At 43.5% G+C, this 68,779-nt stretch overlaps 3 protein-coding genes and 1 pseudogene across 4 annotated transcripts; 2 read left to right on the top strand and 2 right to left on the bottom strand.

Annotated features, from left to right (window-relative positions):
• Positions 1-21,623: 21,623 nt before the first annotated feature.
• On the bottom strand, positions 21,624-23,539 carry MUC21 (mucin 21, cell surface associated). Its single transcript, XM_035697815.2, is given in 3 exon segments — positions 21,624-22,032; positions 22,611-22,661; positions 22,663-23,539. Coding segments are annotated over 3 exon segments (699 nt in total). The 5' UTR covers positions 23,122-23,539; the 3' UTR covers positions 21,624-21,843.
• A 16,632-nt stretch (positions 23,540-40,171) lies between these two features.
• On the top strand, positions 40,172-43,497 carry LOC112641838 (gamma-soluble NSF attachment protein-like; annotated as a pseudogene).
• Positions 43,498-48,722: 5,225 nt separating this feature from the next.
• Positions 48,723-63,282, bottom strand: MUCL3 (mucin like 3). Of its 2 annotated transcripts, XM_049092527.1 has the most exons (4): positions 63,134-63,282; positions 62,169-62,258; positions 51,312-53,305; positions 48,723-50,824 (listed from the first exon to the last, which is right to left on the bottom strand). In XM_049092527.1, the coding sequence occupies exons 3-4, from the start codon at positions 52,308-52,310 to the stop codon at positions 50,678-50,680; spliced, it is 1,146 nt and encodes a 381-aa protein (XP_048948484.1). In that variant the 5' UTR covers positions 52,311-53,305; positions 62,169-62,258; positions 63,134-63,282; the 3' UTR covers positions 48,723-50,677. The 2 variants fall into 2 exon arrangements, with proteins under 2 accessions (XP_048948484.1, XP_048948483.1); XM_049092526.1 differs by lacking the exons at positions 62,169-62,258; positions 63,134-63,282 and adding an exon at positions 60,219-60,431.
• Positions 63,283-66,928: 3,646 nt separating this feature from the next.
• Positions 66,929-67,967, top strand: SFTA2 (surfactant associated 2). The gene is made up of 3 exons (XM_025418130.3): positions 66,929-67,294; positions 67,544-67,632; positions 67,779-67,967. The coding sequence occupies exons 1-3, from the start codon at positions 67,234-67,236 to the stop codon at positions 67,863-67,865; spliced, it is 237 nt and encodes a 78-aa protein (XP_025273915.1). The 5' UTR covers positions 66,929-67,233; the 3' UTR covers positions 67,866-67,967.
• The last annotated feature ends 812 nt before the right edge of the window (positions 67,968-68,779 follow it).

The raw sequence follows: 68,779 nt of genomic DNA, 5'->3' as shown, positions 1-68,779 counted from the left end.
TTGTTGTGCCAGGATGGGTGGTTGTGACTGTCATCCCATTGGATGGTGGTATTGTACCAGGGCAGATGGTTCTGATGATCATACCAGTGGATGGTGGGGTTGTTCCAGGGTGGGTGGTTGTTACAGCTGTCCTGCTGGATGGTGGAATTGTTAGGATGGGTGGTTGTACTTGTCCTCCCACTGAATAGCGAGGTTGTTCCAGGGAGAGTGGTTGTGATGGTCCCACTGGGTGGCATGGTTGATACAGTGTGGATGACTATAATGTTAGCATTGGAAGTTACAGCACATTAAGGAAGGATGACTTGTTAGTTACTCTGGAAACGTTTATTCTGTACCTACAACTAATAATAATGGTAGTTATAATAGCTATCACTTATTGAGTGGTCACTAATGCATTTTATCCAGGCATTGTGTTAGGTGCCATGTATGAATTAGCATTTCAAATTCTTACCGTATTTCCATGAGATAGGGACTGTTATTACTCACATTTATACATAGGGAATTTGAGGTTTAGAGAAGTTAAACAAGTAGTCCCAAGGTTAAAATAGCTAGCAGGGGATGCCTGGGTGGCTCAGTGATTGAGTGTCTGCCTTCAGCTTAGGTTGTGATCCCAGGGTCCTGGGATTGAGTCCTGCATCTGGCTCCCTGCAAGGAGTCTGCTTCTCCCTTTGCCTGTGTCTCTGCCTCTCTCTTTCTCTGTGTCTTTCATGAATAAATAAATAAAATCTTTAAAAAAAAAAAAAAAAACAAAACCAAGGTAGTTTGACGCAGAGTCAGTCCTTAGCCCATATATTATTACACATCCAAGATATTGGGGAGTCATGTGACCTGGGTCCCAGGAGGTTGGTATTATTCCTCCTCTGACTATTCATGATACTCACCAGATAAAGAATGTAAAAGAGAAAGTAGGACTGTGTGTACATATTGAGGTGCTCTCCAAAAAGAATTGTACCCTTTTTCTAGGAGAAAGATAGTCAAAGGTAATTAGTTTGGGGAGGGACAGTAATGGGCATTTTTACTACTATCAGGTAATTTTTATGCATATGACAGTTTGGGACCCACCCATTAAGGGTTCCCAAATGTACTTAGTACTTAGTCTAGCAAAGAACTAGCCACGTGTAGCTCAAATAGATAAGATATCCTAGGATGCGAAAGGGACTAAACCTCCTTGGTTAGTGAGTTAAAGTCAGTATGAGGCCATGCATTCCCCCCCTATCTCATGCCTACCTCTATCTCTTATTTTCCATCCCAATAACAACTTGGTCTCCCATATGCCTATATGTCCAGTTAAGAGAGAAACTAAGTGAGACATTGAGATGCAAATCTGGCTTGTGGAGAGAGAATAGATTTATTTTGTGTTATTCAAAGGCATAAAACAAATGAGCCAAAGCTATGGTGGAGCAAATTCTAGAAAAAATTAGAGCTATGCAAGTGTGGAACAGCATTATTCCTGACATATTCATTTAGAGGCTTGGCAACTGCTGTCATAGATATTGGAGATGGATCCCTGCCTACTGTGAGTGGTCAGATATTAACTTTAAGATCTCTGCCAACTCTAATGTATCTCCATTTGAGATTAACTTGTGACAGAGGAAATAGGCCAGGCTTCTGTGCAGAAGAGCTGCTACTGGGAAAAGAATAGAGGAATAAATGTTGAGTTGAATTGGAGAGAATAGAGCAAAATAATGGCCTTTACCCCTTTTTGGAAAATGGGAACTAACAAGACAAAGTGTGCATCTCAAGAGTTGTCAAAATTCTCCCCAAATTCTATTCAAACTCCAAGAATATCCTTTTTTAAACAAAATCACTCACCATTTCCTAAAAGTAGAAGAAGGTGAAACAACAGCCAGCATGCAAGGAAAATACTTTTCCTTCATCTTGAGATAATCTGCCTGTGAAGCCTAGAGAGGAGGGCTCTCAAGTCCCAGATATAACTAAGACCTAGAAGGAAAAGGGGAAAAAAACAAAACAATGGAGGATCTTGAGAGAAAGGTGAAGATCTGAGGCTGGAGTGCTGGGACTTTGAGTCTCCAAAGAATGGGTCCTTAATCTGAAGAAAACCACAGGAAGGAGGACCTGGGTTGCAGAGTGGAGTTGCTGGTGGTTTCCTCCATAGAATGTTGCCTCTTAAAAAAAAAAAAAAAAAAAAAAAAAAAAAAAGAATGTTGCCTCTTGGGGATCCCTGGGTGGCTCAGCAGTTTAGTGCCGGCCTTCAGCCCAGGGCATGATCTTGGAGTTCCGGGATCCTGTCCTGCATCCGGCTCCCGGCGTGGAGCCTGCTTCTCCCTCTGCCTGCGTCTCTGCCTCTCTTTCTGTGTGTCTCTCATGGATAAATACATAAAATCTTAAAAAAAAAAAAAAAAAAAAAAAAAAGGATGTCGCCTCTTTATCTTTAAGAGAAAGTCTTTATAGTATCATCTGGGCTGGGCAAGGGCAGGGTATGTGGCTTGTTGTTTTTCCAGCTGTAGGCAGAATACTTGAACTCAGAAAGGAGGGTACAAAGCAGAGGTCAGGAGGTACAAAAAAGTGGAGAATGACATGATCCCATTAGGCAGGGCCTGGGGAAGAGCAGGAAGTAGGACAGTTCAAGAGGATCAAGTAGTCAAAGTGGAGGGGACCCACCCTCTGAGGCAGAGATGGGGCTGAAAACCTATCCTAATTCAAGACCTTATTGCCTGGATGAGAAGTCCTGAGTGGCTGGGTAAAAGTGAGGCCGGCTGTTAGAAGGAAGCCTTCATGAACAGCACTTAGCAGGAAGGGGACACATAAAGTGAGATTTAGTGTGAATGGAAACTAGGGACTGGACCTCTGAGAGCTGCTGAGCCTATAGTAGGCATGTAAAATTCATTGAATCCCTGGGGATGAGAGACTCAAGGATAGACTTGGAAAGTCTGGGGCAAGGGAGGTAGTGGGTGGAAGGGCTGTGGGCTGCTGGGGAGATGAGACCAGTAGTATACTGGCATCAGTGCATACCTGTCTTCAAGGGCCCTAAATTGTTAAATTTTCAGCAGTTTTTGCAACACAGCCATCATTAAACATTATATTAGCTTACAATGAACTAAATTACATTTAAAGCAATGGTAAAAATACTCAAAAGTCATTATTTCCCAATTATTATACTACATTACTATGCTCATGAAGTCATGTACCTTTATTGTATCTGTCTGGTAGAAATAGCATATTTGTATATATAATAGTATGGTGTGTGCACATCTCTTCTCAACCTCATGCTCAGTGATGCCACATTGATTAGCTTGAAATCAGCCATGGTGAGAGCATTTGTACCACAGAAAACTGGTTGTTAAATTTCACTGGATAGGACTTACAGGGGGTAATGACAACTGGAGAAGAATGTTCTTGTTTCCAACCCCCTTCATAGGGATTTCCTCCCCTATTTTTGAAGAGCTCATAGGAACTTTTACACCCTAGTGAACTTCAGGTGCTTCTTCCCATCAATGCTATATGCTGGATAACCTGAATGATCAAGGAAAACACTGCCAAAAAAAAAAAAAAGGAAAACACTGCCAATATGCTGGAGAACTGAGACCTTGTGGTACAATTTCGTTTAGACACTTGGATGAGGCCAACAGAAATGACACAAAGACAGCTGAACAAGGAGAACAAAACAAAGACAGTAGTGAGCTAAGGGGATTGATACTTACTTCATCCACAGTTCATGGCAAACAAATTGGGAGTAGACCCTATGGAAATTTTAACTTTATATTCTATGTAAGCAAAACAAGCTGTCTCCACTCCCTCCAAAAATCTGGCAAGGCTTCCTGGCAGAGGAACCATTTCAGATCATTAGACATTTGAGTGAAAGAATATTATGGCATATGAAGCCTGATGGAAATGAGCTGAGAAGCAAGAGATGGTTGGGGATTCATCCCACAAATATTTAGTGATTGCCCACTATGTACTGGACATTGTACTCCAGTAAACAAAACAAATAAATTTGTGTCGAGAGTTTATACCCTAAGGTATGAAAGAACTGTGAATGACTATGTCCTAGAAGCTGGAAGAGAATGAGCTGTGGTAGAAAATGAGGTGTTGAGTAGGGAGGGGTCAGGAATCTAGATTCTAGGATGTCTTGGAAGTTCATCTGCCTATTGTCTGCAATGGAGCGTTGCATGTAGAGGATGGATGAGTGGTGTGGTCAGTAACAAGTTGCTTCTGGAATCTCAGCACTCTGCTCTAAGAGTAAGAATCCTTACAAAACTTCTAAATAGAAAATTTTTTCCCCTCTGGAACCAATTGGAGTTAGAGAATTTGTCTTACAGTGAAATCTTGCTCACTTATTAGCTCTTTTTCTGAGTTTCAATTATCTCATCTTCTTAATGGGGATTATAATCTGGACTTCATAGGTTGTTGTGAGGACTACATGTAGGTGTATGTAAAACCACTTAGCACACAGCATGGCACAGGCAATCACTCAGAAACAAAGGACAAGAGCAAAACAGACAAAAACTAAAAGCTAAGCATTTCATCTGGATACCACATGCATTAATGAGTTTTTATTCCTTAGAGTGTCTAGTCATTTTTCTCTCAGTCATATAACATCTGAGGAAGACACAAAAGAAGAAAAGGAGACTTCTCAAAGACAAAGTTAAGCTCTGAAGGGTACTGAAATGACCTGAGTGGAGGGAGAATGGGAAAGCAGCTGTGGTTTGTGCAGTCACTGTGCCCATTCTCACCCCTGTCAAGAGCCAGCAACCTCTTTGATCTTGAGATTCTGAGTTATGGGGAGAGTGCAGAGAATGCATTTACTTAAGGTTGTTTCGAAGCCTTGTAAACCATGTCATCATTCAAAAGCACACTCTACTTGAGCTGTAGCCTCATCAGTCAGATATTGACTTTACTTGGTTCTGTTCTTGAGTTATGCCATGACCTAAGGCCGTTCCCTGGGAACATTCTGGTCCCACATCTTGACTTACTCCCCCATTATAACTCTTTTTCTTCTCCTCCATGACCCTCTCCTTTCATAAGGTGACCCCTTAGAATGTCTCTCATTTTCAGTGGCTATGGCAATGCCCTCTTAACAGACTTCCTCTAAGGTCTGTATGTGATTGTCATTAACATGACTTCTATCACGGTCCCATATCTGTGGCTTCCACCCTGACTTCCTCTGTGAGTACTTCACGATTTATTCTGTGTTCACATTCATGATTGTGGCTCCATTCATGGCCTGCGTTATAGCTTCCTCATGGTCAAAACCAAGGCCCTCCATAGCTCATTTTATTGTTGAAGCTGCAGGACAATTAACCCAGGCCTCGGTCATGGATGTAATATGTGCTAATGTTTCTCAGGGACAGAAGAGTGTCCCTCTAAAAGGAAAAAATGTAAATACTTTAAGAAATTAATCTTTCTTTCCCATTTCATAGCCTCCTGGTTGACTAAAGTCACACACTTTAACTTTTTAGGAAAACCATTAAAAAAAATCTCTTTTTACTTTCTGTGTCTCTTCATATCACTGCTGTTTTATTCTTTAGCAAAATTGGATAGCAAAAATAACATAAAATAACGACTTTACTGTGCCTACGAATTCTCACTTATTGTGCCATATTGATATAGTAGAATTCTGAAAACAAAAACAATCAATCTCCCAAATTCAGGGGATGGACCCATCAAAGTGCAGAAATCAGTCATCATATTAACTAAAGAAATGTATGTTTGGGAGACTAACTGATCTGGAAAACCTACAGTCTTGAAATTCATCATATGACCTTGCAGTTAAGAGCATGGGTTCCTGAATTTTAAAAATCCTGGGTTGAGATCTAAGTCTGCTGTGTGCCCTTCAGTAAGTAACTTACCATCTATGCCTCCTTGTATATGAGATTTGAATAGTGTCTTTGTATATGAAATGTAGATAATAATAGCACATTTTTTCCCTACAGAGTTGTTGAAAGAAGAAAATGAAATGGCACATGTAAAATACTCACACAGTCCCTGGAACAGAGTAAGTGCTTGGTAAACATTACCTGCCATTATTATTGATATTATGTCTTGGTCTTAAATAAGAGCGTGCCAGCACATTTAGGAGAAGACTAGTAGATGTGAGTCTGTATATAATGCTGTCCAGATGGAAGAGTCTAAAAGTAAAGAAACCATTTATGGTCTGAGTTGTCTTCATCATTTACACCCTGCTATTTTCCACATGTTGTAGAAAATAATCTCTCTATAACAAGAGATATGGCATAAAAATTCAAAACGAGAAGTAAATACACTGGAACAAGACAGAAAGTCCTGATGAATATGTGCATGCAGAATGCAATCTGGGACTGAATGCAGCTCTCTCAGCCCTAAGGAGGAATGCTGGAGAGCCCGGGAGCCCTGGCTGAGCTCTGCAAACTCAGCACTTCATCAGGGAGACTGTTAGCGTTTTGTCTCCTGTCCTCTCTGGATTACTCCTGTTAGTCTGCCTTGATAAAGGCCATAGGTTTTTGTGTGCCAACCTAGTTCAACTCTGTTAAGAAGATACACCCTCAGTGGGATAGAAACATTAAAGGGCAAGGACTGTGCTCTTGGAGAGCACAACTGGATTAAAGGGTAGAACCCAAAGGGAAGCCAGTGTAGAACACTTAATTCTCCTCTCCTTTGCATCGAAAAAGGCTCCTTTTGGTGCTAAATTTTGGGAATTTTAGAGTTTTGTTCCCCCTATTCCTTGTCTCTATATTCCTTGTCTCTATATTCTCCTAGACTCCTTCAACCTCCTCTCTCCTATTTTTTAAAAAGATTTTATTTATTTATTCATGAGAACACACACAGAGAGAGGCAGAGACACAGGCAGAGAGAGAAGCAGGCTCCGTGGGGAGCTCAATGTGGGACTCGATCCCAGGATCCCAGGATCATGACCTGAGCCAAAGGCATGCGCTCAACCACTGAGCCACTCAGGTGACCCTCCCCTCCCCTATTTTTATCTCCTTTCTCCATCTCTCTTTTTGTTTTCTGCTTTACTCTTCCCACCCTGTCTCTACAAAAACAATGCTTTCTGTCTCTGAATGTCCTTCTTTTTTTTGTTCTAACAATCTTTACCATTTATTATTTCTAACTATGAGACCTTATTTTTTTTAAAGATTTTATTCATTTATTCATGAGAGACACACACACAGAGAGAGAGAGAGAGAGAGAGGGAGAGAGAGAGGCAGAGACACAGGCAGAGGGAGAAGCAGGCTCCATGCAGGGAGCCCGATGCGGGACCTGATCCTGGGACTCCAGGATCATGCTCTGGGCCAAAGGCAGGCACCAAACCGCTGAGCCACCCAGGCGCCCCTAACTATAAGACTTTAAATGTCCATGCATTCCACACATATCTTCTAACCCATGATCTGTTGTTACCAAGAGCCTCCTCATTAACCACTGACAAATACTCACTAGGTAAAATCCAAGTTCTACCAGAATGACAGCAGCTGCAGCTGAAGTCAGAGAAATGAGGATGTGCCCAAGACTATAAATATCTTGGTTTTACCACAGCCACTGGAGTGTGGTTCGTACTGTGTGTATACTGGAAAGGACTTGGTCTGCTTCATGAGTGCTCTCAGTGAATCCAACAGTGGTGATTATTTTGAGGATAGATCCTATTCTACAATTGTCATGACAGATAGAGGCAGGTCCCTGGGCTGTGGTGCCTGAAGCAGGAACGGTTGTGCCAATCTCAGTGGGAGTTGTGCTCAGGGCAGAGTATGATATTCCAGCCATAGGAATACAGTTGGTGCCTAGACATAGGTGGCAGTCTCTGTTCTAGTACAGATTGTCCTTAAGAAGCAGTGTTCACACTATTCCCATGGGTGCTGTTGCCTGAGCTAGGGAAGGTTTTCATCTTCCAAAGCTGGTATTACCTGGGACAGAGCTTGTGGTGACTGAGTTGGAGGAGGCTGTCCTTTCTCATGATGGTTGGATCTGGGTTTAGGGATGTGCTTGCTCCAATGGTTGTCTGTTCAATCAGAGGCTGATGTTCCTTGTTCAGTACCAGATGATCACAGGCTAAAAAGGCAAAGGTCGTGGTTCCTGTTCTGATCATAGTGCTGTATACAGTAAGGAGAGAGGTGCCCAGTCCAGGGTGGTTGTGTCCTGGACCAAAGTGGTTATGCTTTCTCCCACAATGGTTACGTTCAGGATCGGGGTAGTTATGCCTACTTTGGTAATGGTTAAACATTGGACTGGAGAGACTGATCCTATTTCAGCAGTAGCTGATTCTTGGGAAGAAGTGACCTGTTTCGAAAATAATGTGAATGGAATGGTGGTATATGGGATGAGGATGATGTGCCTGATACACGAGTGGGTGTGCCTTGGATGAAAGTTGTGCCAGCTTCCATAGTGGTTGTGCTTAGGACTGTGAAGATTGTTGTGCCTATTCCAAGGGTGACTTGCACCTGAAGCAGAAGTTGCTACACCTGTCTCCATGGTTGCTGATCCTTGAGCAGAGGTGGGTGTTCCTTTTCCAATGATGATGGTGCCTGTGATGAGGGTGGGTGCATTTGGGACTTGAATGCTTATGCTTTGGGCAAAAGTTATACTTTTTTTCATGGTAGTTGTGCCTCGGTCAGAGGTGATCATTTTTGTCCTAGTGCTGGCCTTATCTGAAATAGGAGTGTCTGATTCTGTTCTAGAGCTGATGGTGATTGAGATGGACAAGATTAATGGTATTTCAGTGGGGGCTGAATTTGAACAGTAGTGGTTGTGCCTTTTTCCTTAGTGGGTGAGACTTCAAAGGAAGAAGTGATGCCTATCCCAGTGATAGTGGTACCTGGGATGAGAGTAGATGTATCTGTTTCAGAAGTGTTTGTACCTTGCACAGAAGTACTAATGCCCACTTCAGTGGCAGTGGCATGTAGGCCAATCAAGATGGTTTCTGTTTCAGTGTTGATTTTCTCTGACACAGGAATACTAGATTTTGTTCTAGGGTTAGTGGTAACTAAAACAGAGGTAGTGGTGACTATGCCTTGGGAAGAAGTGGTTGTTTCCATTTCAGTGGTAGCTCCTACTCTAACCATAGAATGTGTGAGAGGGGGAAGGAAGGGCCTGCCATGGTGGCAGTGTTGGGGGTCAGTCTCAGTGCCAGTGTGGGAGGAGGAAGAGTCTGGAGTTAGAGAGACCAGGAATAGTACAAGATCTCGAGAGGCATCCTCAGGGATTATTAAGGCTAACAATTTGAAATTAGACAGCATTTGTGGAGGAAATATCATCACTTGCATTACCTTTAGACGTGGGCCTTGTACTGATTTGGACTTGAGGATGAATTAAAACTAGGATCGGGATCCCTGGGTGGCGCAGCGGTTTGGCGCCTGCCTTTGGCCCAGGGCGCGATCTTGGAGACACGGGATAGAATCCCACGTCGGGCTCCCGGTGCATGGAGCCTGCTTCTCCCTCTGCCTATGTCTCTGCCTCTCTCTCTCTCTCTGTGTGACTATCATAAATAAATAAAAATTAAAAAAAAACAAACTAGGATCTTCTGGTTCATTATAAAACATGCATTAATCAGTTTCTTCAGGGATCCCTGGGTGGCGCAGCGGTTTAGCGCCTGCCTTTGGCCCACGGCGCGATCCTGGAGACCGAGGATCGAATCCCACATCGGGCTCCCGGTGCATGGAGCCTGCTTCTCCCTCTGCCTGCGTCTCTGCCTCTCTCTCTCTCTCTCACTGTGTGCCTATCATAAATAAAATTAAAAAAAAAAATCAGTTTCTTCAATCCAGGATACTCAGGGAGATGAGACTCAGTCTCTGCCCCCTGATCTAGCACTTGTCTGGGGGAGATGAAATGGATTTGCTTCAAGAGAAACGTGGTATCAGTATTGTGGTCTGAAGAGTGGAACCAGTAATGAATTTCATAGAAATGGGCAAAAAATGTAATCATCATTGCTTCTAGAAAAGGAATAAGAATTTGGGGACATGATGCCTAATACACAGGACCCCAACTCCTTTAGACTTTCTGTGGTCTGCATATTGTTCTTTTTGATAAACCAGTAATTCAGCTACTAGATGCCAGGAAGTCAAAGGAACCAGAAGATGGAAGAGCGCTTTCTTCTCCTTATCTTGAAATAATCACCTGGGAGATTTTCTGGGGCCCAAAGCAAAAAATGAGCTGCAGATGGGGACAGTTAAGGATCAGATGCTTCAGGTCTCAATGGGAAATGAAGTTTCTCGGTTAGAGGTGAAAGCTGGCCAGGAGCCAGTCTTGGGAGGAGAGCAGTGGATGGTGGAAAGCCAGGAGCTGGGAGAGCTGGACTCCTAGGAACCACATTCTGTCTTCTTTTTCTCCACCTGAGTATAGCTGTGGCGTTTATAGCTGCTACTAGGTAAAGGAGGCCAGTGTTTCTGGGCTTCTTCTCCCTTTGAAGGAGCAATGTTTGGGGGATCAATGTGGTTATTTAGGACTGAGAGAGGTGGGAGAGTGCAGTTTTGCTTGGAGGAAGGCATGTGGTGGTGTTAGGGGAAGAAAGAGGATAGTTGGCCCACTTCCTTTCGGGAGGAGATAAGAAGGAAAGCAAAACAGGGACAGCAAAAATTTCAGATATGAGGAGACCTGTCCTCTGAGCCTGAGAGGAGCAGAATCATGGTTTTCTTGGGTAAGTTTCATTTTTAGAGCAGTAGGAAGGAGGAAGAAACTTACCTGGTCTAAGCTCAGTGAGTCCCTGTTGCATGACAGCTGGGGGTTTGGAAAGCATAAAGGTGCCTTTACCTTCAAGATGAGATTTTCTCCATAATACTGATTTCTAGGGACGCCTGGGGGGCTCTGTGGTTGAGCGTCTGCCTTCGGCTCAGGGCGTGATCCTGGGGTCCAGGGATTGAGTCCCACGTTGGGCTTCCTGCGTGGAGCCTGCTTCTCCCTCTGCCTGTGTCTCTGCCTCTCTCTGTGTCTCTCATGAATAAATACATAAAATCCTTTAAAAAAATCATAATGAGATATCACCTCACACCAGTCAGAATGGTTGGTATCAAAAAGTTAAGAACTAACAAGTGTTGGCAAGGATGTGGAGAAAAGGGAACCCTCATGCACTGTTGGTAGGAATGTAAATTAGTGCAGCCATTGTGGAAAATAGTTTGAAGTTTCTTCAAAAACTTAAAAATAGAACTACCAGTAATTCCAATACAGGATATTTATCCAAAGAAAAGGAAAACAGTAATTTGAAAAGATACGTGCAACCCCTATGTTTATTGCAGCATTACTTAAAATAGCCAAGATATGGAAACAACCCAAGTGTCTATTCATAGATGAATGGATAAGGAAGATATATATATATATATGTATATATGTGTATGAATATTACTTACCTGTAATAAACGATGAGATCTTGCCATTTATAACAACATGGATGGACTTAGAGGGCATTATGCTAAGCAAAATAAGTCACACAGAGAAAGACAAATACCATACAATTTCAAGTGGAATATAAAAAACAAACAAACAAACCAATGAACAAACAAAAACATTCTTTTTCTTTTAAGATTTTATTTATTTATTGAGAGAGAGAGAGAGAGAACATAAGTGGGGGAGGGTCAGAGGGAGAGGGAGAGAGAGAATCTTACCAGACTGCATTGAGCACAGAGTCTGATGCAGGGCTTGATATTTCAAACCTGAGATCATGACCTAAGCCGAAATCAAGAGTCAGATGCTCAACTGACTGAGCCAGCCAGGCACCCCAAAAACATTCTTGAATACGGAGAATAAACTGATGGTTGTCAGAGAGGAAATTAGATAAGGAAGATTCAGAGATACAAATTTCTAGTAATAAAACAAGTGACAGAGATGAAAAGTACAGCAGAGAGAATATGATCAATAATATAAGAACATTGTATGCTGACAGATGGTGACTACATTTAGGGATAATGGGAATACTTCACAGCTGGGTCTGGATGGTGGATATATAAGTACATGTATTGGTTAAAATTCAACAATTTGTGGGTCTTTTTTAAAGATTTTACTTATTTATTTATGAGAGACACAGAGAGAGAGAGACAGAGACAGAGACACAGGCAGAGCAGGCTCCATGCAGGCAGCCCGATGTGGGACTCAGTCTGGGACCCCAGGATCACTCCCTAGGCCAAAGGCAGACTGTCAACCACTGAGCCACCCAGAGATCCCGAAATTCAACAATTTGAATACTTGTGCCACTTTGCACATTTTACTGCATATATGTTAGCCTTAATTTAAAAGTTAAAAAAAAAAAAAAAAGAAAAACTCTCAGAAGACTCTTTTAGGTTAATATTCAGCCCATATGATGTGCAGTGGCTCCCCATCCCCAGTGCTATTTTTCTCATTTCAAGGAGTCTCCCCTCCACTTCTTTCCCATTTGTTCTCTGAGGGGAATTCATATCTCCTAATGGTCATGTGGAGAAAGGACTCAGGTCCTTCAAGCAGGTCTCTCTTGAGCTCCCTCTGTGGAGGCAGAGAAAAATCAAAGCCATCCCACCTAAAGTTTAGCATTAGCACAAGTACAGCCATCTTAGGCCCCTGTGAATAAGAGCTGAACTTTATAGGAAAAACTGTGAATGTCCTCAATGTCCTCGCAGGGAATCCCATATCAGAAAGACAACAGAGCCCACCCCCGTGGTAGAAAGTCCCACCCCCCTGGTAGAAAGTCCCATATTAGAATGAGAACAGAGCTCAATGCCCTTGTGATATCAAAATGTAAACAGAACTTGAGAAATTCCTCCACCCCTTCTGAAAATCCTCTAGACCAGCCTATAAAAAACCCAGCTGTAAGCCACCTCGGGGTCCAAGTCCCTGCTCCGCTGTGTCGGGTGTACAAGCTCGAGCTTGTAAATCAACCCTCATGTGTTTGCATCGGTGTCAGCTCCTTGGTGGTTTCTTGGATTCGCAATCTTGGGCACAACACCTCTTATCCCATCTGGTCAGTTGGAGCCTGTGCTGGTGTCCAACAACCCTAATACACAGTGCTACTGTTGTCTCCATTTTATAAATGAGGCAGCCTGATGTGGGACTCGATCCTGGACCTTGGGATCATGACCTGAGCCAAAGGCAAGCGCTCAACCACTGAGCCACCCAGGCGTCCCCAGAGGTCATTTTTGAGTGGCCTTTTGGAGAGTCAGTTCTGAGGACTATGAAGGAAAGAACATACAGAGGCTGAAGGCTTAGAACTTTTGTCTGTTTTGCAGAGTAAGACATCATCACAATGTAAGGAATTTCATAACCAAGCACTTATGTAAAATAGGCAATTTGTAAACACCTAGTACAGATGTGAAATCCTTCCTTCTCTTGTGCTGTAAGTTTTATTTAGGAAATTCCTGAGTTCACTCCCTGTCTCCCAACCTCACTGTGCCCTTCTCCAAACTGGCTGGACAAGAGTCTGCATTCTCTTTCTGAATCCTCGATTCCAGGAGAGTTCTCGTCTGTATAAGGAGTCACAAAACTGCCTTTTCCTATGACATGTTGCTTATCAGAAAATAACATAAAGAGAAGCACAATCTTTTGTGAAATACAGACCTAGATGGTCCATGTCTCTGACCCATCTTCCCACAAGCTGGCCCCCTGATGGCAGCAGTTATCCTCGGATTTGCAAGTGAAGCTCTTTCATAGGGTTGTTTAGACTTCATCGAGTACCTTGAATCACTGTTTGTGTAGAAAGTTTTTATGTGCTTGAGCAATGGTCTTCAAGTTTTTCACTCAGATACTTTGAAAAAGAATTTTGAAAAACTGTATATTCCCTCATCTGCTTATGTGTAATTTAATGTTTAAATCACAATTTAATAATTACAAAGAATATAATTTCTACCATATTGTAAATATAAACATTGAAACAGTTTCACTACTTTTTAAAATGTTTCAGCTCTGAGTAGCATCTCAACTCTGCAGCCTCTCAATACTCACCAATATTCTTTAATAGCAGATAAGCAGGTTCTTCCTCAACAGTCAAAATTTCACATAGTTCCTTCTGCACTGTGAACATTTTCCTTGCCCCACGTTATTGTATTGTAATATTGTATTGTAATATTTTTTGCTTGAAGGGATTTTATTGGCCATGCTATCATGCTTCTATGCACCAAAGGATATGTTTATGTGTTTTTTTTTTCCTCATATTGTCCTGTTTGTTTTCTATCTATTCTCAGTTTATGATCTCTGCCATTCTGAGTAAGAGACAGGCAGGGCTAGGTAGGGAGAGATGGGGAGGGGGCTCTGGGAGCAGGTTCACAGAAATCCCAAAAATGCTGAAGTCTAAGGAAACCAGAGATAAGGGAACAACGACCACCCTGCCCTAGGTGTGGGTGGGGTGGGTGTCTTTTTTATGACAGTCACCTGTGACAAACAAAGAATAACCAGACCCTAAAAAGAAGTAAGCCATTAAAGATGTTATCACCAGTCCTTACTCAAACCAAGACAGCACAAGAATGATAAGGCCACAAGCTCCCTGGCCAGTAAAAGACTGTCAGTGGAGGCCCCCATTGGCAACCGTGTTGCCACTCCTGAGAACTTTTTCTGCATCCTTGCTTGATAAACTTCTATTGCTTTACTCACTCTCCTTAACTCAACCAACTTAGCCACCCAGGAGCCCTAGCATAGCATTTTTTATTTTAAGCTTTTATTTTAATTCCAATATAGTTAACATATAGTGTTATATTAGTCTCAGGTACATAATATAGTTATTAAACACTTTCATGGGGATCCCTGGGTGGCTCAGCGGTTTAGAGCCTGCCTTCGGCCCGGGGCGTGATCCTAGAGTCCCGGGATCAAGTCCCACATTGGGCTCCCTGCATGGAGCCTGCCTCTCCCTCTGCCTTTGTCTCTGCTGCACTCTCTCTCTCTCTATGTGTGTCTCTCATGAATAAATAAATAAAATGTTTTTTAAAAAAACCACTTTCATGCAACACCCTGTGCTCCTCACAAGTGTACTCTTAATCTCTATCACCTGTTTCATGCATCCCCCTACCCATCTCCCCTCTAGTAACCATTAGCTGTTCTCTATAGTTAAGAGTCTCTCAGTTTGTTACTTTTCCCCTTTACTTGTTTTGTTTTTTAAATTCCACATACAAGTGAAATTACATGGTATTTCTCTCTCTGACTGGCTTATTTCCCTTAGCATATTTCTCTCTAGCTCCACTCATGTTGTTGCAAATGGCAAGGTTTCATTCTTTTTTATGGCTGAATAATATTCCATCGCATATGTATATTGTCTCTTCTCTATCCATTCATCTATTGGTGGACATCTGGGTTGTTTCCGTAATTTGGCTATTGTAAATAATGCTGCAATATACATAGGGGTGCATTTATCCCTTCGAATTAGAGTTTTTGTATTTTGGGGGTAAATACCGAGTACTATGATTACTGGATCATAGGATAGTTCTATTTTTAACTTTTTGAGGACCCAACATACTGTTGTCCAGAGTGGCTGCATCATCTGCAATCCCACCAACAGTGCTAAGTGTTCCTTCTTGACATCCTCACCAGCACCTGTTGTTTTTTTGTGTTTTGGATTTTAGCCATCCTGACAGATGTGAGGCAATATCCCATTGTAGTTTGGATTTGCATTTATCTTATGATGAGTGATGTTGAACATTTCTTCATGTGTCTGTTGGCCATCTGTATGTCTTCTTTGGAGAGATGTCTGCTCATGTCTTCTCATTTTTAAGTTGAATTATTTGTTTTTTGGGAGGTATATGAGTTCTTTATATATTGTGGGGATTTTTAAAAGATTTTATTTATTTATTCATGAGAGACACAGAGAGAGACAGAGAGAGAGAGAGAGAGAGAGAGAGAGAGGCAGAGACAAAGGAAGAGGGAGAAGCAGGTTCCATGCAGGGAGCCTAATGTGAGACTCGATCCTGGATCCCAGGATCACGATCTGAGCCAAAGGCAGACACTCCACTGCTGAACCACCCAGGCATCCCTTCTTTATATATTTTGGATACTGACCCTTTATCAGATATGTCATTTGCAAATATTTTCTCCCATTCAGTAGGCTGCCTTTTACTTTTGTTGATTGTTTCCTTCGTTGTGCAGAAGCTTTTTATTTTTATGCAGTCCCAAAAGTTTATTTTTGCTTTTGTTCCCTTGCCTCAGGAGACTATATCTAGAAAAATGTTGCTATGGCCCATGTCAAAGAAATTACTGTCTCCTTTGTTCTAGGATTTTTGTGGTTTTAGGCCTCACATTGAAGTCTTTAATCCATTTTGAATTTATTTTTGTATATGGTATAAAAAAGCGGTCTAGTTTCATTCTTCTGCATGTAGCTGACCAGTTTTCCTGGCACAATTTGTGGAAAAGACTGTCCTTTTCCCATTGGATATTCTTTCCTACTTTGTTGAAAATTAATTGACCATGTAATTGTGGGTTTATTTCTGGATTTTCTACTCTGTTCTATTGATCTATGTGTCTATTTTTGTGCCAGTGCCATACCATTTTGATTATTGCAGCTTTGCAATATAACTTGAAGTCTGGAATTTTGATATCTTTTTCAAGGTTGCTTTGGCTATTCAGGGTCTTCTGTGGTTTCATACAAGATTTTGGAATTCTTTATTCTATTTCTGTGAAAAATGTTACTGGTATTTTGATAGGGATTGCATTAAATGTGTAGATTGCTTTGGGTAGTATAGACATCTTAACAATATTTGTTCTTCCAATCATAAGCATGAGATGTCTTTCCATTTCTTTGTGTCATCTTCAGTTTGTCTCATCAATGTTTTATGGTTTTCAGAGTACAGGTCTTTTACCTCTTTGGTTAAGTTTATATTCTTAGGTATCTTATTATTTTTGGTGTAATTGTAAATGGGATTCTTTTCTTAATTTCTCTTCCTGCTGTTTCATTCTTAGTGTATAGAAATGCAACAGATTTCTGCACACTGATTTTGTATCCTGTGACTTTATTGAATTCATTTGTCAGTTCCAGTAGCTTTCTGGTGGAGTCTTTAGAGTTTTCTACATATAGTATCATGTCATCCACAAATAGCAAAAGTTTTATTTCTTCCTTACTGATTTTGATACCTTTTATTTCTTTTTGTTTTCTGATCATTGTGGCTAGGACTTCCAGTACTATGTTGAATAAAAGTAGTGAGAGTGGGCATCCCTGTTTTGTTCCTGATCTTGGGGGGAAAGCTCTCAGTTTTTACCCATTGCGTATGATGTTTACTGTGGATTTTTCATATAAGGCCGTTATTATATTGAGGTATGTTCCCTCCAAGCCTACTTTGTTGAGGGTTTTTTTTTTTTTTAACATGAATGGATGTTGTACTTTGTCAAATGCTTTTTTTTTTGGCATTTATTGAAATGCTCATATAGTTTTTATCCTCTCTTATTAATGTGATGTATCATGTTGATTGATTTGCAAAAATTGAACCACCCTTACATCCTGGGAGAAAAATCCCACTTGACTGTGGTGAATGATTTTTTTTAATGTATTGTTGGATTTGGTTTGCTAGTATTTTGTTAAGGACTTTTGCATCTATGGCGATATTGACCTATAGTTCTCTCTCTCTCTCTCTCTCTCTCTTCTCCCTCTTTTTTTGTGATGTCTTTATCTGGTTTTGTAATCAGGGTAATGGTGGCCCCATAGAATGAATTTGGAAGTTTTCCCTCTTCTATTTTTTGAAATAGTTTGAGAAGAATGAGTATTAACTTTTTAAATGTTTGGTAGAATTTGCCTGTGAAGTGTCTGGTCCTAGACTTTTGTTTGTTGGGAGATTTTTGATTACTGATCCAATTTATTGCTGGTAAACAGCATGTTCAAGTTTTCTATTTCTTCCTGCTTTAGTTTTGGTAGATTATATTTTTCTGGGAATTTATCCATTTTTTTCTAGGCTGTCCAATCTGAGGCATATAATCTTTAATAATATTCTCTATTAATTGTTTGTATTTCTGTGGTTGCTGATTATACCAGAAGATATGTTGATAAACACTTTAAATATTTTCCTGTGGTGTGTAAGACTCCAAAGTTTAAATTTCACAGTCCCCAATAATCCTTTGGTGGAATGTAAATGAAAAAGGTTTTCTGATGCAATTATTTTCCATATTTTCAAGAAAATATGAAACATTAACCTACCCAATATAAAAAAATAACAAAATTTGTAGTGCTACTAATACACTCTTGAAATGCATGCATCCTCATGAAATGGGGACTATACCACCATCATTTTTTACAGATGAACAAACTGAGACCCAGAAGAGTTAAGGAATTTGTGCAAGGTAACACTGAGCTCAAACCAAAAATCAGAAATTCTAGTTCCACAATATGTATTCTTAGATGACATACTATAAAGCCTCTCTCTGTTTCTTTCATCTTCAGGAATAACATGAATCATTTGGAAGTAAACACGGAACTTGTGACATCCTCTTCCTTGAAATCATACAAAATATACAGCTATGATTTAAGCAAGAAATTGGTGAACAGGGTGCTTTTTCCCCTGACAGAGAATGATGTACAAGCCTGGGAGATGTTCTTCACATAATTTGCTGTTTCCTAGCAAATTTTTTGTAAATCTTGAATGTTTTAAAATAGGCAGAAGCACAGATAAGGTGGGTTGACTTGCCATAGGGTTTTGCCTAGGTTAAATAAGGGACTGCCACCTTTATTATTTCATACTGATACTGTCTTTGCTCTGCTTCCATGAGATACTTTCTCAAGAGGGATGCATTCTTTGACAGGAGATTCAAGAAAAGAGACTGTTAAAACAGAAATTCTTATTACTTCTCTCTCACTCTATAATATATCTAAATGAATAACATCCTAACACGTATCGAAATTCCCAGGTTTGTTATATTCCATTTAGTCCCTAACAGGATTTTACATGTGGTAGGGGAAAGCATGAAGCCCTACTTTGTGTACATGATGCCTAAATTAGAAATTTTGAGTTATTTGCACCTTCATTTGCACCCTAGAATTTTCTGCACCCCAGAGAAATGCACCATAATAATATGGGAGCTAGAAAGAAAAAAGGTGGATGATTGTAAAATGGGAGTTAGAAAAATCTAACTGGCCTGATACCCTGAGGTATTCTCAGACAGATCAGGTTTAGGGAAAAGATGAGGATCTTAAAAAATGATTTCTGTAAAATATTCAATATGTGCATAATATTCTTTAGAAGTCTTCATGTACCTCCAAATGTATGGGAGAGATTCCATTCAAAGATCATTGTGTTAGATCAATAGGGCAAAAACATGAGATCTGGAAGGGGCAGCACTAATTTTTTCCACTTCTTAGACTCTACTCGGATCAAACATGCTTGGTGAGCTGTGGCTTTGTCAAGTTAAAACATGTGTAGTCCATGTAAGTGTATTCCATGATGAAAGTTAAGTAATGATGCTTCCAAACTACATGCACTGCTCCAGTTGCTGGGAGAAGTGAGATACAGCTTAACCATGTGAATTAATCATAAGCTAAATTGCTTACTGTACTTTGTTGCCTTTCCATTTTCCTCTGTGCTGAAATGCCTACTGCTTTATTTGTTGTTTATCTTTGGAAATAAAAAATTTTATTTAAATTATATGCCTAGTAATAATATTTTAATAACTTTATTGAAATAGAATATACATACCATATGATTCACTTGTTTAAAATAGATGTCAGTGGGAGTGTCTCAGTCAGGTAAGCACCTGCCTTCAGCTCAGGTCATGATCCCAGGGTCCTTGATCCGCCCCCAACCATGCCCCAACAGGCTCCCTGCTCATTAGGGAGTCTGCTTCTCCCTCTCCCTCTGCCCCTCCTCCTACCCACGCTCTTTCTCTCACTCTGTTCTCTCTCAAATAAATAAATAAAATCTTAAAAAAATGTCAATGATTTTTGTATTTACAGAGCTGTAGTTGGTGAACACTTTCACCATGCAGATTCAAACCTTCCCTATTGTTCTTTTACTTCCTCTCATCCACCTCTGTTTTTTTTGGGGGGGGGTTGTTTTTTGTTTTTTGTTTTTTTTAGATTTTATTTATTCATGAGAGACACAGAGAGAGAGAGGCAGAGACAGACAAGGAGAAGCAGACTCCTCGCACAGAGCCCCATGTGGGACTCGATCTCGGCGCTGGGATCATGCCCTGAGCGAAAGGCAGACGCTCAACCACTGAGCTACCCAGGCGTCCCTCCACCTCTGTTTTTTTCTGTTTTGAACCTTATTACTTGTATATTAGTCTTCCTAAATCTATTCTGCAAGTGTCTTCTATTTTCTGGGTGATTTTCATCTCTGTATTGTTGCGTATAATTAAGCTGTTTTTTCCACTTGCTCTTCCAGGTTTCTTTTTTTTTTTTTTTAAGATTTTATTTATTTATTCATAGACACAGAGAGAGAGGCAGAGACACAGGCAGAGGGAGAGGGAGAAGCAGGATCCATGCAGGGAGCCCGATGTGGGACTCGATCCGGGGTCTCCAGGATCACACCCCAGGCTGCAGGCGGCGCCAAGCCGCTGCGCCACCAGGGCTGCCCCTCTTCCAGGTTTCTAATTTTGTTCACAACAGTGGCCAGCCTCTTCCCATTTTTCTATTACAATTTTAAACTTGAAAATTCATGTTTACATTTTTTAATGATCTAAACGGCTTCCTTTGCCTGACCTTCATAGTATGCTTTCCACTGTTCACACTGGTGGGAGGTACATTTTCAGGGCGCTTAACACAGCTTCTCCTTCTGCTGCTGGATCCTTTTAAGTGAAATTGTGATGATGATGATGATGATGATGATGATGATGGTGATGGGCCTGCATAGGGCTTAGCATGGCTTCATTGATTAGGATCAACTGGTATGCTCACACTGGAGAAACCCAGTAAATATTGGCTGAAGGCAGGCGCTTAACTGCTAAACCACCCAGGTGTTCCGTAAACCTAGTAAATATTGGAAGGCAGAGCAGTTTCCACAGCTACAAGTCAGGGTGAATCCCCCAACAAACTACTAATTCTATCTGAGGGTTCTGTCCCAGATGGGATTTCTCTTGTTGCCTTGTGGATTTAGAGCAACTCAGCCTTCCAAAATAGCTCCTCTCTGTCCTCCAAGACCTATAGGAACAGGGAGGCTTCTCCCCTGCACCCATGAAAGAGATATGTTCAGCCCTTCTGGAAGGGGACTCATGAGAATCATAGGCTTTATCACAGGTGCCTCTGCTATGAGCCTCTTGAAAGATTAGACCTTGTCCAGAAGGGTTAAAGCCAGAAAGTTTTTCCCTTGGTTCCCTTGGTTTTTCCCTGCTTCACTGTGAGAGAGAAAAGTGTCAACTTGCACCTTTATTTTGACAAGTAGACCAGGTATAGAGCAAATGTAAATGCCCAAGAAACTATGATTTTGAGTGAACATGCCCTGCTCCACAGCACATGTAATTGCACTTGTCCACCTCATCATGCTCTGGGTTCTCTCTCTCTCTCTCTCTTTTTTTTTTTTTTTTTTTTGCTCTGGGTTCTCTATGTGCCATGACGTAACCTCTGTGTACCATAGGCCTAATCAGTGAGCTCAGAGAATCCTGGCACCTGCCTTCCTTCTCATCTCTCCCAATTCAATTCTCCTGTCAATTTGGAGAGTCTCAGAAACACACTGGTCCTGCTTGGGACAAGAAGGATTAGAGAAAGGGGACAGGCAAAAATGACATTTTACTGTGAAGGTTTTGAATGCCAAGCGGGTTCTGGCATGGAGATTCTCTCATACAACTGGGAAAATCAACTCGGCGCTATAGACATCCACTCATGTGCACACACAGATTCTGTTACATATTTTGGATGTGTTTATTTTTTAGCTAAATGACCAATAGAGTCTCCTCTTTCCACAGTCTGGTAAAAGCAAGAGCTAGGGAGTGTCTTCGCCAAGGCTGTCAGAGACCCAAACAAAGCTGAGAGGGGACTTCTGGGGATAAATGAAAGGACTCTGGTCTCTGGTCTCCCAGGTCATCTTCCACCTTGGAGAAAGGGGCACTCTAACTTCAGGGGGCCATTCAGGGCCTATTGTATCCCCTACTCATCTCCATGGCTATTGAGGATACTGGTCTCCTCCAGAACCAGTTAGGGCTCCAACTAGGCCTGTGGTGGACTCCGTGATTCCCTCCAGGACTTGAGCCAAGGTTGGGGCCATGAGGGCAGTAGACAGCTGTGTCAAAGACGTTTCTCAGGGATAGGGAATTTCTCTAGAAAAAGAAGGGTGAATCATTTCAGAACTGTATCCCCTTATCCAAGCCTTAACCATGGACTCCTTCTGGAATCTTCCCCCCCTTCATATCATTTCCTTCACCTAGTACTCCTTCCTCTAGACTTTATTCTTTCTTTTGGCCTTCTCTTCCCACAACTCAATAGTTCCCTCTGCACATTGATTGGCTCTTCCAGTTCTTTTTTTTTTAAAGATTTATTTATTTATTTATTTGTTTGTTTGTTTGTTGTTTGTTATTTATGATAGACATAGAGAGAGAGAGAGGCAGAGACACAGGAGGAGGGAGAAGCAGGCTCCACACTGGGAGCCCCACGCGGGACTCCATCCCGGGACTCCAGGATCGTGTCCCGGGCCAAAGGCAGGCGCTAAACCTCTGAGCCACCCAGGGATCCCTGGCTCTTCCAGTTCTAACTTGCTACCTCTTTTTAGTAACACTCTCCTGATCTTTCTTTCCTTCCAACCCACCCCCCAACTTGGTGGCCCTACAATTCACATCCCATTTCCTTATGTTTCTACTACTCCTTCCCCCAGACACTTTCCTACATATTAGGCACTCACCACACAGAAGAAGAGCCCAGCAAAGAATCCCACAGCCACTACAACTGAGACCTAAAGTAATGAGGAATATTTCCCATGGTTTCAGGGACCCACTGGGTGTCTCTTCATTCACTGGAGTAGTAGCACTTGTACCAATCTTATCGGAAGTTGTGTGTGTTCCAGTTGGAGAAAATGTGCCAGAGGCTCCTGTGGTTGCACCTGATGCAATGTTGGCAGCTGTGCTGGTCCCACTGGAAGTCACATTAGATCCAATGTCAGAGGGTACACTGGTCCCTCTGGAGGTCACACTGGATCCAGTGTTGGCAACTGTCCAGGCCCCACTGGAGGTCATGTTGAATCCAGTGTTGGAGGCTGTACTGGTCTCACTGGAGGTCACACTAGATCCAGTGTTGGAAGCTACGCTGGTCCTGCTAGAGGTCACACTGGATCCAGGGTTGGCAGCTGTGCTGGTCCCATTGGAGGTTGTACTAGACCCACTATTGGCAGGCATGCTGGTCCCACCAGAAGTCATACTGGGTCTAGTGCTGGAAGCTATACTGGTCTCACCTGAGGCTTCATTGGATCTAGTGATCACAGGTGTGCTACTCCCTCTGGAAGTTATGCTGGATCGAGTACTGGTGGTTGGGCTGGACTCACTGGAGGTCACGCTGGCTCCAGTTTTGGCAGCTGTACCAGTCTTGTCAGAGGTTGTGCTAGATCCAGTGTTAACAGGTGTGTCACTGTAGATTGTACTAGATTCAGTATTGGAGGTTGTGCTGAACACACTGGAGATCACACTGGATTCAATGTTGGAGGCTGTACTGGCACCACCAGATGTTGTGCTGGAACTAGGATTGGCAGCTATGCCAATCCCTCCAGAGGTTGTGCTGGATCCAGTGCTGAAGGCTGTACTAGTTCCATTAGAGGTCACACTAGACTGCAGTGTTGGAGGCTATACTTGTTCTACCAGAGGTTGTGCTGAATCCAATGTTGACACCTGTGCTGGTTCCTCCAGAGATTGTGCTGGATTTAGTGTTGGAGATTGTACTGGTCCCATTAGAGGTTATTCTGGTTTCAGTATTGCCTGGTGTGCTAAACTCAGTGGATGTTGCACCTGCTGATAATCGTAAATGACGATAAACACATATTGAGTGTAAATACTTTCTGTTAAATGCCTGGTTAAATTCATTATATTGATAATTCACTATAGCCCTATGAACTAGACACCATTATTATCAACAGCTAAGATGAAGAAATTGAAGCTTAGAAATGTTAACATTTGCCCATGTTTATACAGATAGTAAGTAGTAGAGCAGGAATTTGTACTTAGGGCATTGGATCTGCACTTTCAGCTACCATGCTAAATTGCCCTCCCCACCCAGCCTCAACCAGGGTTACATAACTTAGTTCCACTGGTGGTAAACTTATTCCATATTCCACTGTACAAGATCCAATACAAATTAGTATTATAAAGGAATTGTAGAAGCCCTGTGAAACTAGCACATATTGATTAATTCATTCTTAAAGTAGTATTGCTCCCTTCTGAGAAAATATTTTTCAGTGTTCTTAAGAAAACATCTATATCATAATTGTCTGAATAGCCTGTTAATAATAAAGATTCATAGGCAAACCACTCTAGATTAAATGAGATGTAGCCTTTCAACAAGGGACTGGGTGAGGATATATATATATATATATATATATATATATATATATATATATATATATATATATCAATTCCCAGGGGCTCCTGATCTCTATGGCGAAGGCTGGAGAAGCACAAGACATATACAGCTTAAAAATTTATGATCTCCCAGGATTAAGGGCTGCAAAGTATAGAAAATCTTTTCAACTTTCTTGGAGACTCAGAGTTAAAGTTGTTTCTTTTTCTTTTTTTTTTTTTTGTCCCTCACAACACTGGAGGTTGTCCCTCAACCTCCCCCAGATAACCAAAATTAATTAGTGGCTCATTTTACCACTAACTGGAACATGGGTGCCTATCACTTCATTCCACACATGTGAATTTTCTCCTCAGTCTTAATTGAACTAACATTGGATTAGAGTTTGGGCTCTATTTTGGGAAGGCCCCCTGTATCAGCAACATGCTATAAATTGGGGTTAAGATCCGAATCTTGAGTAAAACTAGAAAAAAACTGAGATGACCAAGAGTAAGAATGATACCACAGTCAACTCTTCATGTTCTTAGTAGTTGAAACCCCAGTGAACCACACAGGTTATTACCATTTTATAGATGCAGAAACTTAGGACAAAGAAATTAAATAATTCATCCAAAGTATACAGGTAACAACAATGAAGCCATCATCCATGCACAGGCAATCTGAGACTAGAGTCTATAGTTTTAACCACTTGTTCGGTCTCCTGAGTGATACCTAATTAGATTGAAGTGATTGGGGTAAAATGATGATCCCCATTCTATGGAAGAGAACCAGAGCTAGTCCTAGAAGTGGTCAGCATCTCCCAAAGCACCTCAAAGTTTCTCAGATTACCCATTTTTAAAGGAAATCACTCACCAGTTTCTAAAAGTAGGAGATGCAGTAGTAACCAACACTTAAGGAGAATGTTTCCTTTCTGCATCTTGATCTGTCTCGTTGTTGGAAAATAGGATGCCTGAGTCCCAGCTGTGGCCAAGATCTAGAAGGCAAAGAACAGGATTCTTAAGAAAGGAGAGTTCAAGGTGAAGAGATGAAGGCTGGAGCTTCCAAGAGCTTGGGTCTCCTAAGTACTTGTTCTTGGGAAGAACTTTGAACTTGAGTAGAAGACTGGATGCCTGGGTTCCTTAAGCTTCCTCCATGCAATGTTCTTGCCTCTTTCTTTATTATAGAAGAGCTGCAAGGACCTTTATAGCTTCATATGGGTTGGGGAGGAGTTGGGAAGTTGATTTGTTCTTCTGCCAGCTGTGAGCAGTTAAAAAAACAATACCGAGATTGAGAAGGAATAGACTAGGGGTCAAGAGGAAGGTGAGAAAGGAGAATGACATGATCACACTAGGCAGGGCACTGGGCTGGCTGGGTCAGAGCAGGAAGTAGAATGGTATGAGGAGATCAAATTCGCCAGAGTAGAAGGGATCCACCTTCTAAGGTAGGGATGGGGCCAGAAACCTGTTCTACTGAAAGACCTTGTTTCCTGGTCAAGAAGTTCTGTGTGCCCTAATGAAGTGAGCTAAGGGGTGGTACCCTACATCTCTGAAAGAAATGGAAATATGAGACTCAGAATAATAACCAGGGGTCTGGGTTATAGGCAGAAGACAGAGCATTGCAGGGTATGCAGTAGACACTCAACAACACATATTGAATAAACAGGAGGAAAGAGATCCAGGGGTTGATGAAGGCATCTTTGGGGTCTCTGGGGCATGAGGGCTGAGGGCATGGGGAGTGCTGAATGTACGGAACAAGCCATCTGTCAGGCTCATAGCAGATGAAGGGGTGGTATAGGGTCCGCTTCTCATCCTCTGTCAAAGAAGTTCCCCTCTTGTTTGTTTTCAGAGGTAACTGCAGGATCTTTTCTGCCCTGGAATCCTTCAGATATTCTTTCTCATCAACCTAATGAAGCATCTCTCAGTAGGGTATACCACAGATAACATATTAGGAGATTTCAAGTCTTTCGGGGGAGGGAGATACATAGTCTGAGTCCTCCAGAAATTTCATGTTGATCTGGACACAGATGTAGCAGCAAAGGACACACAGTCAGCTAAATGAGTATAATTGAACAGACTTAAATGAGCAGAGGGTTTTGGGAGTTCATGTGGAAAGCATCTTGTGGCCTGGACCAGGGGGGTGGATAGATGGGAGTTTCAGTGCACAGTCTGTGTGACCAAAGTCAGCTGACTTCATTACTGTTAATGAGAAGCTCTGTGGAAGAAGCAACATTTCAGATAGCTTATTTGTAGGTGAACAAGTATTTTCAACATGCAAGACCTGTTTGAAAGGAGCAGGAGGTGGTCAGAGACATGAAGAACTTTGAATGAGTGAGTCTGAGAGTCAGGAGGGGACAGAGTGTACTAGAAAAGACTGATGCAGATCTGCCTCATAGCTGTGAGGCTGAAGCACTTCTTGAGGCTGAAGTGTGAGGAACCATTTAATGACTGGCTGGGGTTGAGACTCCTAGCAATCCCATTTTATGGTTGAGAGTCTATAGCTGTCTAAGAAATCCTTTTTTTTCTCTCTCCCTCTCTCTTCTAGAATTATTTGGAAGCAGAGGTTCTGAATTCAAGTCCAGATTCCACCTTTTAGACATAACCCTAAAATTTTTTGCATGCATACTTATCAGATTCTATATGTAATTAGTATCTTTATCTCCTTCAAAACAATATAAGAATCCTGGAACTTTAATTATTACTACCCAGTTCCCAACTCATATTCTAATGTCATCAAGTGTTTTAATTCTGTCTTGGTTTTTAACTTCATGAGAGATTATTGTTATCTGCTTACACACCGTAAGCCAGAACATAGCCATACGGCTACAGTAAGCTGAGAGACTGGAGAATACGGTGAGTAGCAGAGTGGGTATGTGCTTGACTAAAACTTGAGATTATGAGCTTTCCTTCCCAATCCCAGTAGAATGGCTCCCCCAAAGAAGAGTGGCAAGAAGAAGGGCCATTCTGCCATCAACGAGGTAGTGACCAGAGAATACACCAACGCTCACAAGCGCATCTGTGGAGTGGGTTTCAAGTAGCATGCCCCTCGGGCATTCAAAGAGATCTGGAAATTTGCCATGAAGGGGATGTGAACTCTAGATGTGCACATTGACACCAGGCTCAACAAAGTTGTCTGAGCCAAAGGAATAAGGAATGTTCCATACTGTATCCATAGTCCAGAAAATGTAACGAGGATGAAGATTCACCAAACAAGCTCTACACACTGGTTACCTATGTACATATCACCACTTTAAAAAATCTACAGACAGTTAATGTAGATGAGAAAATCACTGTCAGAAAAAAAGGTATAAAACCACAAAACATAAATAAAAATACAACAAGAATATGATTGTTCAAGATGGAGCATAGATATTAGTGGACAGTCATAATGCTATGACACACATTTAAACCTACTTGCTTTCTATTCTGTATTTAATTATTCCAATACCTGATCCTGCTATTCTGTGTTTTGTTTCTTGCTGGCTTTCACTGATGCTTTATGACTGAGATGGTTTTACTAGAGAGTTATGACTGAGTTTATTTTTCTTGGAAAAATCTGTAGAAGTACTTTGAAGCCTAAGATGGAGGCATGATCTTCCACAGAGAATTTGCATGTTTTGGCCAAGCATATGGATGCATTACCATTTGACAATTCTCACAAATTAAGCGATAGGCTTGAGGTCTTTTGAATAACCCATGATTTGGAACTGCAAACCATGCAAAGTTATTTCTCAAATTATTACAAGCTATTTCTCAAGAGATCTCTCCTCCCTTCCCGTACACCAAGTTTAGAGACAGGTAATTTTGCTTATATTTCCTTAGAGGAAGAGTGGATTTATTTTAGCTTACACTCTCCCTGAAGGTTTCAGATTTATGCAAGAGTGCCCACCCAGGCTGGTCTGACTGAGGCTGTGGTAATACTAACTACTTCACTGGGTTTGGGAGATGTTGGCTTCAGTTACTCCCCTTACCTCCTTGGGTTCCTACTTTAACTTAGTCTTTAATTCTAGCATTTCTTACTTTTCCTGCCAATTCACGGATTTGTTTAAGGAGATATTTTAGCCCACCATTTAAAGTTTTTCGGGGTATTTTAAGTCAATGCACCTAGAGCATTTCAGAGCTAGAAATTTAAGTTCTCACTGGACGGTTTTGAAAGAAAAAAATGATAATGTATTTAAAAGCACTAGCATGGTGTTTGGCACATAATAAACATGTAATTATAAAGGGCAAAGGAAAAACAAAAAGAAAAACATATATATGTAGTAGCCAGTGTATTTTAAGATTTCAATTTGTAGCACATTCCTGTGGTTTTCTCATTGTCACATGGCACTTGGAAAGAGACAAAGAAGTAGGGAAGAAGAATCTTCCCAAAGATGAAGGAGATCTAGAAAACAATGAATGGTTCTAAAATAGCTTCCTGTCCACCTAGTTTGTATGATTTGATGCTACAAACCTAGACAGATATTAACTACACTTACTGTGGTGATTGTTTCCCAGTGTATACAGATATTGAATCCTTATGTTGTACACTTGAAATTACTATCATATTATATGTCAATTTTACTTCAAGGAAGGCAGGGAGGCAGGAAGGCAGGAAGGCAGGAAGGCAGGAAGGCAGGAAGGCAGGAAGGCAGGAAGGAAGGAAGGAAGGAAGGAAGGAAGGAAGGCAGGAAGGAAGGAAGGAAGGAAGGAAGGAAGGAAGGAAGGAAGGAAGGAACAAACATCAGATCAGTGAAGATCAGGCTACCAGCCTGCGCTTGCAGAATGCCTGCTGTGTATCTCTCACCAAACAACTCCATAGTGGGGATCCAAGCCATATTAGGCTAATTATATCAAATTAGAGGGTGACTTCCCACTGCTTTTGGAATCTGTCTTTTCAAACAGCCACAAAAATTTCCATAGCTGGAGTCAGTAACACAAGAACAACACATGAGTTTTGCCAAGATAATCCTTGATGTGAACCCATCTTTCTTTTTTTTTTTTTTTAGAATTTTTTTTTTTTTATGATAGTCACACACAGAGAGAGAGAGAGAGAGAGAGAGAGAGGCAGAGACACAGGCAGAGGGAGAAGCAGGCTCCATGCACCAGGGGCCCGACGTGGGATTCGATCCCGGGTCTCCAGGATCACGCCCTGGGCCAAAGGCAGGCGCTAAGTCACTGCGCCACCCCGGGATCCCTGAACCCATCTTTCAGTGAAGAAGAAGTCCGTGGTGTGAAAATCTTGTTTTCAGCATCTAATATGATAGTTATTATGTCTTTTTTTTTTCCTCTCTTGAAAGCCTTAGAAATTAACTCATTCATATTTTTAAACTTCTGTGTTGTTTCTGTCCTCTTAGGCTGCTGATTTATTAAGCAGACTATGAAAGGATTGCCATTTTCCTCTATTTAAGAAGTATTGCTTTCTATTAATGTTTTTTAAATCTTTGCTTCATTACAAAATGATTCAATAAATTTGCCTTCCTCTGACTTAAAAGGAAAATAAAACCAAATGAAGAATGTCATGCAATTACAAATTCTCAGAGGAGATTTTTTTTCACCCCCCTCTGTTCAGTGTTAAGTTTCAAGATAGACATTTTCTCAGTCTCCATGCGCATGACGGGCAATATAGTTTTATTCTAGTTTAACCATACACTGAGGCTTTAACCCTTAATGCCTCAGCTTTATTTAGGGTTGCCTATTAGACTCCACTCCCTGTTCAAGTCCTGGACTTTGTCTCCTGTAACCTAACTGCTAAGAAGCTATGAGAAAATAAGCTTATGTTAACCAGATTTGGCAGGTGCCCTCAATACAAATCCTGGTTCAGAGCTTCTTTGAGTCTTTGTCAGTCTCTTCCTTCTCTCAGTTGCTGATCTAAATACTACCTACTATCTACCTAGCTAATTGATACAGTTACAAAGATTTGTTTTTTGGCAATTTTTGTTGCTTTTGTTAAGAGGAGTGGTTAACGTAACCACTCACTTACTCACTATATTGCCAGAAAAGTGAAAGTTTTCAAAAGATTATTTTAAGATTACCAATTTTACAATCATACATGATAGTGCATTGAAAGTCCCTTAGTACAATGCTTAGCACATACTAATCACTCAATAACAAAGGAAAAAAGAGAAAGGAATGTCCACATGGATAAACAAATAAGCAAGTGATCTGGCTACCACAAATATTACGAGGTATTTTTTTCAGCTGTAATAATTCTTTTATTTTTCTTATTGGTCACGGGACATCCTGAGGAAACGAAAGAGTAGAAATCCAAAACCAAAGGCACATACACTATCACTTGCACATCAGAAGAAACCATTCTGAGATTGTGGCTTCCTAAGAGGTTCTCAACTATGGTTAAGCTCAGGGAATATTTTTACTTGAGCTCACATCTAAACCTGATAAATCTGCAAGTCTCCTGTAGAATCTCCCCCCTCCCCCCCCCCCCCCCCCGGCTGGCCTGTTAGTCAAACTCTTAGTGATCTTTTCTCTATTTTCTTGGCTTGAGCATGACTATCTTTAAGGCCAATCCCCTGAAATCCTTTTGGAAGTTCATCCTGATCCATTTTATGGTCACTGCCTTCTCCTCCATGATTCCCTTCTTCCCCAATATTTTCTTTTCTAGAATATCTTCCATTGTTCAGTCTTTGTCTATACTCTCCTTATCCTCCATGACTTCCTTGACAACCTCCTCTTTGATCCATTTCATGGCTCTTGTTATGGCTTCTTCCATGTCCATGACTCCCCTCATGATTCATGACATAACCACTCTTATGGCTGTGGCTCAATTCACAGTCCATACCATGGCCCACTTCATGTCCAAAGATGTGCTCCTCCATGAACCAGTTTATTTTCCAGACCGTTGAACATCCCAGAGCCCAGTGCTGAGTCCGGGTCTGGACCAAGGTCAATTCTGTGGTCATGGAGGTTACAAATGCCTCTATTTATCAGAGGAAAAGAAAAGTCCTTCTAAAAGATAAAAAACATATATTACTAGAGTTAACTTCTTTCCATTCCAGATCATTAAACCCTCTTAAATTGTGAAAAATCACAAATTTTCACTTTTCAATATTGTCTATTTTCCGTTTTTTTTTTTTTTTTTTTTTTTTTTTTATTTTCCGTTTTTATCCTTTTTTTTGGTAGGTGTGATATTACTGGTTTTCTTATTATTTATTTATTTACTTCTCTGTGAAAACAGCCTTCTAGTTATTGTGCTTATATATTCTGTATATGAAAATTGTGATCTTTCTCTGTACCGTGGTATGATTATATGCCACTAAACTTTCGAGACAAGGGTAAATCCATATCCTGTACCTAAGAAGTAGAGTCTCCCAGAAATAGGGAGTCTTTTGTTGTGCTATTCAACTAAAAATTCGTATATCTGTGAAGACAGGTACAAAATAAATGAAAGTTCATAAAATAGAAGTTAGAATAGTATTTACTTTTGGTTGGGCAGGTATTGGGATGACTGGGAGGGGACACACCAGAAACTACTCATATGATAGAAATGTTTCATATTTTAAACTGAGTGGTGATTATAGGGGTGTGTGCACATTTTAAAATTAATCAAATTGTACAGTTGAGATTTGTGCACCTCTTGTAAATTTTACTTCAATTTTTAAAAAGACAAGAGAAAGCCCATAAAGAGCTAAAAGTTGAAGAACAGGCTTTAAACTGCAGCTAAGAACATGGCTCTTCAATCAAGCCAACTTGGATTAGCGCCCTGCCCTGTGATCTTCAGGAAGTTACTTTAGTCTCTGACTCTCATGCCGTAGTTTGTGAAATGGGATCATAAGAGTATGTACCCCCAACGTGGTTATCCAGAGTAAAAAAAAGACAAGGTTCTCTTACACTCTTGGCTCTGGACCTCACACCTAGTAAACAATGAATAAAGAGCTAGTTTTTATTATTACATCTTTATCTTAAACATTTAGAGAATTTCTCATGGCCAGAAAGTTGCATTTTGTTTCTGCCATGGGAAAGGTTCAAGATTCTGAAGTAAAAAACTAAAGTAAGTTGATTGGAAATTATGCCAACTATTTGTGGCTAGTGTGTAAATTTCTCATGTATTTTTTGTGGGTCACCCTATAAATGTTGAAGACCACTTACAGGAACACATACAGCCCAAACAGGAAATAATAAATATATTTTTAAAAGATAGAACAAGAAAAATGCATTAGAATAGAAGATGAAGACCAGGATAAAGAATGGAAAGCAGAGATGCATTTTGCTGCCTGGCACATGGCTATCATCCACCACAGAGAGCTTCAGGGGCTTCTGGGCCTCTACACATGTCAGTTCTCAGAGCGTCAGAAGCTTCCCCTATAGGAGGGTGAGTGTTTCTGTGGCTTCTGTCCTTGTGAAGATCATTTCCTTGTTATCTGCCTTTTTAGTATTTAGTGAAGTATTCTGAAACTTCCAACCTGTTTAAACTGTGCTAAGAGGTACCTAGAAAAGTGAATTTCTTTTCACTTGGGTAAAATTATAGAAGGAGGTTTTCCCACCTTCACTCTTTTGCCCTTGGAAGCAATGTCTATAATGAAGGTGAAAAACCTGTTGGGAGTTCAAATGTTCATCTTTCTAGGACTTTTTAGAGATCCTTTTTCTAGTGCTTATTTTCAGCTACTTTATAAAAAATAAGCTTGTCCCTATTTTCTCAACAGTCTTCAATTCACATCACATTGACTCCTATACTTATAGGTGAATCCCATTTCACCTTTCTTCTCCTTTTTCCTACCTCTCATTACATCTGTTATTTACCTTTTCTGTCTTTCTCTCTCTCATGGTCTTTATATCATACTCTCTGAGAAAGTAAAAACCAGACTGAGAAAGTAACAGTCCATACTTCCATTCCTCAGGGTGGGATGACAATATGGGTAAGGCCAGCTGCAAGGTTCACAGGAAAATGTTTTCCCCAAGGACACACTGCAGTTGTAAACCTTCATAACAGTGACTTAGTCACTTTCAGTGATTTTGTCAATGAAAAATGTGGTTCTCTAAATGCATAGACTATCACAAGTTTCCTGTTTGAAATTATATTTGTAAGAAGCAAACATCCTACCCTTGTCTGGAGAATCTAAGTTACTTTAACAAAGAATACCAGCTTCAATCTCCATCCCAGAGGCAGAGAAGAGTTTCTGAATACAGTTGACCCTTGAACAATATGGCTTCAAACTCCACTGGTTCACTTTTACACTGAATTTTTTGAGAAATACAATATAATACTGTAGATGTATTTTCTCTTCCTTAGAATTTTCTTTTTTTAAGACTTTTTATTTTTGATTTTTTAAAGATTTTATTTATTTATTCATGAGAGAGGCAGAGACAGGCAGAGACAGGCAGAAGGAGAAGCAGGCTCCCTGTGGGGAGCCCAATGTAGGACTCGATCGCAGGACCCTGGGACCATGACCTGAGCAAAAGGCAGATGCTCAATCACTGAGCCACCAGGTGCCCCTTTTAAAGAGTTTTAAAAAATTTTTTATTTATTTGAGAGAGAAATACAACAAGCAAAAGAGCACAAGCAAGAGGTATAGACAGGGAGAAGGAGAAGCAGCTGGCTTCTGAGCAGGGATCCCGATGCGGGGCTCCATCCCAAGACCATGGGATCATGATTTGAGCAGAAGGCAGACTCTTAACCAACTGAGCCACCCAGTTTTTCCCTAGAACTTTCTTTTAAAAAATTATTTTTTTATTTATTCATGAGAGACACAGAGAGAGGCAGAGACACAGGCAGAGGGAGGAGAAGTAGGCTTCCATGCAGGAGCCCAATGCGGGACCCATCCCAGAACTCTGGAGGCAAAGGCAGACACTCAGCAGCTGAGCCACCCAGGTGTCCCTCCCTAGAACTTTCTTAATGACATTTTCTTTTCTCTAGCTTATATTACCGTAAGAGTTCAGTATGATATGTATAACATTCAAAATATATGTTAACCAACTGTTTATGTTGTTGGTGAGACTTTCAGGGCAGCCCGGGTGGCTCAGCAGTTTAGCGCTGCTTTCAGCCCAGGGCCTGATCCTGGAGACCCAGGGTTGAGTCCCACATCCAGCTCCCTGTAGGGATCCTGCTTCTCCCTCTGCCTGTGTCTCTGCCTCTCTCTCTCTCTCTCTCTGTCTCTCATGAATAAATAAATAAATTTTTTTTTTAAAAGACTTCCAGTCAACAGTAGGCTATTAGTAGTTAAGTTCTGGGGGACACAAAAGTTACACAGATTTTTGACTATAAAGGATGTCAGTGCCCCTAACCCCCATGTTGTTCAAGGGTCAACTACACAGCATTCCCCATTTGTTGTAACTTTGTTGTCTCCAAGGAAACTGAGTCCGCTTCACATTCTGGAGCTACTGTTGACCCTAGTATTCATTCTACTTTGTTGTGAGCTTACTAACACTTTGCTGCATTTAACTTTCACCAAAACTCTGCACTCCCTCAACACTATAATGACTCTTTCCCTTGGTTTAGTATAAAGCTCCTTAGTCCCTCCAGTGTGCCGTCTCTCTTGTTGCAGTGAGCTGATAAAGCTGATTTGTGAGACCAATAGGTATGCTTCTGATGCTCTTATGTTGACTGCGCTAGGATGTATGTGACTCTCCACACACAGCTCTATTGTCCTGAACATCCTAGTGGTCCTATTCTCATTATTCTCTTCCCACCCATGATCCATCATGTAGGTAGTTCCTCCATCCCCACCCATGGTAACTCACCAGCCAAAAGCTCAGTCCTGATAATGGTCCAACACCTACCACAACATCAAATAGAGAGATGAGGACGCTGTCCCAGGGCTGCAAATATCCGTTTGGCTTAGTCCCATGTGTTGGCATTTGGCTCATAGTAACTGGGTCCGTGCCCGTGGTGAGTGGGCCTATTTTATGCGAAGTGGTGTTGCTTCCAGGAGTGGTGGTTGGCTCCTGGGTAGATCTCATCCTGGTGTTCCTGGTACCTGGAACAGAGCTGATAGATGGTGCTCAACAGTGGATGTACCCAGTCAGAGGTATCTGGGCTTCCTCAAGTACAATATTCCTGGTAGCAGGGGACATGGAGTCCATTGCAGGGGCCATGGTGACAGAGATGGGGCAGTTGGTCTCGTTCCAGTGGTCCTGGTGCCTAGGAAGCAAGTCACATGATATGATGCATTTATACTGACAATAATTAAAAGGAGGCAGGTGTACTGAGAGCAGAAGGGTTGATCTAACACACTAATCATGTTGGTTGTTTGAGAAGAGCTGCATGGTGGGAGAAGAGATGGTAGAAAGTGGTTCACCTGAAGCCATGAGGTCCCCAGAGTAGAGGTGAGTGTCTTACAGAAGAGGAGGTATACTATGTCCACTGGTGGTGCTGGTGATGGTAATGGTGCTGGTGATGGTGGAGGCTAAAACTGAGGAAATGTGACTGGGATTGATGCAGCAATCATCCAAATAGAGAGTGTGGGCTGGGATAAAAGGGAGAGGGTCTGATATTCTTGTGATGTACTCTCTGGGCATAAGGATGTTGCTAGAGGAAGGAATGATGGACTCAGATTTACTCAGGATGAGACAGGGGCCATCACTGGGAGCACAGCTGACACCACAATCGTGGTTGTCAACAAAGGTGAGGTGAGTGTGCTCAGAACATACAGTGGCATTTCTATACACTAACAATGAGACTGAAGAAAGAGAAATTAAGAGTCAATCCCATTTACAATTGCACCCAAAAGCATAAGATACCTAGGAATAAACCTAACCAAAGAGGGAAAGGATCTATACCCTAAAAACTACAGAACACTTCTGAAAAAAATTGAGGAAAACACAAAGAGATGGAAAAATATTCCATACTCATGCATTGGAAGAATTAATATTATGAAAATGTCAATGCTCCCCAGGGCAATGTACACATTCAATGCAATCCCTATCAAAATACCATGGACTTGGGCAGCCCGGGTGGCTCAGCGGTTTAGTGCCTGCCTTCGGCCCAGGGCCTGATCCTGGAGTCCCTGGATCGAGTCCCACATCGGGCTCCCTGCATGGAGCCTGCTTCTCCCTCTGCCTGTGTCTCTGCCTCTCTCTCTCTCTGTGTGTCTCTCATGAAAAATAAATAAAATCTTAAAAAAAATACCATGGACTTTCTTCAGAGCTGGAACAAATCATCTTAAGATTTGTGTGGAATCAGAAAAGACCCCAAACAGCCAGGGGAATATTGAAAAAAAAAAAAAAAAAAAAACAGAGCCGGGGGGCATCACAATGCCGGATTTCAGGTTGTACTACAAATCTGTGATCATCAAGACGCTGTGGTACTGGCACAAAAACAGATATATAGGTCAATGGACCAGAATAGAGAACCCAGAAATAGACCCTCAACTCTATGGTCGACTACTATTCGACAAAGCAGGAAAAACTATCCACTGGAAAAAGGATAAATAAATAAATGGTGCTGGGAAAATTGGACAGCCACGTGCAGAAGAATGAAACTAGACCACTCTCTTTCACCATACACAAAGATAAACTCAAAATGGATGAAAGATCTAAATGTGAGACAAGAATCCATCAAAATCCTAGAGGAGAACACAGGCAACACCCTTTTTGAACTTGGCCACAGCAACTTCTTGCAAGATACATCCATGAAGGCAAGAGAAACAAAAGCAAAAATGAAATATTGAGACTTCATCAAGATAAGAAGCTTCTGCACAGCCAAAGAAACAGTCAACAAAACTCAAAGACAACCTACAGAATGGGAGAAGATATTTGCAAATGACCTATCAGATAAAGGGCTAGTATCCAAGATCTATAAAGAACTTATTAAACTCAATAGCAAAGAAATAAACAATCCAATCATGAAATGGGCAAAAGACATGAACAGCAATTTCACCAAAGAAGACATACACATGGCCTACAAGCACATGAGAAAATGTTCCGCATCACTTGCCATCAGGGAAATACAAATCAAAACCACAATGAGATACCACCTCACACCAGTGAGAAAGGTGAAAATTAACTAGACATGAAACAACAAATGTTGGGGAGGATGTGGAGAAAGGGGAACCCTCTTACACTGTTGGTTGGGAATGTGAACTGGTGCAGCCACTCTGGAAAACTGTGTGGAGGTTCCTCAAAGGGTTCAAAATAGATCTGCCCTAGACCCAGCAATTGCACTGCTGGGGATTTACCCCAAAGATACAGATGCAGTGAAACGCCGGGACACCTGCACCCCGATGTTTATAGCAGCGATGTCCACAATAGCCAAACTGTGGAAGGAGCCTCGGTGTCCATCGAAAGATGAATGGATAAAGAAGCTGTGGTCTATGTATACAATGGAATATTACTCAGCCATTAGAAACAACAAATACCCACCATTGCTTCAACGTGGATGGAACTGGAGGGTATGATGCTGAGTGAAGTAAGTCAATCAGAAAAGGACAAACTTTATATGGTCTCATTCATTTGGGGAATATAAAAAATAGTGAAATTGAATAAAGGAGAAAGGAGGGAAAATGAGTGGAAAATATCAGTGAGGGTGATGAAAGACTCCTAACTCTGGGAAATGAACAAGGGGTGGTGGAAGGGGAGGTGGGTGGGGGTTGGGGTGACTGGGTGATGGGCACTGAGGGGGGCACTGGACGGGATGAGCACTGGGGGTTATACTATATGTTGGCAAATCGAACCTCAATAAAAAAAAATACAGGAGGACCTAATACATACAGCAGGTGGCATCAGCAGCAAGGGCTGTGCTTAGACTGGAAGTGGTTGTGTTGATGCAAGAACATGTCAGTCACCGGAACAGCAGTGGGTATCTCAGAACAAAGTGGTAGAGTCACATCCAACATGAGTACGGATGGCAAGCACAGAGGTGCTTTTATTCAGAGCAAGTGCCAGAGTATGAAAAAATAATTTTGGTCTTAATCAACCTTGGAGCAAAGGTTGGCAAACACCTTCTGTAAAGGGTCATCATATGGCAAATTTTTAAGTTGTTTGGGTCACAAAGTCTCTGTCACAAGTATGCAAAGTAGCTGGAAAGCAGCTATAGACGTAAAGGAGTACAAGTGGCTGTGTTCCAATAACATCTCATTTGGGAAAACAGATAACAGCCAGATTTGGCCCATGAAGTGTAGTTTGCAGTCCCTGGATCAGGGCTCAATATATTGAAGATGAGATGGCAGTGTCACAGGTGGTGGATGGAACAGAGCTGATTGTGCTTGGCACAGAAGTGACAGCATCTGACAAATTGGGATGTTTGTCACAGAGTTGAGGTGAGTTCCCTCTAGGTTCTGCCTAGAACCTAGGCATTCATCACTTCTGTGATGGAATATAATGAGCTTGTCTGTGTGTGTGTGTGTGTGTGTGTGTGTGTGTGTGAGTGTAGGGGGGATACTTGCAAAGAAGTGTTTCTGGTTGGGTTAGAAATGGACGATGAACAAAAGAAGGTGAGACAGAGTAGAAATGAATAGGATTCAAGAAGAGGGAGCAGAAGTATAGGAGTGGTAGCTTGACTAGAGTCTAGAGCAGAAATGACAGAAACGGGCAAAAAGATGATGGTTAACACTGGAGGTAAATGTGTGTGCTTAGAGAAGAGATGGTGGTCAGTACCTGATATAGCTGTGTTGGTGATGGACTGAATAGAAAAGTCAATGGCTTTGGTGAGCACTGAGGTGATGGAAGAGTCTGTGAAAGGTTCAGAGACACTGGTGGGGACTGTGGAGACTGTGGGGACCCCAGAGGCAGAAGTAGAGACTAGGGTGGGTGATGAGGCCAAAGCGAAAGATGTTGTGGTGGGTCCAGAAGGTGATATGGAAGTTTTGGTCCCCAGAATCTGTGGAAGAAAATATGATGGGCCCAGATGCTGAGACAGAAAGTGTGGTGCTCTGTGGTTGAGACAGTCAGGGTCTCTGCAGACGGAATTGTTGTGGAGAGCACAAACTCTCCAAGCATCACAAAAATTTTAGTGGATACTGTCAGGGCCTCAGAGGCTATGGTAGAGGCCACGGTGTTGTCAGAGAGATCAGTTGATGCTTTAGTGGTCTCAGTGGTGGTGGTGGAGGCCATGGTAATCTCAAAAACTGTGTTCTTAGAGCCTGTAATGGGCCCACATATAATTGTGGAGGCCATGGTGGTCTCAGAGACCTTGGTAGAGGCCCCAGAGGCCTCAAAGTCTGGGATAGAGGCTGTCATTGGCATGGATGCTGTAATGCTGCACCTGAGGGCCTCTGAAGTTGTTTGAGAGACTAGGATAGTTGAAGAACTTATGTTGATTTCAGAGGCTATGCTGAAGGCTGTGGTTAGAATGGACCTTGTGGTGGAGGAGTAATTATCTTGAAAGCTGTGCTGGGAGCACTGGTGGTCTCAGAGTCTGTGGTGATAAGTATGATGGGCATAGATGTTATGGAAGAACCCAGAGTGGTCTCAGAAGTAATGATGGAGACCATGGTGGTCTCAGAGACTGTTGTGTTCTTAGCACCTGTAGTAGAAGCTATGGGGAGCAGAGATATTATTGTGGAAGATGTGGTGGTCTCAGAGACTATGCTGAAGGCCACAGTGGACTCAAAAGCTAGTAGGGCTACTAGCATGTAGTAGAGACTATCATGGCTGGAGATGCTATGGTGGAGGATCTGGTGGTATTAAAGGTGGTGGGAGGGACCATGGTGAAGTCAGAATCTTTGGTGGTCTCAGAGGCTGTGGTAGTTTCAGAGGCTATGGCAGAGAATGTGGTGGGCATGGATGCTGTAGTGGTTTCAGCAGGTCTTGCCACACTTGTGGGAGGCACAGACTCTGAAGCTGTGACAGAGGCTTTAGTGAAGACCCTAGTCATCTCTGAGGCTGTGGTAGAGGCCAGAGTGCTCTCAGAAGCTTCCATGGAAACCAACGTGTTCTCAGCATTGGTAGTGGAGGCCATGGTGGTATTAGAGGCTGTTGTGGTCTTAGAGCTTATTTTAAGGGTATCCATGGGCCCAGGCATTATTATGGAAGACATGGTATGGTAGTCTCAGAGACCATGATGAAGAGCACAGTGCATTCAGAGGCTGAGGTGATCTCAAAGGCAGTGTTGGAGAAAGTGGTTGACACAGACATGGTAGTGGAAGGTGGGATGATCTCAGGGGCTGTAGTAGAAGCTATGGTGGCATCCAAGTTTATGGAGATTTCAGAGGTGAAGGAGGATGCCATTGTGGGCACACATATTGATGTGGAGGGCATGGTGATCTCAGAGCCTATGCTGGAAAGACTCTGCAGTGGCATTTGAAGCTGCAGTGGAATCTATGGTGGCCCTAGGGCTTGTGGTGATTTCCGAGGTCATAGTGAAGACTGTGGTGGGCACATATGTCATCATGGAGGAAGAGGTGCTCTCAGAGCCTGTGATGGGCTTGGCAGTTATTGGGGTGACTAAGGAGGGCACGGACTTAGTGTTTGTCACAAGGGTTTTAATGGAAACGGTAGTGGTATCGGGGGCTGCGTTAGAGGTCATAGTGGGTACAGAGGCTGTGGTGGAGACAGTGATGGCCTGACAGGCTGAGTTGCTCTGAGGCCTACGGAGGAGTCCGTCATGGAGACCCACTGTGTGGTGGCCCCTGGGGCTGCAGTGGTCTTGGTTGTGTGCCTAGAAGCTGTGATAAGGGACATGGAGGGCTCAGAGGCTGTGCTGGGCCCAGGAGCTATAGTCCTCCTTAAAGTATATTAATTTTTATTCAGGAATCATTCTCACTTTTGCATTTATTTTAAAGATTTTTTTAAAAAAGTAATATCTATGCCTGATGTAGGGCTTGAACTCACAACACCGAGATCAAGAGTCGTATGCTTGGGGCACCTGGGTGGCTCAGTGGGTTAAGCATCTGACTTCAGCTCAGGTCATGACCTCAGAGTCCTGGGATGGAGCCCCGTGTGGGCTCTGTGCTCAACAGGGAGTCTGCTTCTCCCTCTCCCTCTGCCCCTCCTCTTGCTTGTGCCTTCTCTCTGTGTCTCTCATATAAATAAATAAAATCTTAAAAAAAAAAAAAAGTTGCACTCTCCACTGACTGCTGGACCGACCAAGCCACCCAGGCACCCCAATTTGTGCATTTTTTAAATTTAATTGGGAGCATTGCCCATCTTTGTCATTCCTGTGTCTGTTGAGTCAGCAGAACTATGTTACCCATGCATGTGGAAGCATGCACCTTATAGGGTGAAGCTATGATAGTTCTTTCCTCTTCTTTTTTTTAATTTTATTTTTATGCAGATGTCATGGGCATGACTACTGACTCAACTATGCTGTTGAATGAATGAATCATTTGATCTCTGTGCTTTCCTCTTTCCTCAAGAATTTTACTAATCAGAATCCTCAGGTTTTGGTTTTTGTGGGTTTTTTTCTCACTCTATGTGCCTAGGTGAATCATCTCATTTAACACATGCTAAGGAGGCAACACAAACAGAAACTGCATATCATCTCTCTAACACTAAGGATTGTTGGAGCTCAGATAAAGGAGAAAATGTGTTGTTCAAAAACATAGAGGTCATGTGGACAGATCTCAGAAGCACTCCCTAAGCTAGGTGGAAGTAAGGAGACGTCACACCAAAAAGGGAGGGCACTTGAGCAGAGACCCCCTTCACTCTCTGGGACTCTCATACTGTCCCTGCCTGAGGAGAGCTTATGGGTTGTTATGCATGAAAGGAAGGCAGTCAGGCTGTAAATTGGATAAGGCCAGATGTTGCTGGGTCTCTTGAGGCAGTCAAGGTCAGAACTGATGTGTTAGGCAGTAGTAAAAAGTTCTCTCAGTAAAGAGACACGAGAAAATGGTAGGGGGAGATACTTGGGATGATTTCTTTCTTTCCTTTATTTACTTTTTAAAAAGTATAAAGTGCTAGAACAAGTAGTAGCAGTGGGAATGGATTAGAGATTCTTGATTGCTCTAAGTTCCTCTCTGATAGGCATTCTCTGTGTCTAGAACTTCTCATTCATTCATTCGAAAATATTCCTTAAGAAGCTTCCATAAGGCATGTGGTATTTCAGGCATGGGACATAGTGGTAAAAAATTAGGTAGGAAGCTCTCCCAAGTAAGGGAGAAAGGCAATGAATAAGTAAATAGGTAACATCAGAAACAAAGAAACAAAAATCTGTAAAACTCTAACTAGGGCTCTTTCAGGGCCCAAAAGGAAGAGGCCCTCTTGATCTTAACGTGAGGGAGAGACTGTGGAATGGTGGGTCAAAAGAGAAATGAAGAGCTAGAACATCTTACCAAAGGAGAGAAATACCTGAAAACTGCTTTTAAAAAAAAATGCAAGCCAGATTATGACAGTGCCACTTCTGAATATGGAAAAGAAAATCTTCTGAGCAACAGGCATAATGTTGAAGGAGATGCAGAAACTACGAACTAATGCAGGTGCTTGGGTGGCTCCGTTGGTTAAGTGTCTGACTTTTGGTTTCAGCTCGGGTCATGATCTCATGGGTCGTGAGCCCATGTCGGGCTCCTTGCTTAGTAAGGAGTCTGCTTAAAGATTCTCACCCTCTGCCCCTCCCCCCACTCACGAGAAAAGCACTCTACACAGCATCCCTGTAGGCATTGGAACTGTAGGCACTAGAACTAGCTGGAAAGCTCATAGAAAATGTAGATCCGGAAAAGTCTGCACAATTCCATCAGCAGCCAACATATTTGAAAATGAGGACCAGTTCCACAGGCAGTTGAAGGCTTAGGGCAGGGCTCTAGACTGCTGGCACAAGAATTGACCAGGGAGCAGTGTATTCAGAAAAGAAAAACATTTATAAGGACATTAAGAACTATTCGCCTGGTTATAAGAAAACGGTTGCTCAAGTCTTAGTTCACATATTCAGAAATGGCCACAGAAAGGGGCTTCAGGGAGAGGTCTAGCACACCAGGTGCCCATGGAGGTCACAGCTGTGTTGCCCTAGCACAGCTTCTGGAAGGATATGACCAGAAAGGCCAAGCTGCACCATCGGAGGTCCCTACCCATGTTTCAAGTACCTGGACAGCAACAAGGTGAAACCGGGCCTGAGCGTGGTGATTCCAGGAGGCGGAATCAGGAAGAAGTCACCAGCAATGGTTGCACAACCATGTGCATGTACTTAATGCCACTGAACTGTACACTTTAAAAATGGTTAAAATGGTAGATTTATGTTATGTATATTTTACTACAATACAAGTTTTGAGAAAGAGAAAGGAGGAGGAGGAAGAGGAAATCAGCCACATCACCAGAGGCCCAGCCTGACGGTGTCCCCACCACAGAGCTGATGAAGAGGAAGGTGCATATTCAGAAAACTCTGCTAGCATTCTGCTTTGCAAAAAGAAAAGGAAGAATTCTGGAATGCCATCTCCTGGACTGGGAACCTACTGAAGAGCATTCCATACTTCCCTGTGGCTGTGCCTGGCAATGCTAACAAGGACTGCAATTTTTAGTTGCCCATTTCCCAAATCGCTGGTCTGCACCTGCTACCTGTGAAACATTTTTAAAATTCTTTCCGTAAGAGCTTTCTTAAGACACAAGCAGGAGTTAACAGCAAATGTGCTGTCATGTTTTAACACAGCTGATTTTTAAATTTGTGAGCCAAATGCTAGATAAATTATGTTCTGAGAAACTAAGGTAATATGCTTGGATTATTCTCTCTTGGGCTTGTGTAATTTGCTATCAGAGAATTTATTTTTCGTTTTATTTAGTAATTGCTGCTGAAAATGAGGTTAACTGATAAGAAAATTAGAAATTTAAAATTGTGTTTTGTTTTGAAAAGGATATTAATTCCACATGATATTGGATACATATACATTATTAAGTCTTTTCAGAGGCAAAATTGGGACAGGAAACTATTTTGAGTCTTGTAATATTACTTAGCCCAATAAAAGATGCATTTAAGGTCTTTGTTAAAAATCTATAAATATAAAAAAAATCTATAAATAACAATATAATATGAATGTGTGATGTTTAAGTCTGTAGGTGTAAATAACAGGAGAAAAACTAAAAGTTAAGAGTTGCCACCTCTGGATAGCAAACATCAGATGTGAAGGGGGCAGGTGCAACAGAGATAGCTATTTTTTGTAATGAATCTATAGGACAACTGGACTTTAAAACTATTCACATGAATTACTCTGATAAAATTTGCAAAGGAAATATATATACAGTGAATAGAAGATGAGAAAATAGAGATTGTGTTTTTAGGAATGATTTCAAGAAACTTGGCAATGACAGAGGGCAGAGCTGGGAAAAATATGGGCTTGTTAAGATGGATGCTGGAAGAACAGAACTTTTCAAAGTGTGGCCCCTGGCCCAGAGGCTTCAAGATTGGTTGGGAGCTTGTTAAAATGCAGATCCCAGCCCCAACCCCAAACTTACTGACTCAGGAACCCCAAGGGACAGGGGCCAAAACCTACATTTTAGAAATAATATCGCATATATGCAATGAAATATTATTTAGCCATAAAAAAGGAAATCCTGCCATTTGTGACAACATGGATGGACCTTGAAGGCATTATACTAAGGGAAGTAAGTCAAAGAGAAAGACAAATACTGAATGATCTCACTTATATGTGGATGCTATAACAAAACAGCTCATAGATACAGAGAACAGATTGGTGGTTACCAGAGGCAGGGGGTGGGAGTGGGCAAAATGAGTAAAAAGGATCAGAAGGTACAACTTCCAGTTATAAGATAAGTAAGTCTTGGGGATGTAATGTACCGCATGGTGACTATAGTTAATAATACCGTGTTGTATATTTCAAAGTTACACAGAGTGTAGATCTTAAGTTTTCAACACACACATGCAAAAATTGCAATTATATGTGGTGATGGATGTTAACTAGGCTTATTGTGGTGATCATGTCTCAATATATACAAATATCTAATCATTTTGTTATACACTTGAAACTAATATAATGTTGTATATCAATTGTACCTCAATAAAAAAGAATTTTTAATAAATAAATAAGTAGACAAATAGAATCTCTTACTGCTGATTCTTGTGCACACTGTTCTAGAGCGTGGATGCCAATGGGAAGGACCTGGAGAAGAAGGGGAAGTAGACAGAGTGTTGGGGAGGGGGTTAGAAACCTACGGAAAGGGGATCCTTGGGTGGCGCAGCGGTTTGGCGCTTGCCTTTGGCCCAGGGCGCGATCCTGGAGACCCGGGATCAAATCCCACGTCAGGCTCCCAGTGCATGGAGCCTGCTTCTCCCTCTGCCTGTGTCTCTGCCTCTCTTCTCTCTCTCACTGCGTGCCTATCATAAATAAATAAAAAAAAAAGAAACCTACGGAAAGGCAAGACAGGTTAGAAGGACTCCTCCAATGTTAAGAGGGATCAGGGAGGGAGAGAATGGATGCAGATGAGGGAAATTGTAGAGACCTGATGGTGGGAAGATGAGGCGGTGCCTGTTAGCATTTTTTGCACACTTGTAACTCTTCTGTATTTATGTGTCATTCCTTGTGTGATATCTGCCTTTCCCAGTGGACTGTGAGATCCCTAAGGCAGGGCCTGTTGTTGCTTTGTTCACTGATGTATCTTCAGATCTAGCATGGAAGAAATGCTCCAAAAATGTTTGCTGGACAAACATGTTCAATATGACATGACATCTAAGTGAAGTTGTTATGGGAAAAATAAGCCTGGAAATACAGGACTGGATTTCAGAGCAAATACAGGCTAGAGATGAGTCTGGAAGCTATCTGCAGTAATAATGGTTCAAGCTGAAGGAGTTCGCAGAGAGACCGGGAGGAGGAAGAGAAGAGAATGTGCAAGACAACAGTCTCCAGGGCAGAGTCACTGGGAGACACCAGAGAGAGGGCACAAGAAAAATAAAATATCAATGATTGCACACTACATATGAAACTAAGTATGTACTTTATGTTGGCTAATCGAATTTAAATTTTAAAAAAGAAACAAATATCAAAGGAAAAAGAAAAAAACACCATCCAAAAGTCCTTTTGTTCATTTAACCCAGGCCTGTTCCTATCAAATCCACACCTACCTGGCCTACTCCCTTTTCAGGCATTCCATCCTACAGTGGAAATGAAGAGCCTTTATAAGTTATTTGGCATTGGTTTTATTTCTTATTTTATTTTTTTAAGATTTTATTCATTTATTCATGAAGACACACAGAGAGAGGCAGAGACACAGGCAGAGGGAGAAGCAGGCTCCCTGCAGGGAGCCCGATATGGGACTCGATCCCAGCACCCCAGGATCACGCCCTGAGCCAAAGGCAGACACTCAACCACTGAGCCGCCCAGGTGCCTCTGGCATTGGTTTTAATCATTAAAATTAAATGATTAGGCACCTGGGCGGCTCAGTGGTTGAGTGTCTGCCTTCGGCTTAGGGCGTGATCCCGGGGTCCTGGGTCCTGGGATTGAGTCCCGCATTGGGCTCTTCGCAGGAAGCCTGCTTCTCCCTCTGCCTATGTCTCTGCCTCTCTGTGTGCCTCTCATGGATTAAAAAATAAAATCTTAAAATCTTAAAAATAAAATCTTAAATAAAATCAGAATGCCTGGGTTCTACAGCAGGAGTGGGCTGCAGAGGGCAAGTTGATGTCTGGACTCTCATTAGGACATGAAGTTTCAAGAAGAATTAAAAGCTTACTAGGGCCAGGGTTGTGGGATCAGTAAGATCAGTTGGGATAAGTTACATGGTAGAAGGAAGCCAAGGACTGGAACAGCTGGACTCTTGGGTTCCAACACTTTCTGTACAATATGCCCGGCTCACTTTGCTGTCTCACTTGGCCATTGCTGTGGGCTTTATAGTTGCTGCTGGGGGCGGCTGGGGGCAGGGGAGGTACATAACTTTTGGGCCCCTTCTCTCCAGGGAGAGGCATCTCTGACAATTTAGGCAGGTAGGAACAGGGAAGGAGAGAGAGCAAGAGACTCAACATGTCAGAGGAAAGGAGACCCATCACTGGGACCAGAAGTCAGCAAAAACCTGTTTTCTCTGGGGATGTCTTATTTCTGGAACAGAGGCCTTTGTAGGAGGCAGAAGTGAGAAAAATGAGGATGACTGGGCCCCAGGTCATTGGATCTTCTTACCACACCAGCAGTCACTGTCCAGAAACAGGTGTGCTGGCACAGTCAGCTGCAAGGGGCACTGGTGCTGGCACAGAGGGCAGAGCACTGTGACTGAGTCCAGTGAATGAGTCTCAGAAGGTAACAGAGGCTGTCAGGACAGACCCTGGCCCAGTGGGGTCAGAAGAACGGAACTCTGGGAAGTCCAAGGGGCTGAAGGGGAGACCTGGCCTCTGGAAGAAGGAGCTGGATGCTGTCTTGCACAAACCTCAATACACTTTGTTCCTTAGATGGTCCCTATAACATCCCACCCATCCAGGTCCCGCTGCCACGTTACACTAAGGAACAAAGTGTAATTGAAAGTGAAGTGAAATTGAGTTGGGAGAAGAACTCTGATCCCAGAGCCGTATGGGTTTGAACAAGGTACTTCCCTGAGTCTTGGTTTTGCCACCTGTACACAAGTGTACTAAAGGAGGGTTCTTGGAGGATTGAAACCCATGCTGCGGTGAAAACTTCCCTTTAGTCCGGAGGTTTGCGGGTGGGGGGAGCGCACCGCCAGAGTCTGAGGCTGTGCCAGCTTGGGCAGGTGCGCCCAGGCTCCTTCCGGTGCTGGAGCAGCGGGGGGCACCCGGGGCAGTGCTGGGGGCTCCCCTAGGCCAAGTGGAGCCTAGAGGGAAGGGAGGGCCGAGGCTTCGAGGCCCCGGAGCTCACCTCCTCACCTCTCTGCCCTCCCGCTGGGCGCCCACCTCAGCTCCAGGGGTCTTGGGCATTGATCTCTCCTGAGGGGGTCTGGGTGGGGTGTGGTGTTTAGCTTGTAAGGAAGGAGCCATTCCCTCCTTACCCCTCATCATTCACTTTTCTCTAATGAGAGCCCATCCCTGGAGCTTGTCAGAGGGTTTCTCCCTAGATTTCCAAGTGAGCATCAGGGAGAAAGAAGGGAGAAGGGAGACTGTTAGCCACTGTGTTCGGGCTCATAGTTCCTGTTACATTTGGAGAAACTTCCACACTCCCAGAACATATACCCCTTGACCCCCAATGCTCCAGTTGGGTGCCTTGGTGGAAAGGCATTAGGTTGGATGTTTGACACTCTGGTGGGGGGCGCTCAGAGGTGTTCTTGCTTAGTTTGGTTTTGTTTTTTAAATTAGGTCCAGGCTGCAGAAATTCAATGATTAGAAGCTAGGGATAGGCGGTATCTGCTTTCTTCTGAGAACCAGTGACACTCCTGTCCTGGCAGCTGACACATGCTCAGTCACCATTTGCCCAGATGACTAAAAACCTGGCATCCTTGTCCTTTTTTTCTCAGGCACCCCAGCCCTCTTCCAGAACCAGGTGTCCCCCTCTGCCTCAAGGCTCCTTCCAGGGACCTAAGTCTGGGGCCCCTCTGACATCTGGAATGCCACCATTCTGATTCAAGATATAATTCTGCCTTTAGCAGAGCAGAACTCTGGTGGGAGATTCAGAGGTATCCACCCAACCTGGAGTGGACCCTGGTAAATAACTCAGTGACAAGGAGTGTCCATGTTAGGACCACCGTTCATGGTAGACTTCTAGCTTCCTGCAAATGAGAATGCCAAAAGTAGCAAAAAGCACTGCATTTTAAAAAAGTTTTTATTGTATTTATGAGAGACACACAAAGAGAGGTAGAGACAGAGGCAGAGGGAGAAGCAGGCTCCATGCAGGGAGCCCAATGTGGGATTCGATCCCCTTCCCGGGATCATGCCCTGAGCCCAAGGCAGATGCTCAACCACTGAGCTACCCAGGCATCCCAACCACTATGTTTTGATTCCAAATGAAGTTCAAACTGGAAGGCCTGTGGCAAACTGAAATGTCTTTCTGGTCAGGGAGGTTGCTGATCCTCCTTTGGTATAAGTGAGAGCCAAGGCTACGTGGATGATGAGCGATGGTTCTGCTGGGACTGACATTTGGGCATGGAATGGTTTTAGAGCAGGGCTAGTGTCCTAACATAAACTTGGGATATAGTAGTTGCCCATAAATATCGGGTTTAATTCATTAGAGTGCTGTTTTATTCTGTGTAGTATTGCCTTGTGATATCTCTTATTATGTATTTAATTTTAATTTTCCTATATTAGTATCCTGATTGGCAACCTTGTCTTATACTTCTTTACAATCCTCAACAGAATTTATAATAGGTGCTTAGAAATACTTGCTAATTAATTAACACATTTTCTCCCTGTTTTGTCACCATGCAATTAAGCCCAGCAGGAACTCAGGAGTGACTCGTCTTAGAAGCAATAGAAATTCAGCCTCCTCTTCCATGACCCTCTAAAGAATTCCTGTTCTCTAGCCCCTCCTGCTTAAGATCATCTGTAAGGTCACAGCCAGAGTCAGGAACACCAGTCAGGACTTCTCCCAACTGATAGTCCAGAAATTATGATGTCCTTACTTTACAAATATTTTATACCTTATTATAAAAAGACCAATAAATAGGAAGCTCTCTATTATCTGTCTATTCTTTCCCCCTCTGCCAAACACTAATAGGTAAAAGGGCTTTAATGAGTAGGAGAGAAAATCCAGATGAGATACCTACAAAGAGGAAAATCAGAATCTGGGGTGACTGTGTGAGGAAGAGAGAGAATGGGGGCAATGGAGAAGGTGAAAAGGGAAAGGGAAAAGCCTGGACTGGCTTTTGGTAAAACAAATAGGAAAATAAATGATGAGTGGGGAACACCATCATGGAAGTCCTGATGGGGATAAATGGGTAAGACTGTAGGCCAAACAAAAATCCCTCCCTGCATGCCACTACAACCCATCAAGCCAAACAGGCAAGATGCCTACTGTAGACATTTAGAAAAGCAAAAGGATTCAGGGGGATGAGGGAAGAATTATCTAGATGAGAGATATTTATGATATTTTCTGGATTTTTCCTTTCTCCCAGGTATGGAAGATGGTGAAGGAAATAAGTCCACTTAGGCACTTGATGGGATGAGCACTGGGTGTTATAGGTTGGCAAATTGAATTTAAATTAAAAAAAAAAAAGATAAAAAGAAATAAGTCCTCTTTTTTTCTCAGATCTTACTTATTCATTTTATTTTTTTTTTTTACTTTTTTTTTTACTTATTCATTTTAAAAAGGAGGGGATTAAGTGTCCTGGGAACTGAAAGACAAGCCTGCTTACTACACACACAGTCTGAGTAATAGTAGATGGAAATATAGATTGGTCCTGAAACCCAACTTCCAGTCAGATCTGGGGCATTGCCCCCAAACTTCCTTTAGCTATGCTGCTCTTCCCAAGACTTGGTGTCCTATTTTGGTGCCCATCCCATATGTCCATCAAACAGCTTTTCATTCTGAAACCATCATCTTCTACACATGCTCATATTATTCATTCCTTCTTTTATATCTCCCAGACTCACATCTTCTTGCTTATCATCTCATCCCTAGACCAGTTTCAATAAGAACACAGCAGATGAAGGGTGAATGCTGTTAACTTTCCATACTTTGCCCTTCCCGGAGTCTAGGAATTACAAACGGTGAGTCTAACTCCTCATGGAAGAGCATGGAAGAGCTGGGCACTTTCTGAGAGATCACCGTGGGGAAGTGATCTGGCCCATGCCAAGAGTCTGCTGCTCCATCAGGTGGACTGGGTAGGAGTTAGGGCCTCCATCATCTTCTGGGTCATTGTCCTCCTTGTTCTGGATCAGTGCCTGGCGTGTTTTTGTCATATAGGAGACCTGTGATTAGGAGAAAGGAGAAATGGGCTCCATCTGCTATGTCACTTGCTTCCTCCACACCCATAACCCTTTGATTCTATTATTCCTGATCCTCGACCTTTAGCTTCCTCCTTTCCCAAGATTCCATCCAAACCTTGATCCTTATTCCAGCCCCAGATCCCATGGGCTAAGCTCCAGATTTCATCTCCAATTCCCTCTTCTGTCCAATTTTCCTTACCTTTATATCCCCTATTCTCACATCCCAGATTCTATCGCCAATACACAGTTTTTCCCTATTCTACATCCTTTATTCTCATGCCACTATTCATGCCCCATGCATCACTGTCTTTCCCCATCGTTTTCGCCACCACTACCCCTATATTACCATCCCCTCAACACCACAATGTCTCTTTTTCTGAGCTTATTACACCCGCTGGTTCAGATCCATAATCTCTCATCAACTTCCTATCTGATAGATTCACTTCCTTGTAGCATCCCTGTCCCTTACCAAGAAGATAAGGCTAAGGAACATCAGGAAGAGAATCACAGCCACCAGGACCACAATAACTATGGCCCAGGCAGGGAATGAATCATTCTCCCTCCTTCCTCCAGCATGAACACCTCTGTGTGAGCCATCTTCATTCTGATATGGATGGCTTTCATTGTCTGGGATCTCTGACATGGTGGAACTCAGCTTCATGTGAGAGGTACTGGTGGTCTTCCCGCTGACGGTGGTGGTCTTCTCCCCAGGATTCTTGAGTCCTCCCAGGGCTCTCGTGGTCTTCCCGCTCGCTGCAGTGGTCTTCCTTCCATGGTCTGGGGGCCCTTCTGCGGTACTGGTGGTCTTCCCGCTGACGGTGGTGGTCTTCTCCCCAGGATTCTTGAGTCCCCCCAGGGCTCTCGTGGTCTTCCCACTCGCTGCAGCGGTCTTCCTTCCATGGTCTGGGGGCCCTTCTGCGGTACTGGTGGTCTTCCCAATGACTGTGGTGGTCTTCTCCCCAGGATTCTTGAGTCCTCCCAGGGCTCTCGTGGTCTTCCCACTCGCTGCAGCGGTCTTCCTTCCATGGTCTGGGGGCCCTTCTGCGGTACTGGTGGTCTTCCCGCTGACGGTGGTGGTCTTCTCCCCAGGATTCTTGAGTCCTCCCAGGGCTCTCGTGGTCTTCCCGCTCGCTGCAGCGGTCTTCCTTCCATGGTCTGGGGGCCCTTCTGCGGTACTGGTGGTCTTCCCAATGACTGTGGTGGTCTTCTCCCCAGGATTCTTGAGTGTTCCCAGGGCTCTCGTGGTCTTCCCACTCGCTGCAGCGGTCTTCCTTCCATGGTCTGGGGCCCCTTCTGCGGTACTGGTGGTCTTCCCGCTGACGGTGGTGGTCTTCTCCCTAGGATTCTTTAGTCCTCCAAGGGCTCTCGTAGTGTTGGCTGGAGTGGTCTTCTTTCCATCATCCTTGGGCCCTTCTAGGGCTCTTGTGGTCTTCTTTCCATGGTATTTGGGATCTTCTGGGGCTTTCATTGTCTTACTGCTGGCTGGAGTGGTGTTCTGTCCATGTTTCTTGGACTTTTCTTGGGTTGTTGTGGTCTTCCCATTGGCTGATTTAGTCTCTTCTCCATGTTTTGTAGACTCTGCTTGGATTCTTGGGGTTGTCTTATTAGCCAATGTGGCCTCTTTCCCATGTCCCAGTGGGCTTTCTAGTGATCTTGTGGTATTTATATGAGCTGACGCAGTCCTTTGTTTGTGTTCTGTAAGTGTTGTTAGTATTTGTGTAATCTTTTCAATGGGTGATGTGATCCTGTTTATGTGTTCTGTAGTCTTCCTCACAGTCTTGCCTGAGGCAACCGTAGTTCCGGAACTAGCAACTATTTTACCATCTTCAGCTCCTTCTGACCTTTCTGGGATTCTTGTAGACTTTGTGACTGCTGTGCTTTTGCCTGAGGAAGATGTAGGTATTTTGTTGATCTCTGTATTGACTGAGGTGTGGACAGGAATTATGGTCTTGTGTGAAGTAGTGCTTTTACTGTCTAAAGTAGTGATGGTGTTTCCAAACGATGTTGCAGTTTTATGTATGTTTCCTGTACCTATTTTGCTTACATTGGGCTTATTGCAAAATGGTTTTCTCTTGGGTGCTAGGGTTGAATATTTTGCACCAGACAGTCCTTTATGTGTGTTAGTAGAGTCATTAGGATCAATAGGGCGTCTATTCTGGATATTTGGGTTTTTTCCTTGATTGCTGGGTTTTTTTTCAGAAGAAGGAGAAACTTCATAATCACTTGTAGAATTTTGAGGGTTATCTATCGGTTTGTAAGTTGGCTTGATATGGTGTGTAGTATTGCAATGACTTTTTCGCTTATGGATTTCTGTAGATTTAGTGAGGTCTAGAGGGTTGTGGCCTAAATGAAGAGCAGTATAATCAGAGAGTGTACTATAAACAAGGCCTGAAGTAGGAGGTAACAAATGATCAGATGCTGGGGAAACACCAGTTTTCTGAAGTTCTCGAAATGCGGTAGCACCTGTGAAGCAAGAAAAGCAAATAAGAAACTTCCATTATGTTCTTTCTTGCTTCTCTGCCCACCTCTATCTCTAAGGATCCCTTTATTACCTTAGGTATATCTCCCAGCCAGTATCCTCATAATACTATGATATATAATCCCCACTGTCTCCTCTAGTCTCTGGACCTTTGTTCAGGTGGTGCCTTCAGCAAAAATGCCACCTCTACTCTTCAGTTCTCAATTTCAGACCTTTCTGGTTTTCTGGCATCTTTCCAGATCCCTCCAAGCACATATGATCTAGCTTCATCTGAGTGCTCAAAAAATTCTTTGTTAATACCCTTTCCTGCTACTTTCAACTTCACATTACAGTTATTTGTGTGCCTATCAACCTCTACCTCCTGCCCTGCCTATCAAATCATAAGATTTTGAGATCAGGTATTAACTGTCATTTTGCTCCACAAATGCTCCTTTAGAATTTATATACTTATGGAATGGAGTTCCCTTTACATTACAGAGCTGAGAGGAAAGAGCAAATATCAGAATTTCCATCTTTCCTTAACATTCCAGCTCCATCCCAAATGTAACTGTGAGAGACTGAGTAAGATTTCTGGCAGAGCTTCCCATGGGTATTAATAAGTAGATACAGATGATGAATGAGAGAAAGATAAGAAGTGAGATGGAGGGTGGGTATAGGAGGGAGATGGGAAATTTTCATTTTGGTGTTAAAGTTTGGTCTGAATGCAGAGAAGTAAATGAGATGACTCAATCCCTATGGTTCCCCCCAGCCCTTCACACACCTAATGCCATCTGGAATAAAGATCACCCTCCTAAGAGAAAAAGATATCTGCTTGGGGGTCTTGAGAGGAGTGAATGAGGCAGCTGAATTCTGGAAGGGACTGACTATATTTAAGGACAGGGTGTGAGAGAAAACACTTCTATCAGTGAACAGATATGGGCCTTAATTATGTGGAAAAACAACCAATGGGGACAGAGGAGATGTCTCTGATACCTAGCCAGGAGATCGCCAAAGAGTGAGAGACTGTTGTTACATAACTGAGATTTCCAGTCTCTGTTAGCTCAAGGTGGAAACCAGAACCTGGACCCATTCCCAATCACAGAAAACCATGATCCACCCACCTCCCTGCTGCCAAAGAGAGTAGGAGGCTGGGGAACCCCTTGAAAGAAATATAGGAGGGAAAAGAAGAGGGTGAGGGTACTACAGAAGCCCAAGTCTCTGAAGGGATTCAATGTTAGGGAGATAAAGGAGGACTGAATTATCAGGCTCTTACTCTACTGTGTTAGTTCTATTCTTTGATTCCCTCAGCAACAATCCCAGTTATAGCTGCTGTTCATTGGCCACATTCTCTGGGCCAAGATCTCAGGTGGTTGCCTCATAGACATTCTGATTCTGATTTGCCTCATAGACATTTCTGGATTTTCTTCTAGAGTGACTGATCTCACAACCTCCCAAAAGGTGCCTTTGAAGCTATCAGTCTCCCTATTTTACAGCCAAGAAAATTGAGTTTCAAGTTTTACACTGGAAGAATGGTGCCTTGCACACAACTCCATAGCTATAGCCATGGCCAACCTCTCTTGCATACTTACTGTGAGACAGGCAGGTCATATGAATGAGGACATGTATTAACTCATTTGCTTCTGAAAACAGCCCTTTGAAGTTGAGAACTATTCACTATTCTTCCCTTTTTATAGATAAGTATACAAGATTCAGAGAGGTTGAGTAATCTCCCCAAGGACATCCCCCAAGTAAGAAGTTGAGCCAAAGTCCTGGGTCCCCAGGCCCAGACTGGTTAAGACTATATTATACAAACTATAGGTCAGCCCAACTGTTGGGAAAGGAAGAACACTGGCATCTGTGGAACCCCTAAAGAATGCTGTTTCTATATTTGTTTATTTAATCTTCACCACAAACCTATAAGGACAAGTATATGACCTTATAGTTTTATAGATAAGGAAAGGAAGTTCAAAGAGATTAAATAGTTGGAAAAGTCAGTCTTCTCACTAAACCTCAGATGCTTTTATTTTTTATTTATTTATGTTAGAGAGAGTTGGGTGAGGAGAGAGGGAGAGAGAGAATCTGAAGCAGGCTCCACAGTCAGCATGAAGCTCTACACTCAGCACACACAGGGCTCAGTCTCATGACCCTCTCTCTGATCATGCACTGAGCTGAAATCAAGAGTTGGTTGTTTAACTGACTGAGCCACCCATGCATCCCCATCCCAGATGCTTTTAAATGTGATAAGGGATGAATAAATATCCATAGAGTGAATAAATGAGCAGTAGCAGCACAGTGGCAAATTCCACTGGTCTTAAAGAATCAGAGGACAGGATTAGAGTTTAGGCTTTGTCCCTCACCAGATTTGCATCCTTGCTTAGGTCACTTAAATATTCATGAACTCCACGTCCTTAACTGTAAATGACAATGATGTCGACTACATCAGCTTGAGCATAGACGATTCTTTAAAGTGTTTCTTGAATCCAAATTGTAGTCTTTGAAACAGTCTCATACTTTGCCCTTTTCTCCTGGTAAGGGGAGCCTGATCCCGTGATCTTCTGCAGCCCCTGCTATCTCTCCTGACCATATGCCCATGAGGCCTGCCTTGACCACCTCTTCCAAAAGGCAGCCCACATTCCTGGGCCACTTCTCCTTGCTGTGTTTTATCAGTGTGACACTCATCATTCTCTAGTACATAATGAATACTTCCTACAATGGCAGGGATTTATATTTGTTTTATTCATTGCTAGGTCCCCAGCCTAAAGGAAGCACTTTATACATATTTGTTGAATAGGTGATTGACAGAATATTTTAAGACTGATGAAAACTCTTCAGAAACAACCTTTCCTATGCACATTTAAGTTAAAAAAAAAAAAAAGCAAACATAACTGTGACCTCCAAAGTTTGGAAAACCAAAGGGTAATTTTTGTCATGTGAAATGATTGAGCCCCTGAGATATTAAAAGAAGTCCTGAAGCATACCGGTTCTGGGATATTGGTTGTCATATAACCCCAGGTGCCACATAGTCAATAACTAGACTCAGATAACTAGATCTTAAAATTCCAGACCTACATCACACAATTGTTGAACCATCGATTATAAAATCTGGAATCAAAACTCAAACAATTCCTTGGTTCTGAGCTTAACCATAAGGCAAATCAGTGACTAATACTCCCCGCCCCCAACCATGAGGTGACTATCTCTTCTCCCCAGTAGATCTATCTAGTAGCAGTTTTAGTTCCCTAGGAAGTTTTCACCATGAGATATTCATTTCACTGACCACAATAATGGTCTGAAAATAACTTTTTTTGGTCACTGATAGGCACAGGAAAATCTGGCTTTAGCACAAGATACTGGAGGTGGATGCTCAGCCTGGATTAAAGAATGAACTGTGGAAGGAGCCTCAGTGTCCATCGAAAGATGAATGGATAAAGAAGCTGTGGTCTATGTATACAATGGAATATTACTCAGCTATTAGAAACGAGAAATACCCACCATTTGCTTCGACGTGGATGGAACTGGAGGGTATGTATGATGCTGAGTGAAGTAAGTCAATTGGAGAAGGACAAACATTATATGGTCTCATTCATTTGGGGAATATAAAAAATAGTGAAAGGGAATAAAGGGGAAAGGAGAGAAAATGAGTGGGAAATAACAGTGAGGGTGACAGAACATGAGAGACTCCTAACTCTGGGAAATGAACAAGGGGTAGTAGAAAGGGAGATGGACGGGGGGATTGGGTGACTGGGGGACGGGCACTGAGGGGGGCACTTGACGGGATGAGCACTGGATGTTATGCTATATGTTGGTAAATCGAACTCCAATAAAAAAATATACCAAAAAAGAGAGAGAGAGAGAGAATGAAAACAAATCCCACAGCATCAAAACTATGTGCAATTCCAAAGGTCTGTTCAATCTGTTTCATTATATTATTTGAAAAGACGGTGGATATCCAGGTAGGTGACTCATGATACAGGGTCTCTATCAGAGCAGCCTTGCCCAAAAGAGGATATCTAATGTTTCTTGGTGTCCTGTCCCTAAAAAAATGGCTTACTTCATATGTAATAATATGGATAAATGCTTGAAATGTCTATAGAGCATAAGCTCATTATGTGACCTAAAACTCAGAGCAAAAAGAGTAAAGAGAAATATACTCAAATGGTTGCCTGAGTGGGGAACTGGAGGGTATTAGGAGAGATTTTATTTTTCTTTCTCATTTTTTCAATTTTCCAGTTTCTATAGTGAGCATATATTATTTCTGTCATATAAATTAAACCAAGTAACATTTATTTATTTATTTTTAAAGATCTCATTTATTTATTCATGAGAGACACACAGACATACACAAAGGCAGAGACACAGGCAGAGGGAGAAGTAGGCTCCCCACTAAGAGCCTGTTGTGGGACCCCAGGATCATGACCTGAGCTAAAGGCCGACGCTCAACCACGGAGCCACCCAGGCGTCCTAAACTAAATAACATTTAGTGTAGGAAAACAACCTTTTTAGATTCTCTCCAAGACCTCAGCCCCATTTGTGCTCCCCTCAGAGATAATTTAATCTAGTTTCTGCACCTCTGGTTCTATGACTGCAGACCCTGGGGTTCTAAGATTCAGTTATCTGAGTCTGGGTATTGACTAGTCCTGTGGATAAATGGGAGAGAAGGTCCAGAACTGTGGGCTAATGGTCTATATGCAACCCAGTCACCCCTCCTCTCTCTACCCTGGCCTTACTCCCTGCTGGACATAGTCATGTGCCCAGTGGGACCCACATTCCAGCTCCAACTTGACCCCATCCCAGCCTTATCCCAGTCTCAAGCCCTCCTGACCTATCATCCACTTGCTCTTCTCTACAGGATCTGAGCGTCCACTGCCATGGCCCTTCCCTCAGCCCTCCCCTCCCTCCCACCCAGGCAACATGCAGAGAGTCCAGAATCTCCTGGACTGGAATTTGGATCTCAAGTCTTCCCTGTACCTGTCTGTGCCCTAGAGCAAATCTCCCTCAAAAGTGAATGTGTGGAGCAGCCCCAGTGGCGCAGCGGTTTAGTGCCGCCTGCAGCCCAGGGCGTGATCCTGGAGACCCGGGATCGAGTCCCACATCAGGTCTCTGTATGGTGCCTGCTTGTGTCTCTGCCTCTCTCTCTCTGTCTCTATGAATAAATAAATAAAATCTTTAAAAAATATATTAAAAAAAAGTGAATGTGTATGGAGTTGATTCATGACTCATGCCCTTCTACTCTGGGCATGAGTAGATTCCTCTTCCTGTGCAGCAGCACAAAGGAAGGTGTTGGAGAGCAGCAGGTGGGATAGCAGCCTGACAGGAAGCCTGAAGATTGGGGGGCTGAGGATGGCTCTGGTGCCTCTGTCCCCAGACCCTTGAGGTAGGGGAAGGACATCAAGTCAGGGCACAAATAGAAGGGACCACTAAGACCTAGCAGAGGCAGCTTGAAGATTTCTCAGCCCTACCATCCACCATATGTTTGGTCCCCACACCCCTATCTGAGCTGAGCCCCAATGTGACCTGAGCTCAGGGAAGGAGAAACTTCCTCCAATATCACCCTCAGTCAAACACTATTAGAAGAAGCACCTTCTACCTGCCCTGCCCCAAATATTATCTGGAGCATCCAGACTCACAACTTTCTGGGCCCTGGCTTGCAATCATCAACATCATTGCCATGGATAACGGTATCCAGTACTTAGTTTTTCTGAATCTATTTGTGTGTGTCTGCCTTATGAAGACCCTTCTTTGAATCATCCAGGTCCCCTCCAAGCTGCCCCTGTGTTGGCCTCTCCACTCCCTGGGGTCAGTCACAGAACTCTTTCTTAACTAAGTGAACTAATTTGATGATTTAACTTGTAGGCTCTGTTTTGCTCATTAAATTTTTCTTTCTTTTTTTAAAGATTTTATTTATTTATTCATGAGAGAAAAAGAGAGATAGAGAGGCAGAGACACAGGCAGAGGGAGAAGCAGGCTCCATGCAGGGAGCCTGATGTGGGACTCCATCCCGGGACTCCAGGATCACGCCCTGAGCCAAAGGTAGACGCTTAACTGCTGAGCCACCCAGGGATCCTCTAAACTTTTCCATATACATTTTTTCACCAAAGCCCTGGGTTGTTTCTCAACTATTTGTAGGGGGACAAAACCATACATGCCTTATGGAGCTGCTATTGGATTAAATAAATGAATGTGGATGAAGTGCCTAGAATAATGCCTACTACCACACAGGAAGTGCTCAGTAAGCATCATCTATTGGCATTAGCCAGGTGTGAGGAAGTACAGAATAGTTAAATGGGCCAGACTTCAGAGTAGAACCAAGGTCAGCATAGAGCAAGGCTTCTGGAAAGAAATGCACCCTGTGCCTCTTGAGGGCAGCAGGCAGTGTGGAGTGTCAGACTCCTTGTTCACTACCCTCTAGCTGCACGACTTTGGACAAGTCCCTTTATCTCTCTAGGTCACACTCTCCTCACTATCAAGTGGGATATTATTAATCACCTCAGGGGATTTGAGGAGATCAAATGAGATGAAGTATTGTGAGCACCTGTGAGTTTCTTGCACATAGCAGATGCTCAGCGAATGTCAGGTCCCCACTGCTATCTACCCAGGACTGCCAGCCTGTACAGTGTCTTTATGTAAACTGGAAGAAGCCCCTTTCTGGGTGGAGGCAGGCTTTCAGGCCATGTCTTGAGAAGCAGAGCACAGGCTGGGTTTCATCTTCTACCTGCCCGTTAGCCAGCAAATTTGAGCAATGAACACCCTAGGCAATTTTTGCAACAACCCTGTACCCATACCCCTTCCCATCACACATTCACCTGTTGTTCATTTCTATGATTGTTCATTCAACCCTATTTCTTCTAAGAAATAATCCCTCTCTGTCTTCTGTCTCCCTGTATTATGGTGACCCATTTGCCTCTAAAGGCAACTTACCTGACTCCCAAGAACCTAGAAGGAAGAGGAGGTAGCACTGGAGGCCGAAGGTGGAGCGGATGCAGAGGGCTGCCTGGGCCATGTTGGAGTTGGACAGCTGCTTGGGACCATGGGCTGGGGTCCCCTCAGCTTATATGGGTCCATATTTGACGTCATGGGGGCTGGGGCTCCTCAGCCTAAACCTTAAACAAATGGAACCACCCCACCCCACAGGGGTGCCCTGATAACGGGAGACCGCAGCTGCTGCGTCATGGAGCCAAGCATCTGGGTGCCTGCTGAATGGGTGGGATCTGGGAAAAGGGACACAGAGGGGGCAGACTCTTGACCCAGCCCCGTGAAGGGAGAGGGGACTGGGTAGGGGCGGCCTCCAGGGCTCTGAGGAGGTAGAAAGCAAATGGCTTGGCTCTAGAGGGACTGAGCTTTGATGAGTGGGACAGAGGGGATCACTGGGTGCTCAGGTTCTGGGAGGAGATCCAAATCCTGCTTCTTCTCCAGCTTCACATTTGCCCTCCCACCTCTCTCACGTCAGCCTGGCTCTCCACACCCCTTACTCATACATGGTCACTCTTTTTTCCCTGGGTGGAGCTGTCCATGAGTATCAGGTGAAAGAGCAAAGAGGAAAGCCCTCACGTGACCCACTACTGCAGAGACAGATGCTTCTAGATGTTCAGAGATGACACAATAAGATGTGGAAGCAGTGGAGACAGTGAGAGACAAGTAACAAGACAGATAAAGAAGCCCAGGATATGACATCACACACTTCACCAAGGATGCAGACAGGACACAGAGGTTGAGATTTATCTTTGGTGGAGATGCTTGGTGAGCAGGGGCTCTGACTTCAGCCTACCTCTCCTTTCCCCCTCCCACATCAGCCCAGCAGCCATCTCTTTGCCTCCAAGCCACCATCTACCCCTATAGAAATGCATCTCATTTCTAGGATCTCCTGGAGTCTCCCTCTTTCCTTCCTCTTGATTTCTTGCCTAAAGCAAGCATTAGTTCAGAAGACTGTCAAACTTCATTCACTGGAGTCCCAAATGACAGTCTCTGAGGCTGGAGTTGCAGTGGTGGACAAACTACCAAGATCAAGGAGAGGGAAAGCCATAGGTCCAGGTGTCCAAGTCATCACCCCTCTATGACTTGCTTCATTTGTTCGCAGTGGGTCTCCTGTCATGTAAAGTAAGCACCCTGTAGGCAAGGTCTTTGCCCTGATCACTGCTGCTTCCCTATCACCTGAAACAGTGCTTGGTACACAGTAGACAATCAGTAAGTAGTCAACTATTGCAGCTGTATGCAGTGGGTGCCTGGATGGCCTAACGCCTTTCTGGAGGAAGTACAGCAGGCAGAGAGAGGGGAGAGGGTCAGGATCTACTGGGCCTCAGGGCAGTGAGGCTCATGGCAGATCTGAGGACCTAGACATCTGAATTTCTCTCGTCATTTGGTATGATTTGTCCCTAAGCCCTAGGCAGAATGGAATGAGTGAGAAGAGAACAGGTCACCTGCTCATTAATGCAATTAATGGGAAATTGATGAGGCTCCATGGCATCAGGCCAAAGACTGACTCCTCAGAACTGGGCAGCCTGCCTCCCAGGCAATGCACCCTGCAAGATGGCACAAGGTCACAGCTATATTGGTAGAGCTAGGATTCAACACCCAGGTTAATGTGATCCAGAGAGCAGACAGATCTGCACTACCTAGAGTTGAATTTAGTGTCTCCGTGGCAGCCTCCAGCCCTTCCCAGCCTCTCTTTCGGTGGCCCCAAGTCCTCATCCCTGCCTGGTCAGTGTTTTAGCCACCCAGACAAGGTTCCCTTATCCCCCCTCACCTCTCCCAAAGTGTGACAAGCTGTCATCCTTCTCCCTTGAACTCTTGTTCTTCTCAAAGTCCTGGAATGCCAGGTCCCAGCCCCACTGGCCTTTGGGACCCACACATTTGGGCCACAGCTTCACTCACCTTCTTGACACCATGCGGTAGGCTGACCATTGCTGTCATCACAGTGAGAGTGATCAGTAGGATGGCCCAGTCTGGGATGGAACTCTTCTCCTGAAGAAGAGAGGAATAGCGACCAAGGCTGCTGAGACCTCACCCCCCAGCTTCCCATTGCCCTCCTTCTCTTTTCCTCTGGGACTCTGATGTCTATACAACTCAGAGACCACAACTCTCTGTGGAGTTCTCTCCTATAATCTTGAAAAGAGAATCTCAATGGAGGGTTTTTTTAAGGGCTTCCTTCCAAGTTGCAGCCACCTCTTCCCCAGCAGCTGTGGATGCATTCTGTTGGTCTCTAAACTCCTTGCTGACATCCACATCTTTCCATCTTTTTGAACTTTCCTCCAATACCTCTGGCTTTGTTGTCTATGTCTCTCTCAATCAGCAATGTGTCTGCTATGAGGATATCCAGGTAAGCCTCTCTCCTTCTGAACTCTGGTACTTCCCACCACCCTGGCCTGATGCTAGCTATCAAGGGGAGCCAGAGCCTGTTGCCCTGTGTGCTCTCCCCTCATTTCCTGCTCTCAGCTACCTGGGGGGAGCCTGGCCATGTCTCCTCTGATAGGAACATAGGAGAGAAGAAGATGCAACAGAGGGAGGAGGGGGAACAGGATCCTTGGAGGGGATGTTTCTTGCACCAGAAAGACAGATCAGGCCATGAGGAAGGAAGTTGGAAACTTTTTAAGGAAGTAGTCAGGTAACAAATATCTGGCTGTTGGTGTGACCAGAAGCTCGAGGGAATACCAAAACCCAAACCCCTTTAAGAATTGTGGACATCCTCAGACATGCTCAAAACACAGTTGAAAGCAAGCACTCATGCCTGTCCCTGCATTCCTGTCCCAGAGCCAGGACTGGCTGCAGAAGAATAAGAGAGAATAGGCCCAACCAACATCTTTACTGGTAAATGATCCAATGCAAATAAGGGCACTTACTGGTCTGGAGGCTGAGCTCAGAGCACGTGGTGGCCACTCCAGCTATTATGGAAGTAGAACCTCTGGAGATAGCCAGGCTGGGTGTGGAAGGCCAGGCACAGTGGGAGCAGTTCCAGGGGCTGCTGTGAGGGAGACAGGTCCTCGAAGGCCAGAAGAGATCAAAGTAAGAGCAGAAGCAGAAACTATGTCCAGTGCCCCCTCAGTCAAAATCCTAGCAAGTTGTTGGTACAAGTTGATGAACTGATTCTATGAAAATGAAGACTGAGAATGGCCAAGAAATCCTAAAGCAAAAGAGAAGTAGAAGTCTTATCCAGGGATCCCTGGGTGGCGCAGCGGTTTGGCGCCTGCCTTTGGCCCAGGGCGCGATCCTGGAGACCCGGGATCGAATCCCACGTCGGGCTCCCGGCGCATGGAGCCTGCTTCTCCCTCTGCCTGTGTCTCTGCCTCTCTCTCTCTCTCTCTCTGTGTGACTATCATAAATAAATAAAAATTAAAAAAAAAAAAGAAAACAAAAAGAAGTCTTATCCTACCAGATCTTGAAACTTGCTACAGAATTGCAGTCATGTAGTACTGTGGCACTGACATAATAACAGACAGGATGGAATAGAATCCGGAAATAGATCCACACCTGCATGCTCACTGGACTTTTGATAAAGGCACTCACACAATTCGATGGCGGGCAGAGAGGGAGGGTCTTTGAAATAAATGGTTCTGGGGCAACCAATTATCCGTAAGGGAATAGATGAACCAACCTCTATTGCACTCCATACACAGAAATTAATTGAAGATAGATCATAGGCTTAATTTAACTTAATAATGTAATTTAATTTAATAGGCTTTAATTTAATAGGTTTAAATTTCAGAGCCTAAATAATAAAGCTTCCAGAGAATACATAGGAGAATATTTTTATGATCTGGATGTAGGCAAAAAAAGTCTTAGGTAGGATACAAAAGACACTAACTGTAAGAGAAAAAATTTGTAAACTAAAATGCAGAAGGGGGGGGCCTTTGTATAGCAACCAAGGCCATAGCACTGCTTCAGTGAGGTTCTGGGGAACTGTCAACTTACACATGGCCAAGCACAACACCGCCCCCCCACCCCCGGCCCCCGCCGCCGCCCCGAGCCACAGAGCCCTTCAGAGCTGGATTGAGCAACAGAAATATCACCTGGTGGAGCCGAGACTGTTACCGCAGTGCTCTCAGAAATGGTCGTATCTGAAGTCTGAGGACTAATGAGAAAACGCCCAGAAGTTGAAGAACCTGGTGAGAAACACAAAGATAGTGCAGAGACCGTCAGAGATCTCCCTAGAGACGGTAGGGAGACTGGCAGAGACAGTGGGGAGAGCAACAGAGATGGTAGGGAGACTTGTGAACACAGTGGGGAGACTGGCAGAGATCTTCCCAGAGATGGTGGAGAGACTGGCAGAGACAGTGGGGAGACCAGCAGAGATATCCCCCAAAATAGTTAGGAGACTGGCAAAGAAACTTGTGTCTCCACCTGAGTATACGGGATGTTTTAGAACAACTAAAACAAAACATTCAAGAGCCTGAGGGACTCTCAGAGGTAGTCAAGATGCCTGCAGGTACTGTGTTTCCCCATGAGCAGCTGAACTGTTGGAAGAAAAAGAAAAATGAAATAATGGGGTTAGAAGAGTTGACCATCTCCCTGGGTCCAGAGCCCACATCTTCATGCCAACACCCCTTTCCAGAGGTTGGTGTTCCTGCACGCAGAGGAACAGCACGAGTGCAGCATCCACTGTGTCTGTTGGTGTGTGCCCTTCCAGGTCCATCTCCCTGGCTCTTTAAAGAGTCTGAGTCTGATTTCAAGTCTCAAGTGAGCCAGGTATATCGGGGCCTCCATCAGGCCCATGATCTCTGTCCCCAAGAAGAGGTCACCAAGCTGTCCCCGGAGGATTAACCTACCCCAGCCCGATCCCAGGAAACACTGAGCAACAAGGAGAGTGAGTGAGAGAGGCTGAAGACTCCCCTACCTGGCCCTCAGGCTCTCTCCAGACTTGGGACCAGTCTTCTGTGCCCAAGTCAATCTCCAGCCCAGAACTTCCTCAAAGGGAAGAGTCCTCTTGCTCCTAGAAGTACAACCATTGGGGTTGAGGATATGCAGGTCCCTTGGGGAAGCAGAATTTGAGAGCTAGATGGAGGTAGAGAATGTCAAGGCCTGGGGCCTGCATCTGACCTTTGGGAGACCTCAGGCAGGGTAAACACCTGAGCCATCTCTGATCCAGTTGGCAGAGCAGGGGCAAGGGGAGAAGAGCAGCACCAGAGAAGACCGGAATTGTGTTCAGAAACCATGTAATGCAGAAGTTCAGAACCTAGCTCTGAAGCCAGACTGCTCTAAATCCACTGCACTGAAATCCAGTCCTCCCAACCTGTGCAACCTCCAGCAAGTCATGTGACCTAAATCTTTGCTTCTTCATCCCTTTTTTTTTTTTTTTTTGCTTCTTCATCCTTAAAATGGGGTGATCTACTACTGACTTCAAAGGGTCATTACAAAGGAACATTAAAGGAAATCATGGTTCTAATGTTCCTAACAAACAGCAGTGCCATCCATGACTATATAGAAAGAGTTGGAGCACCAGCTGGGAAAGTCATAACAGTGCCCCCAACTGTCCTCTTAAGAAGACTCAGATGTGGGGCAGCCTGGGTGACTCAGTGGTTTAGCGCCGCCTTCAGCCCAGGGCCTGATCCTGGAGACCTGGGATTGAGTCCCACGTCGGGCTTCCGGTACATGGAGCCTGCTTCTCCCTCTGCCTGTGTCTCTGCCTCTCTCTCTCTCTCTCTGTGTGTCTCTCATGAATAAATAAATAAAATCTTTAAAAAAAAAAAAAAGTAAGAAGACGACGACTCAGATGTCCCAAAGCATCTCTCTGTGCTCCTTCTTTCTATCCTCTGCTTATACCTCCAGTGTCTGCTCGTGTTTCAGTCCATTTATTCTTTCCACTCTTGTCTACTTGCTGTCCTGTGCAAGTCTAGGTGTCCTTGAATGCCTCACTTAATATGTATGGTGTAGACAATGTCTCCTTCCGTCCCTCCATTTCCTTGCTTTTGCTTTTGGCTTCTTTCCCTGACTTTGCCCAGTGGTCTCACTGCTTCTGTCCCTCTGTGCTTGGGCCCACTGGTTTTTGAGGGAGGAGGGCGATAATACATAAGCATGCAAATAGGAAGACAAAGGACATGTGCTTTTGTGTGTTCCGGGGGATTACGTGACTCATGTCAATCTGTTGAGCTTGTCCCTGTGTCTGGCATAATGAGGGATGGGTTCTAATCTCTCTGCTACTGACTTACTATGTGACCTTTGTGAGTCATATGCCCTCTCTGGGCCCTGGTTTCATAATTTGTAATGAAAGATGGTAAAGCGAATGGGCTCCAAACTCTCCACATCCGTGCTTATAATGCCTGCATCTACAACCGTTGATTGGGAGGACAACTGTGTATAAGGCAGGGGGCAGAATGATATTTGATGAAACTTGTGTCTCCACCTGAGTATATGGGATGTTTTAGAAAAACTAAAACAAAACATTAAAATACGAAAAGTTCCCCCTTATGCAGATTTCTCACCTAGAAAGCCACTGTGCCTGGGGGAGCAGGATACCTGGGTTTGGGGAGAAACTTGGTATAATCTACCCCTCCCTTTGGGCCTACATTCCTGAGGCCTTTGGTGGCATGAAAGATGATATTAATTGCAGTTAATAATTAATCCCTAAAGAGCAAGGAGAGGCCCAGGCCTGGGTGGGGCCCAGAGGCCTCCAGGAAGGACACCTCCTTAACTTCCCTCTCTGTAGGACTGGGCACCCTCCCCTTCAAATCTCCAGGCATAGGGGAGGGATGAGGCACAGGACTGAGGAAAGGGGATCGAATTCTATTTTCCCCAACAGCCCAGTGAATGGCCCTCTTCTGGGTCCTCAAAGCCTTATTGGGAGAACTGGAAGATCCAGTTACCCAGCTTCCCTCTCCCATTTCCCCCCAAATACCTGGGCTAAGAATTTAGTAGAGTGTAGAAGGCAAGCCTGGTAAGGAGAGGCCAGCCAGAGATTCGGACATCTCTCCTGTCCATCAGGGAAGCAAGAATCGAGGTGGCCACAATGGCGGCCGGGATGTCCTTCTTCCTCTTCCTGACTTTCCTGGGCACCTCACAGGCAACAGGTGAGGGCCAGAGGGCTTGATGCTGGGTGCTCATCTCAGGAAAAGGCCAAAGAGGGGAGTGAGAGGGTCAGAGCTCTTGGTCCCGAGCTCTTGGTCTGGGGCTACACTCCGACAGGGCTAAGGTCTGGAAGGGCATTGTCAGGGAAGAGGAACTGGGGGAGGGGGAAGCAGGGAAGGAGGGGGTGCCCATGTCTCTGAGGGAATTTGGCCCTAATTACTGGGCCCTAAGCTCTATTTTTGGATCCCTAGGGCCAGGAATGACTTTGCAGCTGAAACTAAAGGACTCCTTTCTAGCAAATTTCTCCTACAATTCCAGCTTCCTGGAATTGCTTGAGAAGGTAATTCTTTGGGAGGGGAAAGACAGGGCTTGTGAACTCGAAGTGTGTTTCTGACTCAGTGTGGGCCTCTTTTCTGGGTCTGGCCAACTCCAATGGATGAGTGAGAGCCATCTTACACCTTCCCCCTAACTCTTTCTCTCCCCCAGCTCTGCCTCCTCCTCAACCTCTCATCAGGGACCAACATCACCTTACATCATGCAGGATCCCCACACCATGTCACCTGCAGAGTCTGAGAACCATCGAAAACTGTGTCCCCCTCTTGGCCCAGGCATTTGGCCACCGAAGTACAAGAGGGCTGCCCTAACCCTGAGTGGTAGTAAATATGCTGAATTCAATGACTTGCCTTTGTGGGTTAATGAGCAGAGGGGTGGCAGGAAAATGGAATTGGACACCAAAATCTCTGACTCTCTCCCTTATTAAGCAGAGGGCTTCTGGGATGGACACTCTCCCTCAACACCAGTGTAAAAGGTCTAGGAAGAATATGGGGAACTTTTCTGAACTGTTTGGGGACACACACACCACATTTCACATCCGCATGTGCATGAACACACACTTCAAGCTGAGATCTTCAGAACACCTAGGAATAAAGGAAAGAAACCTGTGCTGAATCCCTACATTGTTCCAGGCTTGATGCTTTCCCATTTCGATGCTTGCAGCAATCTTGAACATAGCATAATAGGTGTCACTATCCAGTTTTACAGATGAAGCCTGAGGCTAACAGGAGGAAAGTTATTAGCAGCAGACAGGTCGGACATGAGACAAATGCCTAGGCTTAAGCAAGGTTTTCATTTCATCTCTCTTTGCTTAAGCTTTAGGGCTGGGAGCTCAGGAGCCCAGAGACAAATGTGGACAGAACAGTCCCCAGACATGGGTCCCCCTGACCCAGAGCCCCACACAGGTCAGTTAGAGTAGAAGGTGGGGGTGGGAGGCAGCTCCAGTAGGAAATGAGAAGTTCCACCTGTGAAGGGATGGCCAGCCTGGCATAAGAGGTAGGGAGGAGGGCAGGTGGGGAGGAAAAGGGGGGAGCAGAGCTTGTACTGGCTGACTATGAGGACATTCAGTCCTACAGGCCCACACTTGAGCCCCAGGTGAATTTCTTCTTGGAGCCTCCATCTTTTCACCTGCAAAATGGGGATGATTGATAGTA

This window comes from Canis lupus, chromosome 12 (assembly GCF_003254725.2).
Source record: "Canis lupus dingo isolate Sandy chromosome 12, ASM325472v2, whole genome shotgun sequence".
NCBI lineage: Eukaryota > Metazoa > Chordata > Mammalia > Carnivora > Canidae > Canis > Canis lupus.
Note: the sequence above shows the minus strand (reverse complement) of the source record. Positions and strands in the feature narration are given on the sequence as shown.

Coding starts and splice junctions, on each gene's coding strand:
- MUCL3 (XM_049092526.1), bottom strand. CDS start 60,300: ATGGCCCAGGCAGCCCTCTGCATCCGCTCCACCTTCGGCCTCCAGTGC. Junction 53,306..60,218: donor TCTAGGTTCTTGGGAGTCAG/GTAAGTTGCCTT, acceptor CTTGCTTCACAG/GTGCTACCGCATTTCGAGAA. Junction 50,825..51,311: donor TCCTTAGCCTTATCTTCTTG/GTAAGGGACAGG, acceptor TCCTAATCACAG/GTCTCCTATATGACAAAAAC.
- SFTA2 (XM_025418130.3), top strand. CDS start 67,234: ATGGCGGCCGGGATGTCCTTCTTCCTCTTCCTGACTTTCCTGGGCACC. Junction 67,295..67,543: donor GGGCACCTCACAGGCAACAG/GTGAGGGCCAGA, acceptor TTGGATCCCTAG/GGCCAGGAATGACTTTGCAG. Junction 67,633..67,778: donor TCCTGGAATTGCTTGAGAAG/GTAATTCTTTGG, acceptor TCTCTCCCCCAG/CTCTGCCTCCTCCTCAACCT.